This window comes from Canis lupus, chromosome 26 (assembly GCF_048164855.1).
Source record: "Canis lupus baileyi chromosome 26, mCanLup2.hap1, whole genome shotgun sequence".
NCBI classification, from domain to species: domain Eukaryota; kingdom Metazoa; phylum Chordata; class Mammalia; order Carnivora; family Canidae; genus Canis; species Canis lupus.
Window position 1 is genome coordinate 20,962,289 of NC_132863.1, and position 72,089 is coordinate 21,034,377.

The following is a 72,089-nucleotide window of genomic DNA, read 5'->3' on the forward strand; positions in this document are numbered from 1 at the left end:
GTAAGGAAATATTTTTCCGTGTTATCAATAGCAGCAAATTTTATTAATGTTGCTAAACACTTGTACAACGGTCACAAAATTGGCTCTTATATTCGCGCTCTCACCTAATTCTTACCCAGCTCCTAAGAAGCAGATTTTATCAGCACCACTGCTGTATTCTAGGGGAGCAAGTGAATGCTTGGGTGGACCACAGCATCTTAGGAGAAGCCAGACTCAAATGGGAGACTTTGGGTCCTAAATTCAGTGCCCCCTCCCCACTTCATGTTAGGGCTAATAACAAATAGGTTTCAGAAAAAAGTCTGTTTGGATCACACCGGTGCTGCCTGCTTTATAGTAACTTTTACGTACAGTGCTTTGCCATATTTTTTTGCCATACAACAGAGCATAAGCTGCTTGAGTATAAGTGTGATTTATGAAGAAACCTGAAAGCTTGTGAAGAGGTGCAGAGCTGCCTGGGGGAGTGGTTGGGCTGGGCTGGGAGTCTGCTCTCGCAGGGAGCTCAGTCTGGCTTCGGCCCCAAGGCTCCCTACAGGCAGACTCAGAACCAGGCACTCCCTCTCAGGGCCCATCTCTTTAGGTGATAAGAGAATGCTGGCAGCTCGTTTTTTTCCCACTCCCTGCTCTGATCTGGGTCCTTCCCCAGGGGGCCTGAAGAATCAGTAGATCTTCCTCTGAGGTCTCCAAAGAAAAAAGATCTGTGGAAGGGCAGACAATTGCTTCTGAATTCTATTCATTCAACCACCCAACATTTGTTATGTCCATTGTGCCCAGGGCTCTGTTTTGACATTTTTGGGAAATTAAAAATGAATACATTTTATGGAGGGCAATGCCTGCCCAAACCTGGACAAGTGTACATACACAGATACATACAAAACAGTAGTTGATAACATTTTTTTAATAAAAGGAAACATTTTGGGGGGATCCCTAGGTGGCTCAGCGGTTTAGTGCCTGCCTTTGGCCTAGGGTGTGATCCTGGAGACCTGGGATCGAGTCCCACGTCAGGCTCCCTGCATGGAGCCTGCTTCTCCCTCTGCCTGTGTCTCTGCCTCTCTCTCTCTCTCTCTGTATGTCTATAATGAATAAATAAAATTTTTTAAAAAAGGAAACATTTTGGAAAAAATGTGTTCGGTAAAAGGAAGCTTATTAAATCTTGGCAGATCCACATATTCAGATATTAGAAAGGATAATGTAGATATTTATGTATTTGACATTGAAGGATATCCATGATATGTTCGGTAAAAAACAAAATTGTGTGTATGAATGAACATACTTAAATAAATGTATATGAATGTGATACACATATACATACTTGATCTCACAAAAAAAATCTAGTCTGTCTGGTATACAGAAGACTATGTACTAAGACATAAACAGTAGTCTCTAAGGTGTGATTGAAAGATAATCTCGAGGGTACCTGTGTGGCTCAGCAGTTGAGCATCTGGCTTTGGCTCAGGTTGTGATCCCTGGGTTCCTGGGATCGAGTCCCACATCGTGTGGGACTCCCTGCTCAGCAGGGAGTCTGCTTCTCCCTGTCCCCACACCCCCTCAAATAACTAAATAAAACTTTTTAAAAAAATGACGAGATAATCACAGATGTTAATGATTTATGGAAATATAAAAGTAGATTCAAAAACTAGGTATAGGATGATCCAATTTTGATGCATCTTTATAATGAATATAGGAATTTTTTTTATTGTTAATTATTTTTATTTATTTATTTTTTTTTATTTTTTATTTATTTATTTATTTTTTTTTATTGGTGTTCAATTTACTAACATACAGAATAACCCCCAAAGCCTAGGATGTCATTAAACAAAAGGGAAATGGTTTGTTTCTTGATTTTGCTTTGCTGTATTATCTGGTCTCTATAACGAATATGTATAAACTGGGAAACAAGAAAGAAAAAGGAGTTTTCATTTTCCTATGAAAGCATTAATAAAATAGAGTCCCTGCCTTTAAGATTTGATGATTTAACAGAGGAGGTGAGAGCAGTACACCTAGGGAAGTATATACCAGGCCTTGTAGGTTCACTTTCTGTAAGAGGTGAATAACTAAAGTTGGGCAAGGGCTCAAGAGAAGATTTATGGAAGAGAGGACATTTGGGCCCTAGCTTCAGAAGTAAATTTGAACAAACTAAAATAGGAAGAAAAGCATTCTCAGCCGAGAAAAGGCTGGGGAGCTGCACACTGGATCAACTCTTCCTTATGAGCCACCTGCCAGGCCCACCTGAGCATCATGCTTCATCATGGAGCTAGCTCATACCTTTTCAAACGAGGCAACTAGGAATGGGTGCCAATCGTCCACTTTCCATTCTGATTTGATCTTGCTACATATCAAATAGCTAAGTAAAAATGGGTTCAGCACCAACCAGGTAACTTCTTAATGAATTATTTCACAATTTGATAAATCATCAAATTTATCCGACACTCAAATTTCTTTAAGTCTCAGGGACAAGTAGGAATATCCTGTGCAGTAGATTAAGATCCTGGTTACATGCACCTATTAAAAAAAAAAGAAAAGTTATAAGCTTGTCCTGGCACAACACAGGCCTTCTTAGCAAGGATGTTAGTAACTTTGCACCGGCAGAGTAACTTGCAAATGATTCTAGAATGCTCTGTCCCAGAAGAGAGTTGAGATAACTGGAAGGGTGGGGGATAAGTTCTGAGAATGGATTTGTTCACCTCTTTGGAATGTGAAGGTCCAGAAAGTCCTAATACGTCTGCTCTTAGAGATGTAGGAATATCTGCCTAAATCTCAGTAGAAACAGTACAGTCTGTGATGTTTGAGTCACGACCCTCTCCCCTCTGGCTCCGTGTGATGAGAGCTCTGCTCCAGGTAGGTGACTGATTCTTCCCCCAGTGCCCATTCATCTGTGTCATGGAACATCTGGGACCTTGACCTTCGAGAGTCTGGACTTTAGAGGTATTCAACACATAGCATTTGCTTTTGTTTTGTCTTTAATAGCAGAGCCCATTTTTAAAGGCAAACTTTGGTTCTTCCAGGACTGTAAAGCCCAGATTCCCCAGTATGGCAGAAAGCCAGGAAACAGGACTAAGAACCAAGATATTTAGTGTTAGATGCTTACTGTTTTCTTGGGCAAGTCACTTTCCCTTTCTGGACTTCCACTCCTGATAGAGAGAGAGAGAGAGAGAGAGGGAGAAAGCCTATTTAGGAAGACAACATTATACTATTCCAAAGACGCAAAAGTCATGATCAGACTCTACTGTCCCCACAACCCTCCCCTCCTAAGCTGTTCCTCTCTCCTCCATTTCTGTCTCTCTGTCTCTGTTTCTTTGTCTCTGTCTCTCTATCTCTGTTTCTCTGTCTCTGTCTCTCTATATCGGTTTCTCTCATGTCTATTACAATGTTTATCTCCCAAAAAGCTCTCTGGGAGATGTTTTGGAGTGTGTTAGAGATGAGGATTGCCTATAGGTAGTTAGAGCCTTTGACACCTGAGGGCATCCGAAGTCTTAAGGCAAAAAGAATGTCCTGATGGGAGAGATGAGAATGGGGTAAGGGAAGCAATTTGTACATAAAAGGAAACTTGGAACAAGAAGAGTAGGCTGAAGTAGACTTAAAAGTTAAGTAGGTAGGTAAGTAAGTAGGTAAGTAGGTTTGCTTCCCCTCTCATTCCTCCCTCCCTTTCCTCGTCTCCTTCCCTTCCAGTCCCAAAAAAGAAAGGAGGAAATGACCCTCGGTGCTTGCCATGTGGCAGCTGCCATTTTTGGTCCTGTATCAACTCAGAGTTCCCATACTTCAGCCATTTATGTAGCACGTTCATGGGTTTTGCTATGTCTATACTCCAGCTATACCATTGTCTACTTAAAGTTTTTCTTTAAATCAACTGTCTTTTCTTTTCTTTCTTTGACTTACATACCTACTCTAGCTTTGCATCTATTGACAATATCTCTAAAAGGGTTGGGTATGTTAGCTATTTTTCTAAGGTATATTTAGATTGATATACAACTATTAGAATTTAAAGATGTTTGTCCCCATGTTACAGCCACACGTGCCACACTTTAAGATCTATCTAGATTAGCTCATTTGGTCTTCCCAGCTGCCCTAGGAAGTAGAGATGATTGCTTATCCTACACATGAGGAAACTCATCCCAGAAGAGTCAAATAACACACCCAATATCATGAAACTAGCAAAGACAAAGTAACACTTGAAACTACTTATGTCTCTAAGGCCCATGGTTCTTCTCTGAACACTGCCCAACGGTGAGAAGGGAGGAAGAAAAGAGCTATACAAAAACAAGATCAGTCCAAAGACATCCCAATGCATTTGATACAACCAGCTTGTTCAGTTTCTATAAACCAAGCCCCATCACCCGTTCTTGCCTCCCTGGCAGACTCCTGGTTTCCTCCTCCACAAGCAAGCCCCGTGTCTGGCACAAACCTGGTGCTTGCTTTATGTTTGTCAGGTGGTGGCTTTGGTCCAAGGGCAGATCCTGCAATGGCTGTCCTGGTGCCAAGGCTACTAGAGGCCACCCCGAACCCTGCCCTTTTTGCTTGCCAACACTCAGATCACTACTTTTGTTTCAGTTTCTTGCCCAGGCAAACAAGCCAAGGCTCTGCCCTCAAGTTGAGGCTTGAGAAGAGTTTGCTATTTTAGGTAGCACGTTTATGACAGTGGGTGTTCATTCTGGAACAGCGTGAAAGGATTCTTTCATCTTCTCTCTTAACCAACAGCATCTAGCTGCTTAGCACAGATACCTTGTTTGGCAAAGAAGGGCAAGATTTGCTGCCACTTCCCCCTTGGCCTCTTCACCTTAGTCCTTTCGGGGGTGCAGTCCTTCTGTGAACCTGAAAGAACGTGGCCAAGCTCATGTGAGGAAGACCTGGACTTGACATACCCCTCTGTTACATTCTCTGCCCTGCCAGTCGCTGGCTCTGGGGTTGGGGGCGTTGGGGGAAGAGATGGAAGAAGAGTGTCAGGAGTAATGGAGCAAAGGAACTGATATTTCTTATAAGCCTATTGTGTATCAAACACTATACTAGATACTTGATATCTGTTATCTCATTTGATACTTTTAATAGCCTACAAGCTTAACTAATAGGGTTAGCATGCTCATTTTGCAGATGAAGAAATCCAAGCCGGGAAGATTAAGTAACTTGCTTGTAGGCCACACAGCTATTAAAAAGCAGAGCCAGGGGGCACCTGGGTGGGTCAGTGGTTGAGCATCTGCCTTTGGCTCAGGTTGTGATCCCAGGGTTCTGGGATCGAGTCCTGCCTCAGGCTCCTCAGGGGGAGCCTGCTTCTCCTTCTGCCTGTGTCTCTGCCTCTTTCTGTGCCTGTCATGAATAAATAAATAACATCTTTAAAAAATAATAAAAAATAAAAAGCAGAGCCAAGATTGGAGCCCAGGTCTATCTGCCTCCAAAACCTCAGTCTTTTCACTATACCAGGCTACCTTGTCTCTAGATGAGCTATAGTTTACAGGGGACTAGGAAATCATTTAGTGCAGGATTTCTCAGGCTATGTGCGTCATAACACCAGTTCCTTAGATAGGAGGAGACCAGAGCATTTTGGAGAAAGTTGGTTTAAATAAAATTAAGTAAGTGTCTTTACTGTAGGACTTTTGGAGTTTTCAATATTCTGTGTACATAAATCTCCAAGAGGGAGCGGTAATGTGCAACAAAGTACCTAAGGAGACTGTTTATTTTCACACCAACTACCCAAGAAACCAGTATTTTACAGAACAGTTTGGAAAGTATTCATCAAATCAGACTCCCTTATTTGAGTATAAAAAAAGGAGGCAGGAGACTTGCCCAAGAAATATGACAAGCAGAAGCAGAGTAATTCCAAACACCCTGCAATCTCACTCTTGTCTTGCCTTCCCGTCTCAGTAGAGAGGCTCTCCCCATTTCCTCAGTCATTAGGAATGGAGTAAATACCCACCCCGTGCCAGGCACTGGGGTAAACAAGACACAGGGGAAAGGCAGCCACACAGCAGTGCAGAAATGATGTAGTGAATGGCACTGCCCTTAAGCCAGGCTTGGGGGGCGGGGGTGGCAGAGGAGAGCTTCTTGGGAGACTGAGCAGGTCCAAGAACTCTGTTCCTGCTGGGTGCCAGCATACCTCACAAGAACCTGGAGCATATGCCTCCAACCCCTGACATACATTATGGATAGCAGGGCCATTTTAAGACTTCACCTCCTGTCACTTCCTCAAAATACTTCCTTCCCCTAGGGTGCTTGACCACAGAACAATCATAGAAAATCAGAGCTAGAAGAGATCTTGGTGTCTAGTTAATCCCCACCATACTACAAACAGGGGAAGTGAAGCTTGGAAGCCAACCAAGGTCTCGCAGTCATTGAGATCCAACATGGTGCTCCTACTCTCTTTGTTAGCCCATGGTTTCCTTGCAGTGTGATACTTAAGCTATTTAAGGTGAGACATCAAAACATAGTGTTTGTGAGCCTGCATTCCATCTGTGCAACAATGGGTGAAGGAAGGGAAGCACTTACATCCAGTGCCCACCTGCAAGGGAGCCTTCATGGTAGATCCTAGAAAAAACAAGACTGGCTGCTCCAGGTTCTAGGAGGTGGGTTTGGGGCCAACCTCTGCCTCTATATCACTATGTGCCTTTGGGTCAGTGTCACTTCCCAACTCTGGACCCGTTTCCTCATCTATGAGAAGAAGGAAGTTGGGTTTGTGATGTTTCTTTTAGCTAGTTCTGTGAATGTTTCATGGGAGGTAGCTTCATGTCAAAGGCCAAAGCCTGGGTGACATCTGACCTGTTCTATGGTCTCATCTTTTCAATCTCTGGCATTTACTGGGCACATTTTCTCTCTTGAGGTTATAGAACCTGTGTTTGAGAGACTCAAGGCCTGAGGTAGGAAGGCTGTGCTGCTGGCAGAGTATAAATGACAAGTAACTTGCTGTGGCAAGAGTAGTCTGGTAAGGTGGCTGCTTAGGCTGCAGGGAGGGAGGGTCCGCCTGTCCCTGAGGGATATTCTGGAGAATGCGGTCCCACCCCTCTGCTGGGCCCACATCCACAGGCTTGAGCCAAGGCCAAGCCCTGATACAGTGCTGAGCTATTGACATGGTGCTGCCGATTGCCTTGGCAACCCAAAACAGTCCCAGGAGATGGACGCCACTAGTTCTAAACCTTCCAGTTCTGAGATCAGAGACCATCCTTCCATCTACACTGTTCCCCTGCTTAGTATGCATTTTTCTGAGCTCAGAGGTAGATGTCAAGTAATTATTCTAGAGGAAATGTCCTCTGTAGTTCAGGTTAACTCTGGTATTCAGCGATTAATGCTCAATTTGGCCAGGATGATGGCCAAGATGATAATGGGTCTAGAAACCCAATTCTTATTGGAATGTTTTAAGGAATTACCTTCTAACTGGAGATATTTAGCTTAGAGACATTTAGCTTCACGAGACAGAAGCATCATGATTATGGTCTTCAGAACAGATGGGCTGTCACATTAAAGAGGGATTGGCTTTGTTTGGAATGGGCTCCAACATAGAAGTACCTGGTTGGCAGGTTGAGGCTCGACATACGGACAACACTATCCAGAACTCAGGTAAAGAGAAATAGTATGTCAAGGGATGCCGGATTTGTCCATCACTGAAGGACAAATGGAGTCTTGATGATCGTGAAAGAAATGTTTTTGAGACAATTGACAGATCAGCCAGGGTCAAGGGTATTTTATTAGGTGGTCAACTTAGGTCCTTTTCAATTTGAAGGTGTGATTTCTGGGAAAATCCTCATAAGAAGATGGTTGCCCAGTAGTGCCTGAATCCTTCCTGAAAGAAAACAATTTGTACATTTCTCCAAATATCTCTGGATTTGTAGAAACCTCATCCTTTCCCTTACCAATAACTGTCATTCCTCTTTTGGACTTAGTAACAAATGCCTAGAGTTCTAAACTTCTAAGATTTCTCTCTTCTATCTTGAAGTTCTTGGAGAATAAATAAGCATTCTCTTCTCTGTTGAGACATCTATCCCATAAACTGGGATTTCAGTACCCCGTACTGCCTGAGTGTGTGTGTGTGTGTGTGTGTGTGTGTGTGTGTGTGTATTTTTCCATTTTCTTTGCTAAGCTGGCATTATTTTACACTTGTGATTGTTGGATTGTAAATCAACATTTCTGCTTTGGTTTCTTGATGAGATGATTAGAAATTTGGCTATAGCTCACTGTTATCTTCACTCTGCCTTGGGCTGTTGGGAGGTGGAACGTCAATCTGATCTTTTTATTGCTGTTCCAGAGAGAGTGAATAGTGATTTAATTTATATAAATATAAGTGATTAAGAATGATTGAAGAAGCCTGAGATACTCCCAAATCCTTATTTCATGAAAGGTATGACTATTTCCTCTAGTGATATTCCATCATACATGTTTGGAAACCAGATCTCAAGGGAGAACCCATATAAGAACATGATCAGACTCGAACTCAGAAGATGCGAGTTTTAGTCATGGTTCCTTCACTGGGACAAACCACCCAGTGTCTTTGGATCTCAGTTTTCTCACCTGTAAAACAGAAATCCATCTATTCATTCACTCAACAAAGCACTGCATGCAAGAGGTAATAACTGCTCTCTACCTGTGGAACTGCTACACATATGAATTGATGGAGATCTGTCTAGAGAAATTTCATAAATTAAAAAGTGCACTGAGAAGAGAAGGGGTTGTATTTTATATATAAGATGTAATCTAGAATATATTTTCCTTCCCAATAAAGCCTGTTTTGCTTGTTCTAGGAAAGTGTTTCTTAACAGTTTTCCTATTTCTTTTTGGCTGATACCACTGGAAATATAGTAGATGAGAAGATTATTTTCCTCTCTTACCATCCTGTCCAAAGTGAAAGGTCTATGCATTTATGAAAGAATGGAGGTCATCCTCCTTCTAGGCTTGAGTTCTCTCTAGTTAGCTGGAAGTCTGCTCAACTGCTAGATCTCTCTGGACATGTACTTCTATGAAGCTCTGCACATGCCCTAAGTTGCATAAGGCAGCAGGGCCACTTTTCAGTTCTGGGGAAGCTTAGGAAGGCAGCAAGACACAGCGATGAAAAACAGAAACAAAGCAAATAACACCCTACTCTTACAGACATCTTTGACATTCGTTAAATGCCTCTGTCTCCTTATCTGTACAATAAGGATTATAACACAGCATACCTAGCAGGCAGAGCTGTTGTGATTCTCCAGTGGTGCAGTTCTATGAAAGCACTTTGCTTTCACTTTAAAGGCCATGTACCAATATCAGGGATGACTTTTCGGTGCTTACCATCTGAATGTGCCTTAACTATGCCGGCTCAGGCTGCAACCACAAGTGATGGTATCTGATTTTATGATCATTATCTATTTAATGAGTTTCCAACACTTGTATTTTCTAAGAGTCATTCTCTGTCTTTCTAAAAACCTATGTAGAATCATTCTCCCAACACAAAAGTTGAAAACTGACTTTACCTGAGAGTCCAGCTGTATGGCTAATGCCAACCTGTTTCAGGAAGTAGAACTCCACTTCCTTTCCCTATTTAAGCTGCAGTCTCTCTGAAGTCATGGCCACCTATGAGTTAATGAAGGTGACTTTTTATTTCCAAGCCTTCAAGTCAATTCCAACATACTCCTTGCAACACCTCCTATCTTCCCACAGATAAACCTGTTGATAGACCGGAATGATTACTTAGCATTTATAAAGCACTTGGTGTCACAGAGGAATTTATGACTTGTCTTATTAGTTCTTCCTTAGAAACTCCCCAAAAGGATGGTTAACAAATGGTGAACAAATTGAGATCAGCATGTCAAACTGTTACCATAGATAAGACTTGTGTGGTTAATTCTTCCAGTAAGATCGTACAGGGTTGATCAACTTTTGATATTAATAATAAAGGGATTGTGAGAGCTCCAGCAACACTGTCAAGGAAAGTGGTTGGTTCTGATGGCCTTTCAGAACTCCAACCATTAAGCTAATGATTTCCAGATGCATATTCCCCCCAGCTGGCACAAACATTTCTCCGTCTCCTATATGGGTATCTTAATCTTCTCAGAAGTAGGACAGGGAGTCTGAGGCCCTGAGAAGTGACTGAGTGAGTTGGCTGCAGAGCCAAGACCACAGCACTTAGCACAAAGTAGCTGTGCAATAAACACTTGATGAATGAGTGACTGAAGGAACCCAAATGTAGTAATTGTTTTTCTCCCTCCACTATGCTCTACAAGGAACTAATTAGAGTCTTGTCATATTTTCTACTTTTCAGAAGTGAAGTTAGTTTCCTCAAGTCTACTTAAGTTCTTGTTCAGCACTGTCCAATGCCACAGTCACAGGCCACATGTGCCTATGGAGCACTTAAAGTGTGGTGGGTCTACACTGGCATGGGCTATAAATAAGTCTCAAATTCTAAAGGATTCATGTGAAAAAAATATTGTAAAAATCTCTCACTAGTAATTTTTCATATTGATTACATGTTGAAATGATAATAGTTGGGATATGCTGGGTTAAATAAAATATGAAAATTACACTTTAAAAAACTAAAATGACACTTTAAAATTTTTTTAGTGTGGCTACTAAAACTTTTAAAATTCTACTCATGGCTTGCATTTGTGGCTTGCATTATAGTTCTATTGGACAACACTGTAGTCTAGAGAAGTTTTTAGAAAAGTAATTATATGTAAATTTTTAATCTTTCGATAAAAGTGATTTCTTCAGACTAGCCAAGAACTTAGGAAACAAATAGAAGGCTAATTAACTTTCTTTAACAACAAAAAGAAGACACTCCTCCTGCTTTTTCTTTTTTCTACCTAAGTCCTTTCCCTGAAGTTTCCATTGCATTCTACTTAACTACACGCCTGAAAACCTGGGAGTGCCATGAAAGCCCGGAGCTGGCTGGGTAGCTGGCCAGCCAGCCCAGGAAGCCAGGCACTAATCGAAAGAGCAGCTACCCCCATCCCAACTGCCAGAGGCACAGAAAGTCATCCAGAAGACGAGGGACACGTTTTTGGAGTAAACGCTTGGTAAACAAGTTTTGATCAAAACGATTACCATAATGATTGACATTTCTACAGCCCTTTGCCATTTATAAAGTACTTACACAAATACCATCCCATTTGATTCTCCTAACAGATCCTTAACATGGACATAATCAAGATCTCATTTAACAGATAAAAGTGCAAACCTCGAAGAGGTTAAGAGGCTGGTTCACAGTCACACCGCTAGAAAGTGGTAGATGTGGTTTTAAACCCTAGTCTCCTAATATAGGGGTTAGATCTTATCTGAGGGCACTCCTGAATCCAGCGTGTAAGCTCGGGCAGCCAGACCCAGGGCTCAGTGGCCCCAAGGTCTCCTGCAGCGCCTCTCTAGCACAGACCAATAGTGCAAAAGGAAAGGAAGATGTGAGAAGCAGTAGAGAAGAAAGAAATCCTGTTAAGGAGATTACAGGTATAATATACTGAAGAGAAACTGCCCTAGTGACACATCATAATCCCCACTGTAATTAACTTTTATGCCAGTACATAGAAGGAGTGTCATGGCCAAATCCTTATTGGCAGAATTCCTACTTACTGTTGGGCAAAAGTAAGCATTATTACTTCCATTGGAGAGATGAGGAAACTGAGGCTCAAAGCCCCAGTGTCCATTCCACTGTCCTAAGTTGGTTTGTGCATAAATATATAAATCACATGGGAGAGCCTGGCTGGGTTAGTCAGTAGAGTGTGAGACTCTCGAGCTCAGGATCACAAGTGGAAGCCCCATGTTGGGTGTAGAAGCTACTTTAAAAAATAAAAAAAAAATTAAGAAATATATAAATCATATGTATTTTTATTCTTGCCCCTTATTTTTTGTTTTTATTCATTAACTATTCAATAATTATCTTGATTTATATCCTAGTTTCTTTGGGTTTACTTTGTTTTCTTTTCCTGGCTTTTAAAAACACTTTAGGTTCTTAAAAATAAAATCTTTGTTTTCTAGTAAATACACTTAAGATTATGAATGTTCCCTCAAGTACCTCTCTCACTGCATCCCTGGGTTTTGCTTACTTCCATTATGTATGATAGTATCAAAACCCATTTCATTAATAATTTCATTACTATTCAGATCTAAATATTTTATAATTTTCCTTGGGTTTCCTCTTTAACCCATGGATTATTGGAAGTGTCTATCTTTTTATAGCTCTTTGGAATAGATATAAAGATTACATTTATTTTTTGAATAGATAATATATGCAGATGGCACAAAATTTAGGGGATACAAGAAGTGTACAGTGAAAAGTCTTCAAAAGCTACAACTGAAAAAAAAAAATAAAGAAAAAAAGGGATCCCCGGGTGGCTCAGTGGTTGAGCGCCTGCCTTCGGCCCAGGGCGTGATCCTGGAATCCCGGAATCGAGTTCCACATCGGGCTCCCTGCATGGAGCCTGCTTCTCTCTCTGTGTGTGTCTCTGCCTCTCTCTCTCTGTCTCTCATGAATAAATAAAAAAAACTACATCTGAATGATTCCATTATGAGACATAACAGAAAAAGCAACTATAGGGACAGACAACAGATCAGGAGTTGTTAGGGGCTGAGCTGTCCTGGGACAGGAGAAAATCTGGAGGGTGACAGGGCTGTGTTATAACCACATTGTGGTGGCAGTTACATGGCTGTATGCATTTGTCCAAATTCGAAGAAATGTCTCCTGCCAAGAGTAAATTCACTGGATGTAAATTATACTTTACATTTTTTTAAAAAAGTAAACACTCTCTCCAGAACTTAATGGTAGTTTTCATCTAAAATTTGCAGCCATGGTTTTTCTCTTCCATACCATAGCAACCTCTATTTTAGTTACAAAGAAACTTCTAAAACTATCTAATTTTTCTAAAAGCTGCCTCACAGAATGATATTCTGAACTAGGACATATCCTTCATGGATCTTCCTTTATGGATCTCTGTATTCTACTGGGATTCACTGGGAGTAAGTCATCTTGAACACACATACCCATATACCTGGGAGCTACCACAGCTGTTAGAAACTACTAGCACTGCCCAAAAAGCATAGGGATGCTGGCAAAATTCAGTATCCACCTGTTTGGGTCACTGCTTGAGACCCAGCTGAAAAGTCAAGTTGACATTGTACTTAATGCCTTGATGTCACTGGCTCGGCTATAATAGGTGAGTTAGCATTAGGGGGCCATAGGAGAAGCTTGCTAAGATGGCATGTTATAATTATCCATAGTCAAAGTAAAACAATCTAGTTGTCATTAATATTGCTAACTTTGTGATAGCCAGACATCTAGGATTAAGCAGGGAGTAGGTAAGGTATATCACCAGGAATAATAATCATCATCCCTCCCTGAAGTCTGTATGTAGCAGCAGGCAGATGGGGTAAAAGAAAGCCTACTTTCAAAGGACTATTTATTAATGTATTCTTTACCTGAAGCCACAAAGTATTTAAAGATGCTGAGTCCTTGCTTTGCCATTAAGTGCAAGAGTGTCAACAGAGAAGTCAACCTTTCTAAGCCTCAGCTTCCTCCTCTATAAAATAGAGAACATTCCATCCATTTCACCAGTTACTGGAGAGAATGAGGGCGATAGTGGGCAGAAAGGCCAGCTATAGAGATGGCTTCAGTAACCACTGCATTTGTCAAATGAGGGCCTTCAATCCAACTTCTGTGATGACGAGGTTAGCCTTCCATCCTCATCCCAAGGAATGGGGAATGCCCAAGAGAAAGTATCAGTCTGTGAACTTCCAAACCAGAGTCATATCTACACCAAATGAAATAATAAATGAGTAAGGGCTCTAGATTCTATAAAACACTGTAAATGGTATCACTATCTCCCTTAGGCATCCACACATCCCTTCCTATCTGGATAACTCAACCCGTCCTTCCAAACTCAGCTCAAGGGCCACCTCCTCCAGGAAGTTTTCCCAGCCACTCATCGTGAGCATTAATGGTCCTCCTCTGGGCTCCCGGAGTCTTTTGCACTGCAGCAGGATTGCGTCCATGTTTGTTTGTCTGTCACCTCCTCTGATCTGGAGGCTAGAGATCAAAGTGTACCTTCTTCTCGTTTGCATCTCGTGGGAAGCGTGGAGTCTGGCACGGGGTGGGCGTGCATAGGTGTTTGTCAGCATATTCTCACTGATGAAATGTAAGGCATTATTATGGCTTATCTCACAAAGTTCTGCTTTCACAAAGTCTCCCCCATGGCTTGATGAGGCACAACCTCGCTTTATTCAGAACAACCTAGAGTGTTTTGTGTCTACTTCCTCATGGGACTTGCAGTGAGTCACCTCACTCTCTGGGCCAGACAAAAGCCACAGCACCCACAGTGATGCTCTGAAGGAGCTGAGGGAGATGAGCTACCTGGCCAAAGGCACAAACTCCCGCTTCATTTTCCCCTCCCTATCCTTTTCGGGGGGCATCAGGGACACATTTCTGAGCTTGAGTCAGGAGGAACTCTCAGCCATGCATTTACTTCCCTCCCTGCTCTGGAATGCCTGACCCCTCTGATTGCTCTGCTGTGGAGCCCATCGCTCATTCCCACTGGCTTGCTGTGGGTGACACATACCTTGGTGACTTCCCAGAATCCTTGAGACAGTGGTTCCCAGTCTTTGCTACCCATGGGGATCACTAGAGAGCATTCGGAGGTTCTTCACTGCAGCCCCACGTTATAGAGTCTGATGGGATCCATGTGTCATAGCTGGGATCCCTCAGAGAATAACGTATCATGTAGAAACTCAGTGGTCTTCCGAATGCCACTAGCTTATGACCCTACATGTTTCTCACATTCCCTGTACCCCAGAGATGCAGAACCTCCAAAGTCGATGGGCCCAGCCCCTCAATCTCAGATCTGGAAGCTGAGGCCCAGAGAAGGTATGTGAGATGGCCGGGCCAGGACCTGAAACCACCTCTCCTAACCCAGGCTGGTGATTCTTCCGGGCCGCCTTCTGGGAGTGTCTAGCTCTCTGCACCAAGGGATTGGCGGGGAGGTCCTTAACACTTCTTTCAAATGAACTGCTAAGGCTCATAATAAATCTACACTAACCCCAGAAGAAGCCTACTTCATTTGTATACTTTGGCCAAAGCTGTTCGTGGCTGTTGTCCAGACAATAATGAACAGGAAAAATTTGAAGTCAAGGGAGTCAGGAAGGTATCAAATGGGGATGGGTTGGGCCCAGCCTACCATGTAGGAGCGGAGTGACCTTGGTCAAGTTACTTCTGTGAGCCTCGGTTCCCTTACGTGGGCAGCTGGCCAGACAGTGTTGGCAGTGATGCCTCAGACAAAACCTGAGTGTCACGCTAGATTCCTCCAGTTCCCCACCCCACACACCCATCAGGCATCAAGTCCTGACCATCCCTAAAATGATTCCTTTAATTCATGCATTTTTCTTGATCCTCCGACACTAGCCAGTTCAGGCTACTGTTCTCGCTGCTGTGCATCTCGCCATGGCCCCTAGCTGACCTCCCTGCATCTCGTCACATCACTTCCAGTCTGCCCTCCATGCCAAAGTCAAAGCCTTCTCTTGAGGACAGGTACATCCGATGCTGGCATCCCATCCCCTGAAACCTTTCCTCCCATCTCAGGATGAATCTGAACTTCTTACCAGGCCTTCCAGGCTCTGGAGTCTGCCTACTCCAATGGCCTGGTTTCTCATCTTCCTGCCCTACCCATCTCCATTCTCATACCCTTGCCCTGGTCACCTGGGCCCTTTCGGTTCCTCCAGAAAGCACTCCCTGACTTCCCCAAGTCTGATTAGGCACCGTCTCTGCACTCCTACTCACTCTGAACTTCTTCCGTCATAGCCACAGACTCAGTTGCTACTGCCCCCTTACCTGTCCCTCCTCCACACCAGATGCGGGGCCCACCCCCACCTGGTCTTCATTGTATGCCCAGTGTCAAGGACTGTGCTGGGCACTCTGGGAGAGTCTTCAGTTTCTATTTTTGGAGGCATGAATAGGTGTGTAAAATTATGTGACATCGATTTAACAGGATTGTCACACAGAGTGAACAAGGTAACACAGGCAGGAAACCTGCACAGTGTCTGATGTCACACAGTGTCACTGCACCACAGAGCAGTGATCGATAATCAGTTTTCCCCATCCCTGAAACCCTTCCAGTTTTTTATATCTCAGGTTCTGGGCTCTCATTTAAGTTTGCCTCTAACCAGTTACTTGGCTCTTCTGGTTCTTTGTTTTCTTTCCATTAATATGACAGTATCACTCTAATGAGCTGAAAGAAAGAAAGAAAGAAAGAAAGAAAGAAAGAAAGGAAAGAAAGAAAGAAAGAAAGAAAGAAAGAAAGAAAGAAAGAAAGAAAGAAAAGGAAAGAAAAGAAAAGAAAAGAAAGAAAAAAAAAGAAAGAGAAAGAAAATTCTAGAAGACTGTGAGTCCTCTTTCCTTCTGCCTTCTGGCTCACCCTCTCTCCCGGAATCAGAAGTGGGGAAGGACATAGTCCATGCTCCTCCTCAGCCCTTCTATGTCTACTGCAGGGACCATTTATCAGGCTGTTAGAAAAGATTATATTCTCTCAAGTTCAAAGAAATTCCTTCTGAGGCCAGGCCTGCTCCCTTAATGGGCATACAAGAAACACCTCCTGGCTCTTGACACTTGGCAGCCCTGGGGACTCAAAGTACCTTTTTGTTCCAAGGCTGAACCCTGTCTAAGCAATGACAGGTGAAGTTTCCCCCACACCCTGTGCCACTATGTGGTCATTCTGAGTGTTAGGGTGGGGAGTAGAGAGTGGGCAGGGCAGGCTAGACTGCAAGGGAACCTGAAGAAAGATGCCTGCACACACCCTTGCATCTACTGTCTCGCTTCTGTGGCTGCCAACAAAGGACCTGGAGCCCTCCGGCAAGAAGCCGGAAGGAAGGAGGCAGGAGAAGAGCCTCCCCTCCCCACAGTGTACTTACTCTCCTGGTCAACCTTTGCTTATCTGCCCTCGAGTAACCTAAGAGTTCCCAGGGTTTCTTCTACACTCCTGCTCTCACAGCAACTCTTGAGTCTATGCTAGACTGACAAGCTGGAGCAGGAGTAGGAGCAGGAGAGGAGTCGACCACCAGCTCTGGCCATGATTGGGACATGCAGTGCAGCTCTCACACCCCTGGGCACCCTACTAAAGAAAGTCCATTCTGTGGTCTCCTCCTTTGTCTATTACAACTCGGGGGCCCATGATCCCACTCTCAAAAGTGCAGGAGCCACTACTCCAAAATAGAGACATTTATCAATTCCCTGTGAATACGCTTGCCAACCGGTTTATGGAACACACAGTCCCTGGAGTGCTTTCTCCTTAAAAGCAATGCAATTTCATTCAGACTTTGACTGAGCAACTGATTTATGCAAGTCCACCATCCCCAGTAGAAAGAGACAAGTGAAGCCAGCCTTCTTAGAACCCTGCCACCCAGCATAGGAAACAAGAGAGATATACAAACAGCTCAAGAGAGAACTGGGTAAATATGACAACCCAGCCAATGGACCAAAAGATTGACTCTGACTGGAAAGATCAGAGATTTTCCACAAAAGAAACCACATTTGAGCTAGACCCTGAAGGAAGAGTTGAATTCTCATGACCGGGGCTTTCTCATTGGCTCTCTTGAGTAAGGCTCGGTTAGTTTGACTTGGAAAAAAAAAATCTCTGGGTTTTAGTAATGTGTGTTCTTAGTCTCTACTGCCATGTCAGATACTTTAGTAAAGGGACTGCTGTGCTGTGTGTCCTGAGACAGTCACCTTATCTCCATGGGCCTCAGGTTGGTCCTCTTGGTTTGTAAGATAGGATTCAGTTGTGTGCCCTGCTCCTGTTTCCATCCTTTTTGACCTCTTTAGATGCAGAGACCCACCCCAAAGCTAGAGACACAGCCTGTGCCCCACAAAAGTATTCCAAAGAGAATTATAATTGGCATGTAGGGTTCTTTCTAGGATTAACATTGTGCCATCTCCTAAGACTCCTTAAAAATATTAAAATTAAAACTAAAGAAAATAATAAAGAAGCTGTGGATTTATACCTGGAAAAAACATTTGTTACAAAAATGGCGATTGCATTACCATGTTGAAGGAAATTACTATTTTCTTAAAGGTGGGGGGCAAGGGGGAGGAGGGGCAGAGGGAGGGGAGAGAGAGAATCTTAAGCAAGCTCCAACCCCAGCATAGAGACTGACTCAGGGCTCAATCTCACAACCTTGAGATCACAACCTGAGCCGAAATTAAGAGTCAGATGCTTAACCGACTAAGCCTCCCAGGCACCCCAGAAAATTACCATTTTAAAAGCAGATCAAAGAGGTAGACAACCCAACAGAGAAATGGGGGAAAGACTTGAACAAACCTTTCATAAAAGAGGATATCCAAATGGCAAATAACATTTAACAAGATGTTCTATTTCATTGGTCATCAGGAAATGCAAATTAAAGCCACAATGTAATCCCACTCCCACCATCCAGAGCAGCTACAATGAAAAGGATTATAGCAGATGTTAACAAGGATGTGTGGCTACTAAAACTCTCACATGTTGCTTGTGGGTGTGTAAAACAGAGCAACTACTTTGGAATAATGTTTGGCAGCCTCTAGTAAAATGAACATATGCATACCCAAAGACTTAGCAATTCCACTCCTAATTGTGTACCCAGCAGAATTACATACCTATATTCAGCAGAAGATGTATGAGAATGTTCATAGCTAAGAGTGAGAACAACCCAGATTTCCACCAACATCAGAATGGGTAAATAAGTTATTCTTTATCTACACAATAGAATTCTACATAGCAAACTATGCACAAATCATGGATGAATTTCACATGCATCATGATGAGTGAAAGATGCCAGACACAAGAGAGAACGTACAACATAATTCCATTTATGTGAAGTTGAAGGACAAAACAGATTATGGTGCTAGAACTCACAAGAGGGGCCCCTGGGTGACTCAACTGGTTAAGCAACCAACTCTTGATGTCAGCTCAGGCTGTGATCTCAAGGTCATAAGATTGAACCCCAAGCCAGGCTCCACACTCAGTGGGGAGTCCACTTGAGATTCTCTCCCTCCTCTCTGCTCCACCCCTTGCTTATGCTCTCTCTCTTTCTAAAATAAATAAATGAATAAATAACTAAATCTTTAAAAATTAAATTAAAAAAAGAGGTTACAAAAATGATTGCCCTTGGGGAAATGGATTGATGACTAGAAGGGGGTACAAGTGGGGCTTTGGAATCCTGAAAAATTTTATTTTATTTTATTTTTTAATTGAAAATAGTTAACATACAATGTTACATGAGTTTCGGGCATACAACATAGTGATTTGACAAGTCTTTATGTCATCCTATGCTCACTGCAAGTGTAGCTACCACTGGTCACCACACAAGGCTACTACTATAGTACCATTGACTATACTCCATATGCTATAGCTTTTATCCCCATGATTTATCATTTCCTAACAGGAATCCTGTATCTCCCACTCCCTTTCACTCATTTTGCCCATCCCTCCACACCCCTCATCTGGCAATTTTTTTTTCTTCATCTAGATGGTGGTTATGGAGATGTATTCACTTTGTGAAAATTTATTGAACTATACACTAATGGTTATGCACTTTTCTGGATGTATGTTAAACCTCAATAAAATTTATATTTAAAAGAAAGCAGGTCAGAACCTGCTTTGGTTCCACATCTACATTTCAGACAACAGAAAATAATTTATGATAGGATAGAGAAGGCGATCTTCTCTCTCCATAAGTCATATTATTTATTGAGCTATAATTCATAATGCAATACAATTCACCAAATCTGTGTACAATTTGATGAATTTTGAAAAATGTACAGTAGTGTACCCACCATCACAATGGCGATCTAGAAGATTTCCATTTCCCCAAAGGGTTCCCTTGTTTTCTACAGCTGATCCTTTCTCCTTACCCCTGGCTACCACTGAGTGGCCTTTTTAAAAAAGAAATTATTAATTTATTTAAGTAATTTCCACAACCAAGGTGGGGTTCAAACTCACGACCCTGAGGTCAGGAGTCACATGCTCCGCTAACTGAGCCTGCCAGGCACCCCGTGCTTTTGAAACTTCACTGTAATTGTCCCTATTCTAGAATTTCATATTAATGGCATGTGAGGATATTCTCTTGAAAACAATTTCCTTTAAACATACAACGTACAGTAGGTTACATTTACTGAACTGAAAGTGTCACACTGCACTTGTCCCTTAATACAATTCTATCCACCCTGACAAAATGCACAATGTCCTTCATGAATGTTCTATGTGCAAATGAAATTAACTGGCTGAAGGCTGCACACTCTAAACTCAAAGAAGGATTATGTGAGAGGTGAGGAATACCCTATGGAGCCCCAGAGGTCAAAGCCAAGACCCAGGGGCCAGGGGCATGGGAAGCTGTAGTAGGCAGCTTAACAAAAGGAAGATTTCTCTGGAAGCCAAAGTGTATCAAACCCTGGAATGTGCTGAACCCAAGGCAAGTCAGCTCCCTGTCCAGAATGGACAGAGAGCAAGGTGGTTAACCATCAAGGTGTCAGAGAGGGGATTCAGGCAGGCAATTGGACTCAGTGGCTTCTAATGCCTATTGCAAATCTTATAATCTCATTACAGCTAATTGGGCTCTAGAGAAAATCACAAATATTTTTGACATCAAGTAGGATAAAGCAAAAAACTACATTTGTCAAGCACACATTTTAGAGCAAGATGGGAATTTCCAGCTACAGTGAGGGGACATAACTCAAGGCTAAAGAAGCTTATTAGGAGGAACAAAAACATAAGAAATACTTATAATTAGAAGATAACAAGCCTGCATTTTTTTCTTCATCAATTTTATGAACAGCTTCCAGGCTGTGAAGTTAAGGAGGAAGTGAAAGAGATCTTTTTCAAGGCAATGCCTTGGTGCTTGCTAAGACTCTAACCTTCTCTGCAATTAACACACTTGGTGAGCCCCATGCAGTTCAATATAATCCAGTGAACATTAGCTGGGCCTCTGAAGCACTCAGCTGAGCACTGCACAGGACAGGACATGACTGAGTTACTGTCCTTGCCTTCAAAGTAAAATAAGCCTCTGCACAACGCCAGTCCGGGCCAGCCCAGGATGCTAATGGAGGAAAGAGCGCAAACTCCCACGAGAGCAGAAGACAAGTTAGGGCTTGAAGGGGAATGGGTTGCTTACCCTGGACCCGAAGAACAAGTTGATGGTCCACGATGAGAATCAACATTGCGGCATGCTTGGGAGAATTTCCCAAAAGCCAGGCCATTTGCTTATTTATTTTCTGTCTTGAGAATGAGTCTTGAGAATTTGGAGGTATTACTGGGAAACGTTGGCTTTAATCCATTTTGTTCAAGAGGCACTTAGTAGAATTTACTAACAACAATATTAGTAACAAAATGAGCTGGGTCTCCAAATAAATGGGTTCTGTATCTAAGATCGCTGAACCTTAGCCGAGCCTTTGCTTTCTCCAACTGGAAGAAAAATGAGATGGTCCCAAATCGATGGTTTCCACCAGCGCTCTGTGGAATGGCACGAGTAAGAGGGAGCGGGGTGGTGACCCCCAACTCACTCTGCCCATACTGCCTCTACTTTTGTGCTTTAGTTGGGCTTCCTTTGAATAAAGAGCTATGCTACTTTAAAAGGTTAAAATATAGGGCTCACTACATAAACTGATGGGACCGTCCTGCAGCGGAAGGTTGGGCTTTGAGTGAATGATCTCCAAGTACAAGTTCAGGGCATTCTGTGATTTCTTTCTTTCTATTCATTATGATATTATTATAAGGGGCTCACTGTGCTAAACCATATAAATCACGTGGTTAAAGCTTTCCTTCTGGGAGTCTTAGTTTCGGCCCATGCTGGGGAAGGGGAGTGCCCGTGTGACTGACCCCCAGTAAAAGCGTGGGGTCTTGGATGCAGGTAAGCTCCCCTCAAGACAACGTTTCAGAACTGCTGTCACAGCTCCTGGTTGGAGGAATTAAGGATGACCTGCCCGACTTCCCTGGGAGATTTGGAGGCTGGCACGCGTTTCCTCTGTGTTTTGGCCCCTGCGCCACTCTTCCTTCCCTTCACTGACTTTGCCTAAAAAGACCCTGGTTGAGGGTGGCTCAGTCGTTTATTGCCAGCCTTTGGCCCAGGGTGTGATCCCAGAGACCTGGGATCGAGTCCCACATGAGGCTCCCTGCATGGAGCCTGCTTCTTCCTCTGCCTGTGTCTCTGCCTCTCTCTCTCTCTGTCTCTCATGAATAGATAAATAAAATCTTAAAAAAAAAAAAAAAAAGACCCTGACTGAAATACCTTTTGAGAAAAGGTAGGACAAAGGGCAGGAGATGAGGACTATTTGGTGTCACGGTGGCTGTGGAGAGGCAGGTGGTATAGATGCAGAGGCTGAGCCACTGCTTGTCACAAAGAATCATCCAGCAATCTGAAAATGACAGCTCCCACTTTGTAAGAACTGACTTGCTGGCTCCTCTGGCTGCTTTTGGGAGTGCAGGCTAAAACGAGGGGCCAACAGCAGCCTGGGTGATGCCTTTGGTTTGGTTTTCTCCCCCAAGTGGGAGGAATAGAGGACTAGCTATTCTAAAAAGTGAGCTTGCCAAGGGAGGGGGGCAAAAAATTTGCCCTAGATGGTGGTTACAGAGATGTATTCATCTACTGCCTCTACTTTTGTGAAAATTTATTGAGCTGTACACTAATGGTTATGCACTTTTCTGGATGTGTATTAAATCTCAATAAAATTTATATTTAAAAGAAAGCAGGTCAGAACCTGCTTTGGTTCCACATCTACATTTCAGACAATAGAAAATAATTTATGATAAGATAGAGATGATCTTCTCTCTCCATAAGTCATATTATTTATTGAGCTATAATTCATAATGCAATACAATTCACCAAATCTGTGTACAATTTGATGAGTTTTGAAAAATGTACAGTAAAAAAAAAGAAAAGAAAAATGTACAGTAGTGTACCCACCACCACAATGGTAATCTAGAAGAAATGAGTTCCCAGGAACAAAACTTAAAATTGGAGGAAAAAAAGTGGGGAGGGTGGTCAACCATTTCTTCAGGCCCATACCCATCTCACATTCCAGCCAAGATCTCCCCACCAGCTGTAATGTTAACTCTGTAAATGCTGGATTCACTGCTTAGGATCAGAGTTTATTTGCAATGAGAAAAAAAACAGGGAGGGGAAGGTTTTAGAATGACTTTGGATGCTGCTGCTCTGGCCTCTGAGTGGGCAAAAGTGGGGAAGTGTTATAGGCTTGTAATTTCATCAATGTTAGAGAGATCATCCCAATCAAGGAAACTGGGGGGGGGGGGAGTGTTTAGTAAGGCCAAGTTCCTTGCTTTTTTGTCACTGATGAGCAAATTAGAATCTCAACTCTTTGGATATTAAAACAGAATACGTCTCCATACTGATAATTTTTACTATGATTTTCGCCTGCTGGAGCCTCTGAGGAGAAGCAACTGGTAGGAAGAGGCAGAGGCACTCACCAGCTGAACACACACTTGGAGTTTTAAAAAGCTGTTTTTAGTAACTGATGACCTCCTGTGAATCATATCCGATCTTGTAAACGCTGACCCTCACAGGCTAGTGACTTTCTTGCCAGCTGTGCATGCTTTTGAGTGGGTCAACTTGAACTCTACGCTGACAAGACAGAAAGCCCTGCTTGTCACCTGGGCTGGGAACCCAGGCCTCTGGCCCTCCAGCATTGGCCTTTTTTGCTTGCCAAAGAAATGCCTTAGACCTGCTAGTAGTCCTGAATTCACTGATCCTAATTGCCTGGACCAGACTGTGAGCTGAAACCTGATTCTGCTCTGAGCCATTTAAGCCTCAGCTGAGCTGAACTAAATTAAAGGCTGCCCACAGGCCCAAATAAAGCAAGATCTCTAGGCCGCTGGGTCTGGTGCAGGTCTGGGGCACTCCTTTGGGATCCTAAATTATGAGGACATCATGGATCTGGCTGGACTGTCAGCGTCCACAGAAATGTCCCCAGGAAAGACTTTAGGCTCTGATGGGACATCTGAAATCAGCTACTGAGAGGATCTGTTCGTCTGATGCAGAGACCAGCTGCATTCTAACATGAGATTATCGCAGGAAGCTACAAGTCTGGGGAAGGCACATCATAGGGCCTGTGACTCCTTTGCCCTCTTCTGACAGATGGGACTCTGGACCACCTCTGGGACATGCTCCCTGGTCAGGCTCAGTTTGCAACTGTGCACTTCCTGGCTCCTGGGGCATGTATCTTGTGAGGCATTTTTTATTATAAAATGCTGCTCCAGAAAAGGCTGCTCTCTGGATAGATTAGGATAAAAGGGATGGGATGTTATGTAAACCCATTTAGAACACTGTTGAAAATTCAGGATTTCAACCTGACCAGTTCCAGAAGGTTCTTTTTGGTTCAGTTGTATGGAAAACTTTTTCTATGAGAATGTTTGTGTTCCTCCTGCATGCAACCCTTCCAGGCGAACTTTTGGATGCTAGTTGGGGACGATTTTAAAATGTAAAGTTATGATTGCTAAATGGGACACAGTAAGTTTAAAAACGGCAGAAAAACAACAACAACAAAAGCGCCAGCATCCAGGGAGGTTCAGGGAGCATTAATGCTCTGTTTTTCAGAACTGTCTCTGAAAAGAAGCTTCCCCCTCTTTCTGAAGGAAAACACCCTGAGCTGCCTTTGCAAGCTGCCGGGAAGCTTTCAGCTCACACTTCCCGCTGAGCATCTGATCACAGCTGACAGCCTGACAGGGACAGCAGCAGGAGGCAGCCCCGTGCTTCCCAGCTAAACACAGAACCCTTCCAGATGCCTCTACACTTGAACTGGAGTCACAGACTACAAACCTTTGGTAACTGACAGCCTCCAGCAGGCCCTCAAAATCCAGGACTGAACTGAATTAATTGGATGGGGCTGGGAGCCTGTGGCCAGAATGCCCAGGAAAGGAGACCAACGCTGGGGTCCCTGGTAACCCAAGCTTCTTGACTCTGTCGTCTCTTTGTTTCCAGGAGGACAATGTGTACTCCTTGTATGCGTGCCTCCTGTCACCACCTCGGCCCCGGAAAACCTTCAGATGAGCTTCAGTGAACTGTCCAGGGCTGTGCCATACCTCGGGCCGGTCCAAAAGGGTCACACTAACGTAAGGAGAAGGCCACGTGGGTCTTAAAGATAGACCCTTTGATTATCAGGCTGTGTCTTAACTGGTAAAGTCTGGAACTCCAAACCCCAGAACCCCAAAGTCCAGAACCCATGAGTGCGTTCAGTACCACAGGGTGGTCTCTTCCTGCTGCATGGGTGACCATAATTTTGCTGTAAAGATGCCTTGGCTGAGGGCCATGCAGAACACGAAGTGAACAGAGCAGACCTGAGACTGCCATTTTCAGAAAGTCTTCACAAGTTTGGTCCTTGACTGGCGCTGGTATATGGATTTGGGGGAGGGTTCTTACTATTCCAGAAATGAGGAGTGGCTTCCCTGTGCTTGCTGTTTGTACAGTGTGGTTTACGCTGACCATCTCTCCTTCTGGGAGACTAGAGCTTTGGTACATGCCAGGCAGAGGTCCCTATGTGACTGACTCCAGATGAAAAATCTTGCACCCCTAGGGTCAGGTGAGCTTCCCCAGTAGACAGCGTTTCACACTTGCTGTGTTAGGGCAGCATTAAGTGCATCCCGTGTGACCACATCACACTTCTGAAGGCTCCTGTCGGCTCTTCTCCTGACTTTGCTCCCTGCACCTTTTCCCTGCGCTGGTCTGGTTCTGTGTCCTTTTGCTGTAGTAAGTCACAGCTGTGAGCACAGCTATATGTGAGTCCTTCTAACAAGCCATGGAACACAAGGTGGTCTTGCACACACCAACACTGTATGGAAAAAGAACAGGAAGTATGAAAGGGATTTACAGGAATTAAAAAGAGAGCATAGGACAGAAAGATGAGGAAAGTGAGGGAGAGAATCAATAAAGCAGTGAATAAATCAATAAAGCACCGAATTTAGTGGCTGCTGGGGCTGTCACACCCAACGTGAGTGTGAGGGCTCACAGAACTGTTCAGGAGGACAGTCCTCAGCTGACCCCCAGCCCAGGGGAATAGAATGACCAGCACTCTCAACTCTACCTGGGAAACATGGGTGGAAATGATCATTTTTTACCGGACATACAGGATCTGAGAGCTTCCGTGAAGTGTGCTGGACTTCCGTAACAACTCTGTGAGGCAGCCAGGATAAGGATTATTATTGCTCCTAACTCACAGAGTGTTTATTTTTTTTAAGATTTTATTTATTTATTCATGAGAGACACAGAGAGAGAGGCAGAGACACAGGCAGAGGGAGAAGCAGACTCCCCGCAGGGAGCCCAATGTGGGACTTGATTCTGGGACTCCGGGATCACGCCCTGAGCCAAAAGCAGACACTCAACCACTGAGCCACCCAGGTGTCTCTTACAGAGTGTTTAAAGGCTTCCTGCTCCTGGAATCAAACCTGTGCCATATGTTCATACTTCTTCGATAAAACTTCCCTGTAGTGTATGTTGGTATACTATGCACACTTGTCTTTGCTCCTGGACTTTGATGTACTTTAAAAGGGCATGGTCTGAATTTTTCACTTTCTTGTCATTTTTTGAGTGGGGGAAGGGATGATCTCATCTCAGGATAAATGTGTTGTGGGAAGATAATGAAAATAAAACATGATAAAAACCATGTGCAATCTCTATTTTAGTCACCTCTGTATGCCACCCAGATCCAAGAATACCTTGGCACAAAGAAGGGGTTCAATCAAGAAGTCATCGATCTATTCTTAGCTAAAAGTGCTAGCCTGACAACACCTGCCTCATGGGGCTGTCTGGAGGATTAAATGAGCTAATGGATGGAAGTGAACTTTATAAATGGCGAAGCACTTTGTAGATCTAAACTATTATTAGAGCTAATAATAATTATGCATCATCAGCTTTATATTCATTTTTACAAATCTTTGAGAAGATGACTGCATTTTCCAAGTAGGCAGATGATCTGCTTACAGGGAGCCTGATGCTTCCATTCACAGATAGGGACTTGCAGGGCAGAGGGCTCAAAAGACTTACACAAAGTCACGTGCTTGTACCTGTGTTGATCTGTGGTTTCTCCTCAGAAATGAGATTTGACTTTACAGTCTGTTCTCAATTTCCAAGTAACATCATAATAGCTTAAACATTATAAGCTTTTTCTCTGCTCATTCCCTTTATCCCTCTTGCTTATCAAAATTGTCACAAAGCTTTGATACCCAGAAATGGCATGCTGTCTCTTTATAAGGAGGTGGACAGAATGTGAGGATCGGAATAGATGGACTTGAGTTTGAATCTAGGCTCTGCTTCTTACTAGCCCGGAAACTTTGAACAAATGACTTAATTTCCACGAGATTTACTCACCTGCAAAGTGGGCCACTAATCACTACTTTCTAAAGATATGAGGACTAAAGATAAGGGATGTGGAGTCTCTAGCCCAGGCACCTAATAGACACTGCAAATAATAAGAGTTGAGTATCCATGTCATTGTCACTGTTATTATTAACAAGGTGAAATAGGAGAAAGAAGAATGACAAATTTCGGCTTGGAGAACCCTAGTGAAACTGGTCTGGGAGGTCCCTTATGAAACCAACCTCAAAAGGTCTTTCCCCTGAGAGACAACAAAAATAAGACTTTCGAGTCAGCAATTTCCAGCTCTGGGATGAGGCATCGACTAGAATCGACAGTCTCACCCAGGTGCAGGATTTCTTTCTAGCATCGGCTTTGCTGCCTCCCTGTGAGTCACCATACAGAGGAGACCAGGGTAGGAACAGCAGGATTTATCACTGCTTCTCATGAGTGAGTGTCTGTGGTAATGACAAAGGGATGATTGGGGTGGAGAAGGACAAATAAAAACTTTGATGAGGAGGACAAGGACTGGACAGGAACAAGCAAAGAGTAGAGGTGGAACCAGTCAGCCTGAAATCACGCATTATGATGATACCTTCTTAACTCAATTATCTCTTTGTAAAAATACCAATTGGGGGCCACCTAGGTGGCTCAATGGTTAAGCGTCTGTCTTTGGCTCAGGGCGTGATCCTGGGGTCTTGGGATCGAATCCTGCATCAGGCTTCCCACAAGGAGCTTGCCTTTCCCTCTGCCTATGTCTCTGTCTCTCTGTGTCTCTCATGAATAAATAGATAAAAGTCTTTTTAAAAAAATAAAATGAAATCTCCATTCTTTATAAAAAAAAATACCAGGTGGGGTCGAACTATAGTAGATGGAAAATGTGGGGGGAGGGGTTGGGGGAGATGTCACCATCATCAGAAAAAGACACATGGTCAGTGAGCTGGGAAGGAGCTCAAGGGTTACCTAGTCTCATGATTTTCCCTGCATCCACAGGAGTCTTCAGAGATGCTTCAAGGCCTCCACAAGTCATGAAGTGTTTCTTGCCAAGAGGATGGCTTGCTGCTTGAGAAACCTATTCGAGCTTTTAATCTGTTTTTGTTCTAGTCTTAACGATCTAAAAATTAGTGATGTATGCCAGTGCCTATCTAGCTTCCATAGATAGGCTCTAAAGCCCAGAGAGGACAATATACTTGTTCAGTGAAACACAAGGGTAGACCTGGGTCTCTAGCCTATAAGTCTTGCTTCCCCATCCCATGTGGGAATTGTAGACAGACACACTGGTGACCGACCCATCACCATTCCATGTGACAGAAGATGCCAGACATGAGACTCTCTACTTTCCCCAAACCCAAAGGAGGTCTTCATGAGAGTCCTCTTCTTGTCATCAGGACTTGAGATTTAGAGGGCTGCAAGATTTGGGGATTAGAATTTCCAGCTTCCTGAGACATGGTCTCCCCAGAAGCTCTTCCAGCTTCTTAACCCAGTCTTTTTTACATGTTGCCATTCACCATCTGGCCCCTTGGGCTTGGCCTGCACTCACACACTGTTCATCGAGTGAGAGGTGCTGGACTTCTGTTCCTGTTCTATTGGCTCTCACTGGGCCTGGATGGGCTCCTTGCAGTGCCCTCGGGCAGCTAATCAAGTCCATCCTTGAGTCCTCAAGTTCTTAAAGCTAGAAAAAACCTTTGAGACCATCTAAATTAATCCCTTAATCTTGCAGATGAGGAAACTAGGGTGAAGAAAGCCTTGCCACTCATACAAAATCACACAGTTAAAGCAAGATTCAAATTCAGGCCACCTAATCCAACACCCACATCCAACACCTTTCCAATAACCACACCACTATTCTCCCTTCTAACTCAACTCAGTTTATTTTTTTCAAGATTTTATCTATTTATTTATTTGAGAGAGAGAGCGTGAACATGAGCATGCACGAGTGGTGAGGAGGAGCAGAGGGGAAGGGAGAGAAAATCCCAAGAGGACTCCACGCTGAGCACAGAACCAAATGTGTGGCTTGATTCCATGACCCTGAGGTCATGACCTGAGCCCAAACCAGGAGTCAGACACCTAACCAAGTGAGCCACCCAGGCATCCCCAATTCAACTCAGTTTCTTTTTTTTTTTATTTTTTTTTTCTTATGATAGTCACACACAGAGAGAGAGAGAGAGGCAGAGACATAGGCAGAGGGAGAAGCAGGCTTCATGCACCGGGAGCCCGACATGGGACTCGATCCCAGGTCTCCAGGATCGCGCCCTGGGCCAAAGGCAGGCGCTAAACCGCTGCACCACCCAGGGATCCCCTCAACTCAGTTTCAATCAACACACGTTGGTGGACTATTTAATGTGCATTTCAGGAAAGGGGGAGAAGGAGGAAGGACACAAGAGAAAGAGGCAGAAATCATGAATCGACCCAAAAGCAGCTACAAGGGGGACCAGGATGTGAAGGGTGTGTTTGTCATCCTTAAGCTTATCATCCAGAAGAAAAGTTAAGCAAGTACCTAACACGAAGCAAAATATGAGGGCTCTAAAAAGGTTCACACCTGCTAGATAAAAGCACAGGAAGTTTAAGATGCTTGAAAAAGGCTTCAGGGAGGAGGTAATACTTAAAACAGGTTAAATCACTTGACAGCCCATTCAAACTTCCTTCTAGTTGGCCCTTGGAGGCTAGAGAGCTAAAGAGCTTCCCTGACTCCCTTGCAGTTGGGGGTGGCTAGGTGACTCCTTTCCAGTCAAGGAGACAGAAACATGTTCCTTTGAGGGCAGCTTCTACCTCTTCTTTCTTCCTGCCTAGAACTTAGGAAGTGCTCAGATTATAGCTGCTCTCATGACAGCAGGTGGAAAAGAGCTGACAGAGAGAGCTGGTTTCTGAAAGGAGCCCAGGATGGAGCATCCATACCAGCCATAAAGGGCCTGCTCCTGAACTGTTGCATGAGATGAATCCCATTTAATTCAGCCAGTGGAGCAGAACTTCTCCTAGATGGGAAGAGAGCAGTTGAACCCAAACCTTACAGGTTCACAGGCCTTGCAGAAGCCATCAGATTTTACCAAGCAGACACAGCGGGCAAGACCAGTGTAGGCTGACACTTCAGGATGGGGAAAGCATGGGGCATGTACTCAGCAGAGTGGGAGCAAGGACAGAGGGAAGTCAGAAGAGTGATAGAAAGGCAGCTTGGCCGGGGTGAGAGAACCCCTGTGGGGCTCCTAGTGTATGTGCAGACCTCATTCAGAAGGCCAAGAGGAGGTGTTGAGGGAAGGGAGATCTTGCAGAGTTGGTGTTAATTCTTGGCACTAAACACCAAGAGCCTCAGTGAGCGTGCCGTGAGCCCTGGTTGAGCAGGCTTGGTGGCTGGTAAGGAGCCCTGGGCAACAGTGGGTGGCCTATTCATTCTAATCAGCAGTGCGCGTATTACATTCCTGTTTGCTTAGTGTTTATGTGGAACATCAGGAACCACAGTACCGCAAACTCACTCCCATTCTGCTGGCACTACCCTTACTAGGCCACTTTCTTCCGCAGCCAGTTTTCAGGCTGGCAAACCGCAGCTAGGGCCCTCTGGCTGCTCCAAGCACCCTGCTTTGATGGCAGTACACGTCAGGCCACAAACATCTTCACTGAGAATGCCCGAAGATGAAAGCAATAAGAAGGTAAATATACAGTTGACCCTTGAATGATGCAGAGGGGAGGGGTGCTGCCCTGTGTGCAGTCAAAAATCTGCAATATAGAACTCTGGACTCCTCAAAAAATTTACTAAATAGCCTGCTGACGACTAGAAGCCTTACCGATAACATAAAAAGTTACTTGGTGCCTATGTTGTATGCTGTACGTATTATGTACTATATTCTCACGAAAAAGTAGGCTAGAGAAAATGCGATGTCCCTAAAATCATAAGGCAGAGAAAATACATTTTCAGTGCGGTACTATTTTACTGGGGGAAAAAATCCACATAGAAGCAGCCTCATGCATTTGAAGCCTGTGCTGTTTAAAAGTCAAACACCCATGGATAAATAAATACGATCTGGGATCATGTATAGGCAGATGGAAGTGGGAAAGATATCCAACCTGTGATGGCCCTCAACAAGTTTAAGAACCTCCGGGCAAACTACATGAAATAAATTCTTCCCAGGCCACTCTCATCCTTGTGCATGCTTCTCTGATTCAGGCATTTGAACTTCAGAGGCAGTGAGATGCAGTGGAAAAATACTGCTTCTAGGCTGTTTCCAACTAGCTGTTTGAACACAAAAGAATGTTTTCTATTACCTCCCCCTAGACTTCAATCTCCCCCTCTCTCGCCCTATACCTTGAGAGGTCTGGACCAGAGACACTCGTTTCCTCGTCTGAGCTCCCAGTGTGGCCAGTAGAGGGCCTCGCTCTGCCCCCATCTTCATACCAGGCCTCTGGGCTCAGCCCCGAGATGGTTCTCTGGAGGCAAGAGTCCTGTTTCCTTCAAAGTCAGGGCATGCAGCAGAAGCTCCGTAAATCTGTCCCGAATGGAGAAATGAGCTGCCACAGTTACTCTTTGCTAAACGTTCTAGGAGAAAGGTACAGATGCTCTACAGGCCTAGGGTCCACATATGGCAGTTAAATGGCCCCATAATCGCAGTCGCCAAGCCCCAGACTAGTCTGCATGCAGAGAGAATGGGTATAAGTTAGTACAGTTTTTCATCAACCACATTCCATAGAACTAGTCCCACTAGCTCTTGATAATATTCTGAGAAAAAGGCCTTCTAGTCAGAAAGAGTTAAGAAATTTGCTAATTTGGGGTGCCTGGGTGGCTAAGGTCATGATCCCGGGGTCCTGGGATCGAGTCCCGCATCAGGATCCCTGCAGGTAGCCTGCTTCTCCCTCTGCCTATGTCTCTGTCTCTCTCTCTGTGTCTCTCATGAATAAATAGATAAAATCTTTAGGGAAAGAAAAGAAATTTGCTAATTTTATTGCACATTCTCTCCCTCCACCCTTAAATTAGCCTAGTAAAAGATTTGAGAAGATGGTAATGGTATCTGGTCAATTTTGTGCAAGCGAGTGTTTCCCAAACATTTATTTCTGGAATTTGTTTTTTGGAGAATAACTATGAGCATAAACGTGGTTGGAGAAACACTGGTTTAATGTAAATGGTTTTTGCAGTGAAGTTTTCACTTATGAACCCTACTGAGGATGTGAAAAGCCCTCCTAGGACAAAAAAATCATCAGTTGCTGCATAAACAAATTTACAGGACAAGGAAATGAGAGCAGATGTAAGAATTCAGGCCATTACTGTTATAATTATGATCTCATTTAGTGAATATCTATACATCAACAAATTATCTACCATGTATCAAAGAGGGGTTGTCAAGATAAATAAGGCAGGGTCCCATCTCTCCATGAGAGCATTGCCTAAATGGAAGAGTAAGTAACTTGCAAATACCTTCAAAGAAGGAACCCAGAAGAATCATGGAAACTGGATCTTGAATAATAAAAATAACGATAACATGAATAGTAGTACCTTTATATAGTGTTTACTATGTACCAAGTGCTATTCTAAGTAAGCACTTTATGTATATGAAACCACTTAAACCTCACTACAATTTTACTGGGTACTTTGAGTACTTGCCTTTTACAAATCCATTCAGTGAAGCTCAGAGAGGTTAAGTAACTTGCCCAAGATCACACAACTAGAAAGGTGGCATAGGTGGGTGGCCTGGCTCTAGAGTACATGCTTTTCAGCACCAGGTTACACTGCTTCTCTAGGGAAGAGCAGTATACCAGATGGAAAAGGACAGAAACCTTCCCTGCAAAGGCAATAGGGAATGGTAAGTAGTTCTGTATGTACGAAACACAGAGCACAAGGGGAGAAATAGCAGGCACACCTGTGCCAAAAAGTTCTGACTGTATCCTGTGGACTTGGGTTCTAGACCATTCTGCTAATGACCTCTAAGGGAAGAAAGGAGAACATGTGCCATGGGGGCTCTGGGAGCATCACTTAAAGAAGCCTCCACCACCATCTGCAAAATTCATGAGGATTCCACATTTTACGCCATGATAGAATTGTTGTCTTAATATGAAATTTTTAAATAAAAAAATTGTAATCACTTACCAGTTCCATCATCACCGTTCTACTTGGAACCCCAAGCAGATCTATCTGCATCTCTGGGGCTCAGTTAGGGGTAAAGGTGTAAAAGGTGGAAGTTATGTGGGAGACCTGAGTCAGGGAAGGACAGAGATTAGATCTGTGTCTTCAAGGATAGCTCTTTAGAATAGCAAGAGCCTAGGGCACCTGGGTGGCTCAGTCAGTTAAGCATCTGCCTTTGGCTCAGGTCATGATCCCAGGGTCCTGGGATCGAGCCCCTCATTGGACTCCCTGCTCACTGGGGAGCCTGCTTCTGGGGCTCCCCCTGCTTGTGTGGTCGCGCGTGTTCTTTCTCTCAAATATAAAATCTTTTAAAAAATAGAATAACAAGAGCCTAGAAGTAACTGAAATATCCATCAAGAGAGAACAGTTTACATAAATCATACTCATACGCTAGAACCTAGAGAAAAATGCAAAAGATCACATAAGGAAAAGTTTCTAAGGTAACATATGAAGCAAAAAGAGCAAAGCATGGACCATGTGTACAGTGTACTTTCACTCATGTGGGAAGTGTACAAAGCCTGTGTGTTTTAAGGATGTCCACACATGCTTGTATAGGCAGGGAACATTCTGGAAGGATATGCAACAAACTGTCAGTCTCCAGGGAAGGACACTGGGAATGCCAAGTGAGAGAGCTTACTTTGCGAAAACTGCATACCCTTTCTAATTTGAATTTTTATCATGTGCCTGTATCACTTTTCCAAGTAAAAGAAACAGTTTAGAGAGTCAGACTGCTTCAAACAAAAAATGGGAAAAAAATGGTTTTTTTTTTTTTAATTTTTTTTTATTTATTTATGATAGTCACAGAGAGAGAGAGGCAGAGGCACAGGCAGAGGGAGAAGCAGGCTCCATGCACCGGGATCCCGATGTGGGATTCGATCCTGGGTCTCCAGGATCGCGCCCTGGGCCAAAGGCAGGCGCCAAACCGCTGCGCCACCCAGGGATCCCGAAAAAAATGGTTTTTAAGGAAAAGAAAAGCTGAGGAGAACCCTGGCAGCAGCACGTTATGGATAGCGGCTGGGACAAAGACAGAGAGAGCGAGTAATTGTAGGGAAAGACCTAGAAAAAGAAAGAAAGAAAGAAAGAGAAAGAAAGAAAGAAAGAAAGAAAGAAAGAAAGAAAGAAAGAAAGAAAGAAAGAAAGAAAGAAAGAAAAAGAAGAAGAAAGAAAGAAAGAAAGAAAGAAAGAAAGAAAGAGAAAAAGAAAGAAAGAAGAAAGAAAGTACTGCCCTAGAGTAAGTGGCAACAGGGATGAGGAGAAGTTGCTGGACGCATATGCAGTACAAACGGGAGGACGTGGCAACTAGTTAGTTGTGGAGGGTAGAAGAGAGGTGGAAGTTAAGGATAACTTTGGTGCAGGGAGGAGAGCAGGAGCTGTTCACTCATAGAATGTGGGGGATGAGAGCTTAGCCTGGGACACACGGGCTTTGAGGCATCCTAGGACACCTATTAGAAATGCGAGTCTGGCGCCTATGATGACAGTCGCCTTGCTGACAGCAGCACTGGGCTCTCACAGAATCGAGAATGAAACGTGATTTCCTTTCTGAGCAGAGAAGTGTTGACACAGCAGGTCCGAGATTGCTTATCCTCAGAAAGACCCGCTTTGCAAGGTTGGCCCTTGGCTGGTGTCTGTGAACTTGACTGGCAGCCAGTTCCCAGCACTGACAGGAAACTTCCTTGACATGACAAAGGGGGCTCACTGTGCCTGGACTCTGTGCCAACAGCATGGTCTGTGCTCAACACCTGGCTTCCTCCTACAAGCCTGGGATTTTGGTGTGTACTAGGTCCCTGACTGGCCTCCAGTACAAATCTTAGATGTGAAGTCTCCCGTGAGTTTCCCTTGCAGCCAGCGTTTGAGCTGTGTTGTCACAACTGGCTGCTGGAGGGATTAAGCAGGTCCTGCGTAAGGCTGGTGGGAGAGGACTCTTGGGAGCTGGCTTCTGGTCTCCTCTGGAACTTGCCCCGAGTACCTTTTCCTTCGTTAATTCTGCTTTGTATCCTTTCCCATGATTCATACAACTATAGGTTGAGGCCTGTGAGTGCTTCTGACAAATTAGCAAACCCGGGGGTGGTCGTGGGGACCCCTGGGCCACCTTCCCTCAGGAGGAGGTGGGGTGGGAGGTACGGTATAAATCTGCATGGCCTGTCTATCCTCCTCGCCAACCTCCAATCTCTGTCACAGTTCCAAATGAAGATGTAACATTGAATAAATGTTCAAAGAAATCCTGGAGCTTCTCAGAAAAAAAAAAAGAATGGTGTAGTGCAAGGAAGGTGTGCTCCTACAGCTACACTTGTCTTGTGACTTCGTCTTACCAGCTCTGTAGCGTGCTTAAAGCCAAGCTTCCCGTCTATGGGAGCTTTAACAACACGCTTGGTGATGACTGCATGATCTCTAAATGCCTATACTTTCTGACCACCTCTGACTCCGTGATTGCTCCATAGTGGATGGCTTGGGATTATCCTGAGACCAATCCCAACAGAAGAAACAAAGGCTGATGGTCAAAAAGCCTGTAAAAGAAACACAGGGCAAATCTTCCAACCCTGGCCAGAATCCAAAGCAACCCCAATTACCATGTGACAGGTGGAGTGATGCACTAGAGACTTTTGATCTTTATTATTCCCAAGCTGTGCAGTCTAGGAATCTGTTCTTTCTCCCAGCCAGTCCCTGGCTCCAGGGGGTCTCAGTCATAAAGACGTGGCTAAGGGAGGGGCTGTTAGGACAAGCAATGGTTCCTCCAATCGGCTCTACTCTGGAAACTCCCAAGGTCCCAAAGTGCTAAACCCTGTGTTCTCTGGGTGATGGGCGTGGGGGGTGGGGGATTTCATGGCCTTTTGGTGCTACAAGTCATAGTTTTGTCACCACCACACCTTACAGGATAATATCATGAGCTGGAGGTAAATCACGAGACCCGGCAACATCCGAGAGATTGACTTCCTTCCTAGAGCTTTAATGTTGACCAATTAAGACTTGTTTCTTTTTAGTCTTTCCAGAATCAGCCTCACTCCTCCCCGGAAAACAGAACATCACTAGTCTTTCATCATCTCTGCAGGTGGGAGAGTTGATCCGATTACAAAAGGAGAGGCAAGAGGGCTGCTCACGCACACTTTCATACCTGCATGCACAAGTAGGTAACTGAATTTCCTATATAATTATAAAGACATCCAACTCTTTGTAAGACTTACTTTGTTTATTTTTTGTTTTTTTAAAAGAGAATCCTCAGTTTTAATTCTTTGATATAGGTACCTGAGTCTAGCCTTGCCTAATGTGGATCTTTTTCTTGGCAGTTTACTAAAAAACTTCTATTTTCTTCTTAATTCCACCCAAATTCCATTTCTACCCAAACTTGAATAATCTGTCATTCAATACCTTGCAAAAACTCCCAGAGTCCTGAGTAGTTATGCTCCAGAAAGTCTTAGTTTCAAATGCCACGCCATGTATGGACTTTGGATAAGTTACATAATCTCTCTTGGCCTCATTTTCCTCACCTGTAAAATGGGGGCTGGGGGCCATGAGGAGTAAATGTAATCATCCGTGTGACACAGTTAGCCTTGCGCCTGTCACACAGCAAGCAAGGAATTACTCTGGTGAATGTATTCTCTGGTTCTCTTTCAACTCAGATCTTAGAGCATCCAACGCTGACAAAAGTACTAGCTTATCCTCTCATTTCTCTCTCTCCTATCAACTCATATTTGTTTTCTCTTTTCTTTTCCCCTTGTAGATTCTTCTTTTAGATCTGCGAGTCCTATAGGTCCTGTCCCGTGGGCTCAGCAACTGTTGATGATGCTTCCTCCTAAACATCCACTATGAACACTTCCATCTTGGCCAACAAGCATGTGAGGACTTTCCAGACCAAAGGCAGCATTTTCATGTCAGATAAGACATCAAATTTTCCTTCATAGGAGGGGCTTCTGAGGAGTTAAGGACTCATGGTTTCAGCCCAGGTCATGATCCCAGAGTCTCAAGATCGAGCCCCACTCAGCATGGAGTCTGCTTAAGACTCTTTCCCTCTCCCCCTGCTCTCTATCTCTAATAAAATAAAGAAAATCTTAATTTTTTTTTCTTCAGGTGCTTGAGTGGCTCAGTTGGTTAAGCATCTGCCTTCGCTCAGGTCATGATCCTAGGGTCCTGGGATCAAGCTCCACATCAGGATCCCTGTTCAGTGGGGAGTCTGCTTCTCTCTCTCCCTTAACCCCTTCCCCCTGCTTGTGCCCTCTCTCTCTCTCTCTCTCAAATAAATATATAAAAACTTAAAAAAATTGTTTTCTTCATATGTGGCACTAGAAATTAATCATTAATGAGGGCTTCTAGAAAAAAGTTCATCTCTTCATTTAGTTCTGAGTGTTATATGTAACAAGGATATATGGTTAATTGAGATATCTAAATAACCACTTTTCTGTTTTGATCATGAGCCACATGCATTCTAGATGCTTCTTTCCTGCTGAGGCTGTATTCAAGTCCAACTGTTCATGCCAGAATAACTGGTCACATGGCATGTTGTCTAGTTGTGCAGGTTTCTGGAATCTGCAGGGAAAAAATAAGCATGAAACCTCATCACAAATCTAGTCAGGGTAGCTCCAAGGGGGGAAAAAAAGATGACATTTAAATATCACATTCAGGTAGCAGTATAGTTTTAAATGTCAGGGAATTGCAAATCAAAACCACGATGAGATATGGCTTCCTACCCACCACAATAGGACGGCTATAACAAAAAAGACAATAATAAATAAAGATAATAACAAGTGTTGACAAGGAACCCTCACACAATGTTAGTGGGAATGAAAATGGTACAGTTACTTTTGAAAATAGTTTGGTAGTTCCTTAAAAGAATAAACAGTTATCATATATGTGATCCAGCAATTATACTCCTAGGTGTATACGCAAGAAAAATGAAAACATATATCCAGATAAAAACTTGTACATGAATATTCATAGTAGTGTTATTCATAAGCCAAAAAATAGAAATAAGCCAGATGTCCATGAACTCATGAATAGGTAAACAAAATGTGGTAAATCCACACAATGGGATATTATTTGGCAATAAAAAGAAATGAAGTAGTGATAGAGGATGAACCTTAAAAGCATCATGTGAAGTGAAAGAAGTTACTCACAAAAGACCACATAGTGTATGATTCCTTTTTTTTTTTTGTCTTGAGCCTTTTTTTTTAATTTATTTTTTATTGGTGTTCAATTTACTAACATACAGAATAACCCCCAGTGCCCGTCACCCATTCACTCCCACCCCCGCCCTCCTCCCCTTCTACCACCCCTAGTTCGTTTCCCAGAGTTAGCAGTCTTTACGTTCTGTCTCCCTTTCTGATATTTCCCACACATTTCATCTCCCTTCCCTTATATTCCCTTTCACTATTATTTATATTCCCCAAATGAATGAGAACATATAATGTTTGTCCTTCTCCGACTGACTTACTTCACTCAGCATAATACCCTCCAGTTCCATCCACGTTGAAGAAAATGTTGTGTATTTGTCATTTCTAATGGCTGAGTAATATTCCATTGTATACATAAACCACATCTTCTTTATCCATTCATCTTTCGTTGGACACCGAGGCTCCTTCCACAGTTTGGCTATCGTGGCCATTGCTGCTATAAACATCGGGGTGCAGGTGTCCCGGCGTTGCACTGCATCTGTATCTTTGGGGTAAATCCCCAACAGTGCAATTGCTGGGTCGTAGGGCAGATCTATTTTTAACTGTTTGAGGAACCTCCACACAGTTTTCCAGAGTGGCTGCACCAGTTCACATTCCCACCAACAGTGTAAGAGGGTTCCCTTTTCTCCACATCCTCTCCAACATTTGTGGTTTCCTGCCTTGTTAATTTGCCCCATTCTCACCGGTGTGAGGTGGTATCTCATTGTGGTTTTGATTTGTATTTCCCTGATGGCAAGTGATGCAGAGCATTTTCTCATCTGCATGTTGGCCATGTCTATGTCTTCCTCTGTGAGATTTCTCTTCATGTCTTTTGCCCATTTCATGATTGGATTGTTTGTTTCTTTGGTGTTGAGTTGAATAAGTTCTTTATAGATCTTGGAAACTAGCCCTTTATCTGATATGTCATTTGCAAATATCTTCTCCCATTCTGTAGGTTGTCTTTTAGTTTTGTTGACTGTATCCTTTGCTGTGCAACGTATGATTCCTTTTATACAAAATGTGCGCAATAGGAAAATGTAGAGACAAAGTAAATTTGTGGTTGCTGGGGCTGAGGAGGATTATAGAGAAATAGAAATGACTACTAATTATGTACAGAATTTTTTTTTAGTATGGTAAAAATGTTCTAAAAGTAATCACAGTGATGGTCACTCAACTGTGAATATACTAAAAAAAAACATTGAATCGCACACTTTAACTGGGTGGATTGTACAGTATGTCAATTACACCTCAATAAAAGTGTTGTATCAATAGGTAGAGAAGGAAGAAAGGAAGGAAAAGAAAGAAAGAAGAAGAAAGAAAGAAAGAAAGAAAGAAAGAAAGAAAGAAAGAAAGAAAGAAAAAGAAAAAAGGGAGGAGTGAAGATAGGAAGAAAGATAGAGAAAAGGAGGGAGGGAAAGAAGGAGGGAGGGAGGAAGGAAGAAAGGAAGGAAGAAAGAGAGAAAGGGAGGGAGGGAGGGAAAGAAGGAAGGAAGGAAAGAAGGAAGCAGTATAGGATCCTATCTTGACTTTAGAAACCGAACACTAAGGTCAAAAACTCCTTTGAGTAATTGCAAACCCCTGGGCAAACCTTATCACCAGTGCAAACCTGGTAAGACACGCAGTAAGGAAGACACTTCCGAGAAAACTAAAACTTCGGAAACAGATAAGAGTTGATCAGCTGAAAAGATACTTCAATATCACCTTCCTTTAGCCACTTTAAGTTATTCTGTAGGCCAATCTAGATGACTCAACAATACTATTTATGAGGTAAAAGAGGAACCCTTGAGTATTCAATGCTATACGGCAACCAAACCAAATAAAGACGGTATTGACCAACTGAGTACTCCACACCCTGTAAACAACTCCTGGCTTATTCTAATCCCTGCCTGGGAGCTGTTTACAGTGTCTGATTTAGCACTGTGTCTGTAACATGGCAACTGAAATCAGCTTAGCCATCTGTCTTAGAAGTTCTCAGTTCACCATTTACTGTGAGGAACCAACTGAAGAAATATAATAAATAAGGCCCTCTTGACAGTGGCAACAAAGGAATACAAAAGGTGTGAGACCCATACAGAGGAACTATAAAATGTTACTAAAGAACATAAGAAACTTGAATAAAAGGAACAATATCACATGTTCTAGGATGGGAAGACTCAGTATTCAAATGGAACCCCTCCAAGTTCTTCTGCAGGTTCAACATAATTCCAGTGAAATTTCCAATGGATGTACACGTGTGTGAGAGTGTATACATGAATATGCACTAGCAGATGTGTGTGCACATGTGTATAGACAAATGCTTTGCAAGGGTTGGGGCACAACTTAGACAACTTGATGCTCAAGTTTTCTTGGATGAGACTATATCCAAGGATTTTTTGAGAAACATGAACAATGGTGATAGAATGAAGGAACAGCTACAGAACTAGATGGAGAGTCTGGAAATAGACCCTTATATAAGAAATGGTGTGGGATAACTGGCTAGTGTGAGAAGCCATGGTGTGTCCTGCTGCTGGGGAGACACTGGGCTGGAAAGCCTCTCTACTGCAGGGAAAGCCCTTGTGTTATATTGAAAAGTCCTAGATCTACAACACAGCTGATCTGATGACAAAAACCCAGACACAAGACATCTAGACAACGAGTCTAGATTGGCAATTATAGACTGCTTAATTGTTGTGGGTGGGGGGCAGGGTTGAGAGCTGTTGTATTACTGGCATGACTTCCCACAGTACCAGGAATGAAAGCTCGAGCACACAATATATAGAAGATTCCCCTAGGAGATGCCTTTGGTTGAGAGTCTGCCTTTGGCTCAGGTCATGGTCCTCGGGTCCTGGGATCCAGTCCCACATCAGGCTCCTCACAGGGAACCTGCCTCTCCCTCTGCCTGTGTCCCTGCCTTGCTCTCGTGTATCTCATGAATAAATAAATAAATCTTTTTAAAAAACCAAAACCCAAAAGATTTCCCAATTCTAATCTCTGCAACCTGTAGTGAGCCTCAGAGGGATAAGGGAGACAACAGGGAGCAGTGAAAACTGTCCATCAAGATATCCTTTACCTGACTTAAGTTAATGCTGGTGGTCTCTGATCCCGTCTGAATGTCTGATTTCTGCTGACCCTGAAACATACAGGGCCTTTGGCCTCCCATGACTCTCCACTTGGAAAAGTGCAAAATTAGATCTGTCTCTTACTCTATACACAAAAATAAAAAGAAATCCACCTTCTAAATAAACAATTCAACTTCTAGGAATCTCATCTATTACAATCTTCATAAAAAGTGTATCAAGATGTATGTAAAAGAATATTCCTTATAGCAGTACTTCTATTGGCCAAAAGAGTAGGACAGTAGTCATGATAATAGCTAATGTGGAGGATTTGCTATGAGTGTGGCTTTGCTTGGAGCCTTTACAGAGTCCCTTATTTGAGCTTTACAACAACCCCACGAAACAGGTGGTATTATTAGTTCCATTTTACAGATAGGGAAATGGTGGCACAGAGAGGTTATGGCACTATCCAAGGCCACACAGCTGAGTTGGAGTCCAAATAATCTGTCTCCAATGCTTACCCTCTTACCTAGTACTCTTTACTGCCCAACCCAAACGTCCATCATTCATTCATTCATTCAAAAATGTTTACTGAATGCCATCATGTTCTAGGCACAGTGAACAAAAGTGGACATGGTCTCTACACTCACTGAGCTTACAGTCTTTGGTGGGGTGGGGGGGACAAGACATATAAAAACAATGTATAACTGCTAACTGTGATGAGTGCAAGAAAAGAAGGATATACAGTGCTTTGCTATGAGACCATGTCATAGATCACGTGATGGAACCCAGGGTGCAGGGAAGGCTTCCCAGAGGAAGTAACTTTGCAAGTGAGATCTGATGTGGGTGTAGGATAGGGGCAGGTAGGTGTCTGTGTGTGTAGAGCAACTTGCATAACAATTCTGTGGCCAGAGGGAGTGTGGTGATATCACTTGTCCCGGTAATTTAGAGGTCCTATTTTAGAGCCCTGGCCTCTGAGAAACCCACTCCTGTCACTCTGTAAACTCTCAACCAGAAGATCCTGGAGCTTGGTAGGGTGGAGGGTTATGGCAGTTTGGGCCATGTCTGGAGTGTATGCCTCCAGGGGTTGGGAGGGAAGGAGGTGCCCATACATTTTAGTTGTTGGGCTGGGACTCAGCATTCTTTGCATGCAAATAGCACTTTTGGTAATGCACATCTGTGGAATGGAATGGGTCTCATCAGGTCTAGAGGGACACCACTCCTTGTGACCAGGCCTTCAGACATGTTCCTCCCCAGAGAAGAGATGCAAATACAGACAGGCACAACAAATTGCCAGAGATAGAACTCAGTGTCAAAGGCACTATGCCATGGCACAACTGGAAGGTCCTGGCTGCTTCCTGGAGTTGGACACAATCCCGAATCTGCTCCCCACTGGAAAGCAGGCTGCCCTAGACACGCTCATTCACTCCACAAACAGTAGGATTAAGGCACAGCTTGCATGCTGCAGGCAATACTAGGAAATACTGTATTTATAGATCTCATAGGGCCTCAAATTCTTTTTGGAATAAGAAACAGTAAAAAATAAATATGACAAAACAGTTAGAAAAAGCAAGGCAAGCACACGTAAAAAGACCAAGTTTTGTAACAAAATATATTGTGAATATAACCATATAAAACAAACCAACCAAAATACCATAAATAGTAAACGGATTTGGAAGAAATATATACTTTTAAAAGAGTGTAAATGATGTTTTGCCTCTCAAATGTGGAATTATGTAAAGGTTTCCTACATTTTTATACTCCTCAAGGTTCTCAAATAAACACAGGCTACATTTTTGATGGCAAGATAGTAAACTTTATTTAAATCCACTCATTAATTAATTCAGTAGCTATTCATTGACTGCCTCTGGCACCAGGCATGGTTCTAGGCACGGTTCTAGGCACCGTGATTCTATTGAATCTAGGGGATTCAATAGAGTAAGTGTTTGACATTTCAAGGGTCAGGAAGGGCAGTGTGACCAAGGCAGAGAGTAGAGGCAGGAGTGAGGAGATTGCAGGGTAGCAGGATGATGGAGACCCTGGCAGAGCATGAAAAGACTTTGGATTTTACTCTAAATGGTATTAAATAAAACACTAAGCAAGAGTCAAATGCTCTGGCAGTAAAACATAATCGCGTGGTTCTGATAGTACAGTAAGTACTTCCGAGCAGAGTTAGAACTCTGGGTAGAGCTGTGAGGGAATGTTCCCCAGGACTTGGATGCAACCAGCCAGGCCTGAAGGAAGGTGGGATTCACACAGATGTAGAAAAGGCCACACTGGGCAGACAATACCTATTGTGGCACAGACCTCTCTTTAACAAAATCACAACTGAAGGCTTACCTTGACAAGGAAATATTTTAAAGGTAGGAAGCTCTGTGTTGATAATGAACAACTAGACTTTTTGGGATAAAAATATGCCCAAAATGATGGTAGGAAATTATCAAGATGTTATCTCATAGACCCCTATTTATTTCCATAAGACCTCCTGACTCTTATAAAATACTCACACTAGGGAGAAAAAGGAAATTCTAGAACTTTCGTGAAATTATGGAACAATGAGGATGAGCTTTCAGTTCCTTTTTTTCCTCCCTGTTTTCCTGGTACCTGCTAAGTGGACCTGCCTAGCCATCAAATACAGGCATTTGACTGAACATGACAACCATCAGCCATGTGTTCTGCAAAGATGAGTTGGACTTGGCTCCCCAAGTCATTACACAAGGGTATAATTTCAGAGTGCTTTGGAGACAGGTAGAGTGCCAGGCACAACATCAAGTCAACCATGAGGGTCACTCAACAAGCAATTATTGCACAAGGAGCAAGGGAAGAAGGGAAGGGGGAGGAGGCCAGGGCATTCTCACGAAAGTAACTGACGATCTTTTACATCCTCCCACCAAAAGGAAGGTGACTTAGGCCCAACTTTTCCTGGCAACAGAAGGCAGCCCAGGTTGGGCTCACTTTAAGTTCATTTCTCCCCCAGATCTAACAAGCGTCTCCCCTACAACAGCAGGTGAGCTGATAGTACTGGCAAGTGGGCTAGAATGGGAGACCCATTGGGGGGAAAATGGGCAGCCAGAGAAAGTGCTCTGCATCTCCATGGCACTCAAGACTTCCATCTCTACCAAGAGATGCTGGGGTGATGGGTTGGAGTGGCAGGAGTGACTGGACACCATAAGCAGCCTGGCCCAGGAAGCTTATTTGTCTCTATGGGCCTGAAACTCCATTCCCCCACCCAGAGATGGAGGTAGCCAAGTGACATCAACGAGAGGGGTTCGGCCACAGCAAGTGCCTAGCCAAAGAAACCTCTTGGTCCCCGTGGGCCTGAGACCCCCACCCACTTCCTGACTCTAAAAGACACCCATGCACCCCAGTCTGGGGAAACCCCTTTCCCCATAAGGAGCACGAACAGGGGCCTATGGGAGTCCCAGCAGGTGAACCAAACAGATCCGAATAACATTGCAAAGGCTCTGAAAATTATTTTTTTTTAAATCTTTTTTTTAAAGATCTTATTTATTTATTCATGAGAGGCACAGAGAATGAGGAAGAGAGGCAGAGACACAGGCAGAAGCAGGCTCCATACAAGGAGCCCGACATGGGACTCGATCCCAGGTCTCCAAGATCACGCCCGGGGCTGAAGCTGGCGCTAAACCGCTGAGCCACCCGGGCTGCCCATGAAAATTAAACTGTCATCAAAACCACAGCCCCCCAAAGTAGGCCAGGACTTGGATGCTAAACCTCAGCCCCCAGTGAATGCCTGCTAACCATCCTAACCTGAATACCCCACCATCCTAACGTAATAGACAAAATATCCAGGAAACAATGAAAAATAACCCAATGGGGCACCTAGGTGGCTTAGTCAGTTAAGTGTCGACTCTTGATATCAGCTCAGGCCATGATCTCAGAGTTGTCAGATTGAGCCCCACATCAGGCTCTGAGCTGGCCATGGAGCCTGCTTAAGATCCTCTCCTTCTCCCTCTGCAACACCCTCCTGAACTCCCCTGAACCACCCCCCACTCATGCATGCCTACATGTGTGCTCTTTCTCCCTCTCTCAATAAATAGATAAATTAAATTAAAAATTTAAAAAACTTCCCTTTATACTGAGGACCAAGAAAATCACAACTTGGATGAGAAAGGACAATCAACTGATGCCAAGATGTCAGAGTTATCAGACAAGGATTTTAAAGCAGTTATCACAAAAATGCTTCAACAATCAATTACAAATCCTCTTCAAACAAATGAAAAGATAGAGAATCTCAGCAAGAAATACAAACTCTAAAAAAGCATCAATGCAAATGGTAGAACTGAAAAATGTGATAATGAAAATCAAAATCTCACTGGATGGTTTCCATGTTAGAGAGGAGACGAAAGAATCTAATCATTGAACTCGAGGGCAGACCAATAGAATTTAACCAGTGTGATCAACAGAGAAAATAAACTGGAAAAGAAAAATGAACAGAGCTCAGGAATTGGTGGGACAATACCAAAAAAAGCCAACGTTCATCATTGGAGTCCCAGAAGTAGAGGTGCTAAAAGAGTCTTCAAAAGAATAATGGCTGAAAACTTTCCAAATTTCACAGACACAAACCTGCAGATTCAAGAAACTGAGCGAATCACAAATAGAGTGAATCTCAAGAAATCCACATTAAGATACATGATCATTAAACTTCTAAAAACTAAAGGCAAATACAACAATTCTGAAAGCAGTCAGGGAAGAATGATGCATAGCCCATGGGAGAACGTCAGTTTGAATGACAGATGCGCACCAAAGCCACGGAGGCCAGCCAGAAGGTGTACCACGTTTTTCAAGTGCTCACAGAAAAGCACAGAATTCTATGTCTAGGCAAATTATCCTTCATGAATAAAGGGGAAATAAAGCCACTCTTAGGCAAAGGAAAGCTAAAAGGCTTGGACGCCAGCAGATCTACCTTAGAAACTGGCTAAAGGAAGTTCTTGAAGTAGAAAGGAAACAATAAAAGAAAGTGTCCTGGAGCATCAGGAAGGAAGAAGGAATAGTGGAAAAAAACAGAAATATGGGCACACACAATAGACTCATCTCCTCATGAATTTTACAAAGCACATTTGATGACTGAAACAAAAATAAAACACCATTCGATACTCATGTAAAATATATTTAGAAGTAGGGAAGGTAAAGGGACTTAAATGAAAATAAGGTTTCCACACTTTATTCGAAGTGGTGAAGTCACATGTGTATAATGTAATGCTGACAGCAACCACTAAGAAAACCATACAAAGAGATATACTCAAACATTATAAATAGGGTGCGTGGGTGGCTCAGTCGGTAAAGGGTCTGCCTTCAGCTCAGGTCATGTCCCAAGGTCCTGGGGTGAGCCCGGCATCAGGGTCCCTGCTCAGCAGGGGGCCTGCTTCTCCCTCTGCCCCTCCCTCTGTCACGCTCTCTCCCTCTGTCAAATAAATAAATAAAATCTAAAAAAAAAACAAACCCCAAAAAACAAAAAGAAAATACTAGTAGGAAAAAGATAGTTATGGCAAAGATGTTGCTGGACTGCCCCCTCAGCATGCTGCCTGTGTAGCCACCAGGCACATGTGGCTACTGAGCACTGGAATAGTGGCTGGCCCGAACTGGGATGCACTGCTATGTGTCAAATACACATCAGGTTTCAAAGACTTCACACACATAAACCAAAACACTCCCCCCAAAAATCTCATTAGCTAATTTTTATATTAATTACATGCTGACATGACATGGAGGCTTACTGCATTAAGTGCAACACATTTTGGACATTGATTTCAGCCGAGGTTTTTTTGTTACCACCTGGTTTTAAATGTGGCTACTAGAACATTTTCAATTCCATACATGGCTCCTGTGATAGTTCCGTTAGACAATGCAGCCCGACCCGTTGCTCTCTTGTCTGCCTTTACAAGAAAGGTTGCAAAACTGCACACGCACAGTCCAGCCATTCTTTGAGGCACGGGGCAGCTACGTGACAAGGTCTGGCCCTGGGGAAGCCTGCTGCAGTGGGACGTGAGGATGGGGATCTGAGAATGCTCTTCCTTTCCTGAGAAAAAGAACCCAAGCCAGCTGCCACTGCCCCTTCTCCATTTCTTCCTGCCTTGAGAGAAGATTAATGCCAGGAGCTAGGGCAGATGATCTGTGGCCATGACAACAAAAGCCAACCTGCCAAGGAGGAGGGGAGAGAAAGGATATACAAGCCTGAGTTTCTTTTCTTTTTCTTTTTTTTTTTTTTTTTAAGATTTTATTTATTTATTCATGGGAGACACACACAGAGAGAGGCAGAGACACAGGCAGCAGGAGAAGCAGGCTCCATGCAGGGAGCCTGATGTGGAACACCATCCTAGGACCTCGGGATCACCACCTGAGTGGAAGGCAGATGCTCAACCACTGAGCCACTCAGGTGTCCCTAAGCCTGAGTCTCTGAGAGTAACACTTAGCAGCAGAGCCAAGGCCAGCAACTACCCAATTCGTATCCCTTGTAACAACAACAACAACAAATCCTTTTTCTCCTAAGGCACTTTAGGGGGTATGCTGTTACTTGTACAGGTTCCTAACTGATGGAACAATTAACTTTGCAGAGGGCAGATCTCTGGGCCTCAGCCCACAGCATGTGGCCTCCAGGGCTGGTATAACCTTTCTGGGCTATATCCGGGCTCTCTTCTCCTTGGTTCCTCTCCAGCTCATGAGCACTGCCCACCCACCCCTGCCCACCACCACCTTACTTCATGCCCATTACAAAACGATTGCCTCTCCCTGTAGGTCAAAACCCAAAAGATCTGGTTTAAAACTTCAGACCCCCACCCCCAGGCTAAATCAATCACAACAATTAAAATCCTTTAAAAAAAAATCCTATTTTAAGAGAATATTTAATGGCACAGTAAAAGGTTCATAATATATTTTAAAGTGAAAAATACAGGTTAAAAGATGTTACACAAATCTTTATTCCAACTTGCTTCAAAATTTTCAGTCTGGGAAACACACAACAGTTACAGGTTGGCAAAACCATGGTGACAAGGAATGCTGGCCTCATCTTCAGGTCATCACATGTTTTCCTCTCCAAGGGGAAGTAGTCAAACCCATCAAAAGCCTAAGGATAAAACTTTCATTATATGAAAACCACAATGATATCTAATCTGAACCAGCAAACACATGGTGGTGGGAAGCAGGCCCTAGCACACAGGTCCTGGTAGCCAGAGAAAATGCTCCAAACCCACGGAATCTCCTCCAGACAAAATCCCCAGCTCCACTGGCTGTCCCCTCTTCAGCATCCATGTTCATCCTGGCCAGTCTGAACATGCTCTTCCCGATGGGTTCCGGTGGCTCTCATTCTCCATCAGTGTGCTCCTGGGGGAAGAGAAGAGGCTGGCCCTCTTGTCAGTGCGCCTGACAGAGGCCCTTCTCACCGCACTGGACCACCTGGGCATCAAAGCCCACTTCATGCCTCCGGTCTTAGCTGCCTGAACCCGAAGTGGAGCCAGCAGAAATGAAATTTTGTTGATACTTCTAGGCACCAGGTGGCCTTAAGGCTTGGGATCTATTGATCTAGCCTCTAGATCCAGTTTGTGCAACCTTGGGCCAATCACTGTTACGGGAAAACTTCAGCTCAAACACTCGGTCTCAGAGCTTCCAGCATCTCCATCGGGCCATTCCATGTCCATCATGAAGGGCAGCTGAACTGGCAAACTGTGGCGCATGTCTTGTTGCCCCTCACCCCCCTTCACTCACAGGAGATGGCATCTTTCACCCAGGGGCCCAGGCCCGAACCAGTCTGGACGCCGCTCTCACACCCAACATGGAACTCAGTGGCAGAACTTTTAGCCTCTGCCTTCAAAATGTATCCCAAATCCAAGTGCCTCTCACCTTTTTATACTCTACTGCCCCAGTTAACACTATTGTCACCTCAACCTGGACGCCTTTGAGAGCCTCCTTACTGGCCTCTGCTCCTGGCTGCTACCCTTGCTCCCTAGAATCTGCTCGCCAACTTGTAGCCAGAACAGCCCCATCCATGAGGCCATGTCGCTCCTCTGCTCTCACTGCCTGGATGTCTTTCCATCTCCCTCAGAAGCAAATCTGAGGCCCTTTCCAAGGTTCCCAAGCCCCGAGTCTAGACCCCACCTCTTGTGTCCCCCCACCAGTTCCATCACTCCTTCTCTCCGGCTCAGAGACCGCACGGCCATCCATCCCCTCTGCCTGGACCTTTATCCATCTGCACTTCCTTCATGTCTGCTCCCATGTCACCTCCTTGGACGGGTACTACATGACATAAATGGCCTGTCTCCTCCCACCAAAATATAAGCTACTTGATGGCAGGAGCTTCCTTTGTCCATTGCTGTGTCCCCAGCACCACATAGAGTGTCCGGGAGTGTGCTGAATGACCAAATCAGTGCATAAATACCTCGCTCGAAGCCTATCTGATGATTGTGCTGATTTGCTGTCAACGTTTCTATTGAAGAATGAAAAAGAACTTGTTCCTCAAAAGAGAAACATCCAAAGATGTCACAAAGCTGACTCTGATTCAACCAGAAAGGATGCCCAAAGCTCAGCCTGCTCAGAGAGTTCTCCCCAAAAAGCAATTCCTGGTTTTGGTCAGGAAGGGGGGTCTTTTCAACCCTAAATCCTCCACAGAAGAGTATCAAAAGCCCTGGTGTAGACGATTCCTAAAGGCTTCTCTAACCCAAAAGTCAAATACAGGGAGGGGATCAGAGGAAGCAAAGATACCTTCCCTGGTTTGTGCTTCCCTTGGAGTCGCTACTGCTCTGAAAGTGGCCAGAGAGGCACAAGGAAAAACCTGATGCCGTGTGACATTATTGCCCTGATAATGAAGGCCCTTGCAAGCGTTAGGGCTGCAGTGATAAATTCTCACTGAGCCCTGCTGTCTCAGGAGTGTAATGTCAAACAATCTGCTAACAGATGAGGAAATTGCATCAAGGAAGCCAGCTCATCCTTGGGGAAATGAGAACACAGGCTCTGACGTCAGCGCGACACCAGCATCTTATATTAGCAGAGGCTACGTTGTTTCAGAAATGCTGCTGCTGTCTGCCTCATTATGAAAATGATACAGAAATCTACAGCAGATGTCACTGCCAGCTTCTAGACTGTGAATCAATGACACCAATGCTTCAGGAGTCAAATTAGAAGGCTAGACAAGGTCATTGAACTTGAGTATTAAACAAGGTAATGGGCTGTAATACAGTTTCTGGAACAAGTGTTCAATAAATGCTAGCTGCTGGTAGTCAGGGCAATGTGAAATTGACTGTTACTAGTTTCCTGGGTGGATTCACTCATTCATTCAGCACGCATCTTCAGGGCCCCTACTATGTGCTAGGCAAACAAGAGAGGGAAAAGGTTATGAACAATGACCCTGCCTTTTGTAAGTTAACAATAGAAATCACAGTGCTTACGGTAACAAAGAGCCACTAACATTTTCTGAGCACTTGCTCTGCACTGGGGACTGCTGGATCCTTTTCTAAAATTATTATTATTATTATTATTATTATTAAGATTTATTTATTTATTTATTCATGAGAGACAGAGAAAGGCAGAGACACAGGCAGAGGGAGAAGCAGGCTCCATGCAGGGACCCCGATGCGGAACTCGATCCTGGGACTCCAGGATCATGCCCTGGGCCAAAGGCAGGCACTAAACCGCTGAGCCACCCAGGGATCCCCAAATTATTATTATTTTTAAAAAGACTTTTCTAATTTATTTTGTGAGAGAGAGGGAGGGAGAGGACAGAGGGAGAGAGAGGGACAGAGGGAGAGAGAGACCCTCAAGCCGACTCCCAGTTAAGGTCAGAGCCTGATTCTCAAGGAGGATAATTAGAGGCCTCACCTTCTGGTGAGTAAAAGGAAGATTTCTATAAACAAAACAAGAAAACTGCTAATACGAGATGCTACTGCTTCAGCTGGTGGAGGAGGTTAGCCCGGAGCTCCAAATCCCAGAATCTGTAGCAGCAGCCTAATCAGACTGGCGGGCGGGCAGGAGTGCATTAAGCTGCATGGCTAATGCGGAGGGGAGGGTTCTTCCCAGATCTTTTGCCAGAGGAATGGAACCATCCTCATTTGACTTCCAAACTTCCTGGCATTGGTACCTATGAGAAATACAAAGTATAAACGGAGACATTTACTGCCCCTAAGAATCCCCACAGCGTCTCATCTATAACCCCTCAGGGCACATGCCACTTTCTGCCCTACTATTGTAGAGACTCCCTGATACAGAAGGGGCTAATTTTTACTGAATGTATTACCAGGAAAGGCTAAACTTGTAAATAAATAATACCAGGCACCCTTTGTGGAAAGAGCCCTCAAGGCGCTTGAGGGAACTCTACGTGATCTGCCCGAGGTCATGCAAAGAACCAGTAGCATACCAAACACCAAAATCCAGCTGAATCACCACCCAATGGTCTTTTCAGGACACCATATTGCCCCTTCCAACCATGTCAAAGGCTGAAAAACTTTGAGAGGAAAAAGGAGAAACGCAAGTAAGACTGTCTAGAATGTAGCCAGAGGCTAAAGAACTTGGTGGCAGTAGGACAAAATCCGCTCCTCTTCAACCGGGCAAACGTGCTAACAGTGATAACAAATACAATCATGGTAATCATGGAGAGCATTTATATGGCGTTTACCATGGGCCTGGTACCATTCTAGGGGCTTTACAAATATTAACCCTTAAAATCCTTACAGTTGCGTCAGATGGGTTCCATTACTATCTCCATTTTCAGCGAGGTTAAGTGCAAAAGGTTAAATCACTTGCCAAGTTAACAAGCATTTATTTCTAATAGAAATGAACATTTATCGCACACTTGCCATGCGCCAGAACCTGAGTCCAGCAACCGAACAAGCCCCATTATTTCGTTGAACACTCAAAGCAACCCTGAGATAAATACTATCACGGTCGGCCCTGGCCGATGAAACTAGGGGGCTCGGGAGGGTGACTTCTGTCCGGCTGAGCTCAGGGCCCGTGCTCTTAGCCCCTAGCTCCGAGGCCGCGCGCGGCGAGCTGCTACGGCCCGGCGGCGAGGGGACGGGGGTCCCGCGCACTCCCCATCCGCGCGGCGCCCAGCCCCCAGCCCCCAGCCCCCAGCCCCAGCCCCGAGACGCAGGCGCCCGATCCTCGGCGCGCGGCGAGCCGCTGCTGCCCCCTGCTGCCCGGGACCCCGCCCGCCTCGGCCCTCCCGGGAGAACCCAAGGCCGCGGCCCTGCGCTCCCGGCGCTGCCCCTGCGCGCCCCCTTCACTCCCGCAGCCAACCGCTCCGCTCCGTCCCTTCCCCGCGCCCCAACCCGGGGTTGCCATGGTGATGCGCGACCCGGGAGACGCGCCGGGAGGGGCGGGGTCGCGAGCGCGCGCCCGGGGCCGACAGCGGCGGCAGCCCCCCCCCCCGCCCCCGGTTACCATGGTGATGCGGGGCCCGGAGACGCGCGGGGCGGGGCGGGGCGGGGCGGGGCGGGGCGGGGCGGGGCGGGGCGGGGCGGGGCGGGGTCGGCGGGCTAGGGGCGCGCTCCCCCGCTCCAGGCAGCTCGCGGGAAGGGCGTCGGGGCGCGTTCTTCCTCGACCGCAGCCAAAGCGCTTCGGGGTCAGGGGAGTCGGGAGAGTTCTCTGCAGCCCTCGCCACCGGGTCGCAGAGACTAGGCGGGCTCCCTGAATTCCAGGGGCGATGGGGCCTCGGTTATCAGTTGCCATGGTGATGCGGGAGGTGGTGGGTGACGAGTGGCAGGCGGCTGGCCTCCAGCTTCCCCCCCTCACCTCTGGCTGTGGGTGACGGAGAGCGGCGCCTGGGTGGCTCAGTGGTTGAGCGCCTGCCTTTGGCCCAGGGCGGGATCCTGGGTCCTGGGATCGAGTCCCGCATCAGGCTCCTCGCCTGGAGCCTGCTTCTCCCTCTGCCTCTCTCTCTCTCTCTCTCTCTCTCTGTGTCTCTTGGGAATAAATAAATGCAATTTTTAAAAAAAGAAAAGAAAGAGTCACACCAAGGCCCTACCTAGACCCTTAGGATGGTTGGGGCCAGGGTCACTGGGGCCTGGGACTTGCTTCCTGAGGCCCCTGGTGATTCCACCCTGTTGGCTGCCTAGAGTACACGAGGGTAGGCAGGTCCCTGTCTTGCGAGACCCCTTGACCTTTTCAAAGACGCCTAATTTTAACCATTCTCCTACTCCTACTAACTTTTTATCCAATCTCTCGTTACCATAAACAATTCTATAGTAACATCCTTGTGTATACCTCTGTGTGCATGTGCGGTTTTCCCTGTAGAAGTTACAAAAGTCAAATTGCTGTCAAAAGACAAATGCAATTTTGATTTTCATGGATAGGGCCACACTGCTCTCCAAAGACACTAGCAAATTTACAACCCTACCGAAACTGGAATCCAATAATTTTAATTAGAATTATATCAACTGTGATGAACTGTTGTGAATGAATTTTTCCAGAGCCAATGCCATTAAGCCAATTTAATTCTTTTTTAAGTTGTTGTTGTTGTTGTTTTAAGTAATCTCTACCCAACCTGCTACAGAAACTGGTGACTCTGAGATCCCCAAAGTCAAGAGTTGCTTGCTCTACCTGCCAAGCCAGTCAGGTGCCCCACCAATTTAATTATTTGATCAGTGTTTTTTTTTTGTTTTAGATCCAATATAATCAAACAGTATCCATCCCATTTTTACTTCATAGAATGACTTTTACATGTAAACTTCTTAATAAATATTCTACTTATTTAATAATATATATACAAGTTTTACTTTCATTTATACTATTGTGCAGTATCTTATGTCAACATCATTTTACTGAAGAAGAAAAAAAAGATAACTCTTGACATTCTGAAGCTGGCCTGACACTCGGGCTTGGCCATATTACTCTCCTATTGGACATAAACAAATCACAGAATATTGACCTCAAACAAGGTTACTCTGAGGGCATGATAAAATGAGCAAGGCTACTTGATAACTTTGTCTAAGCACAGACAAAAACATGGTCACTATCACACTTAGAAAATACGGAACATTCTCTCTTGACTAGAATGAGTGAGTGCTACTTCTTTACCTATTAGTTTTACCCTGTTATAGTTTGCCTTCCTTAGAGGTTAGATTTGTTGAGATACCCAATCATAGAATTTCCCTTACTTTCTGAAAGCATCCAATCTAGAGCAAACCCTGCTTTCATAGACATTCCCCGAATCCCCCAACCAAAGCTCAAACCATGTAAGGTTCTTTCTAACCCTTTTTCGTGAGATGGCACATAGTTCCCCCAGGGCGTGTGTTCTCCCTCCTGCAATTTGTTCAAAGACAGGTGTGTTCCTGGTATCTTTGGCTAGAGGGCATTGCCGCTAGCAAGTTCAAATATTCTTCAGTAAAATTTTGCAAGCTTAAAATTTCTCAGTGGCAGTTCTTCATCAGTGTTTAATAAAGAACAAATTTTACCTGGGCAGTCTATTTCAGTTTGATTATTTCAACCTGCTAAAAAACAAAACTCAACCTAGTGAACTTTAAGATCTAACTGGCTTTATTAAGCAATTTAAGAATCCCGAAGCATCCTAACAAGTAGAGGGGAGCCCTGAGGAGTTGTACAAAATGGAAGGCTTTTATAAGGAAGGAGGGTGGGACAAAAAGATATTAGCAAAATAAAAGAAAGGATTGTTTCAGGCAAGGTTACAGGCCCTTAGGGGGACAGGTAGGGGGGCTTATTAGGTGGATTACTTCATTCTCCTTTGGGGGTTGAAGAGCCCAAATGACAAATTACCTCATTGTTGTTAACCAGAAACTTCCAGATTGATTGGTTTAAAATTCCACTCCTGGAGAGATCGAAAGTTCAATTAAATCTTGGTTTGGTTTGAGGGCCTGGGGGCAAGGGACTCCTCCTTGGGACTAGTGGCTTTTTTTTTTTTTTTTAAACAAACCAGATCTGAGTTTTTCATTTTTCCAATTTTCAGTGTTCCCTCAAAGGTATGAGTCTTCTGAGTCTGTTTGTTTTTAATAACATCTTTAGCAGGTGCATCTTAACCCAGTTTATTTTGTCAGTTTTATTTTGTGTTATTTATTTTTACCACTGATAGTCATTATGAATTGGACAGAGGTGGCTAATTTTTGTCTATTTCTTGAGTCAAGAACCATCAGTAATGCAATGATGTAGGACCTGGCTACAAAGCAAAGATGTTGTGCAACTGGCAGGCTTGCTATGTGCCACATATCCTTATTAGGCACAGGAAACACAGACCTTGCTTGAAGGAATTCACAGTCTAATCAGAAAGATGTAGGAACTGCCTGGCCTCAGTTTGCTATTGGGTGAGTATGAAACAGGCCTTCCAGATGGAGGGGACAGCCAAATACAAGGCTTTTATTCATTCAGTATATATTCACTGAGTGGGACTCTCTGCCAGGAATTGGGCTTGGCATTGGGATGCAGGGATGAGCAAGTTCCATGAGGCCCCTGTCCTCACAGAACTCTCAGTCCAGTGTGGAAGATGCACGTTAGATAATCTCACCAATGATCACTATGTGTGATAACCATTGCAAAAAGAACCCCAGGATTCTGTGGGAGCTGGGATAATGGCCACCTTATCATTCAGGTCAAGGAAGTAAGGGTTCAAGGCAGGCTTCTTTGAGATAGTGACTTTTAATGTGAGATGTGAAGGATGATTTGGAAGAGCATTCCTGACAGCGGGAACAATCCATGGCCATAAATGAGAGCCACTAGGCTCTTTTGAAAGCATGAAAAGAGCAAATGTGGCTGGAATAAAGTGGGCCTGGGTAGGATGCTGGGGGAGGAAGTTGGTAGCCAGGTGTCTGTCCTGCTGATGAGAGAGAGCTTGGTTCTTGTCTCACAGAGTCGAAGTATGAATCTCAAGGACCAAGGAGAGTGAGGACAGCAATAAGTTTATTAAGCAAAGATACAGAGAAAACTCTCAGAAGTGAGAGGGGTCCTGACAGGGTTGCCACCGAAGGTTTTTTGTCTGGCCTTTTATGCAAAACCTGACTAGGGAGTGGATGGCCTTGAGATTGCTTGAGTGAATGACATATGACTGTTTTGAGTTTGGTGATTTCTTGATAGCCATCAAAGGAAGATACTCCCTAGTATTTTGGAACCAGGGGGCCAGATTTACTGCCTTATCTCTGTTTTTGTTGCCTTATCTCTGTTGCATCTCAGTGTCCTTGGGATTTATGGGAGCCTGAGTCTGGGGCCTCCCCCTTATCTTTCCCTGCCTAGCCCTATCTGTCTCAAATTCACTGCAAGTTTTCATCCAGCATGTTAAGGAGTTTGCATTTTAACTGCAAAGTAATAGCCAAGGAAGAGTATCAAGAAGAGTGGTGTGATTAGATCAGAAATACATTTTTACAGTGTCGATGTGGAGAGTGGTTGATGGTTGGTGGGAAGGTAATAAATGCACGAAATCAATTAGAAGGAGATTACTCCACTTGTTCAAGGGAGCAATGATCATAATTGGACCAGGCATTGCTCAGAGGGGGGAAGTCTTCAGTGGGATGTTGAGGATGGCATGAGATTGGTATGGGTTGAGGACTGTGTGAGGTAAGGACATGTCTAGTGAAAAATATGGAAACAACCCTGTTTGTGAACCGAATTGTGTTCCCCTCAAATTCGTGTGTTGAAGTCCTAATTCCCAGTCCCTTAGAACACAACTGGAGGGGCGCCTGGGTGGCTCAGTCAGCTAAGCATCTACCTCTGGCTCAGGTCATGATCAGGGTCCTGGGATTGAGCCCTACACCCGGGCTCCCTGCTCAGTGGGGAGCCTGCTTCTCCCTCTCCTGCTCATGTTCTCTCTCTCTGTCTGTCAAAAAAATAAATAAAATCTTAAAAAAAAAAAAAAAGAATGCAAATGGATTTGGAGACAGGTAATTAAGGTTAAATAAAGTGGGTCCTCTGGGTAGGTCCTAATCCAATATGACTGGTGTCCTCATGAAAAGAGGAGGAGATACCGGGGATCAGAGGAAAGGCTGTGTGAGGGCATCACAAGAAGGCAGCCATCTGCAAGCCCAAAGAGATAGGCTTAGGGAGAAACCAGACCTGTCCATATCCCTATCTCCGACCTCCCCTGCTGTGAGAATATGTTTCTGTTGTTTAAGTCACTCAGTTAAAGGTGTTTTGTTATGGAGGCCTCAGCCGTCTGATATAAACCCAAATGTCAAAAAAATAGGGCAGTTGGGAAATAAATTATGCTGTATCCGTGCTATGGAAAAGAGTCTCAAAAAAAAAAAAAAAAAAAGAGTCTCAGCCTGAGATTGGCCCGTGGAAGTTCAAGATTGTGACTTCACGAGTTTCACTTAATATCCTCTCTTCAGCTGGAGGAATTTCGTTGCATTTACAAGGACCAATATTGAACTTTAGGAGCAGACATGGGCTGTCATGGTCACAGTGGCCTCTTTAGTGCAGGCTGTAGTTAAATTCACTACTTTGGGCAGGGTTGCCTTGGGCCTCCCGCAGGAGAAAGAGCTAAAAGCTGGTGCCTTACCTCCAGGCAACAGCAGCTGGCCCAGGGCTGTGAGGAGTGGGGGATGTGGCTCCTGGATAGCAGAAGGTTCAGCCTCAGCAGAAAATTGCGCAAAAAGCAAGCTGGACAAAAGAAGGAAGAAAGACATGACCAAAAGGCTGCTGCCAAAGCCACCTTCATATATGCTTGCACTATTTGTAGGACACGAATGCCAGACGCTAAGACCTTCCAGCAGCACTTTGAATGCAAACATCCTAAGACTCCACTTGGAGTGGACTCTATTGACTGATGTTTCAGACATAGTGTTGTTTATAGGTGAATCTGTGACATCTCTGACTCTTGTACTGTCTCAGAACTTAGGCAACAAACATGCAGCTGCTTGCTTGCTTTCTTCTTTCTTTCATTCTTTTTTTCTTTTAAGATTTTATTTATTTATTCATGAGAGACACACAGAGAGAGGCAGAGACATAGGCAGAGGGAGAAGCAGGCTCCCTGTGGAGAACCCCATGTGGGACTTGATCCCAGGACACCAGGATCACACCTGAGCCAAAGGCAGATGTTCAATCACTGAGCCACTCAGGCATCCCCTGGGCAGCTGCTTTTCTAACAAACCGTTCATCAGCAAAAATAAAGGGGTTACAGAAACACTCATTTTTATGCTGTCCCCTTCTGGGCTTCATGCAAAGACAATGCTGTGTAAATGCACAGTTGACTCTGATGTGGAAATCTGAAAATCAATCCATCCTTGTTTTAAATTCTTTTTTTACAGCTGTGATTATACCGATGTTTCAGACCGTGTAAAATAACTCATTTCATGAAGTAGTACTTTGATTTTACAACAACAATAAACAAATGTATAAATAAATTTGCTATGTTATAGCAGCAACGATCCCAAGCATCACTTGCATTGTTTCTTTTGCTTTCCTTTGTCTCTATTATTCTTTCTTTCTTTTTTTTTCCAATTTATAACCTCTTGCAGTAATTGCGTGCCATCGGCTTATGTAGTAATTTTCTTTTCCATTTATGAAAATTCACCCTATGAATTTTTTAAGGAATGAAGTAACCTTGTAATGGCGGTGGCGGGTGGGGGAGGGGGGAGGAACTATTCTATGCAAATATTTAAAAGAATAAGGCAAGTGGGGAAAATAAGGTAGAACTCTATATACTGATATGAAAAGATGCAAACCATATGGCTAGGTGGGGAAAAAAGCACGTTGATTATGAACCTATTTTTGTTTTTTAATCAAACCACTTAATAAAAGAGGTTTAGGAAAAAATTTGGAAGCCTATGCAGCCAACTTTTAAAATACCTGAAAAATTCTACCATTTAAGTATCTAAGTTCTGTCACATGGATAATTTCCTGCAGCAGGGAAACTGTAATACATGATAATATGCTGGAGGCTAAGAAAGGACTTACTGTCCATGACACATGAGTGAGTGTGGCCTTTGGGGTCAAACCACATATAAATACTAGTAAATCTTAATGTCTGTCTTAGTGTGTGTGTGTGCATCTTATTTTTAAAATAAGCATAGTCATAAATACAAGTCCTAATATTTTCTTCTCCCACCCCAATGGATTATCTTGTATACCCCCTGTATCCTACTTGAGAGAATACCAGTAACTCTACAGATAGAACATTCTGCAGCAAGTGGTAGTTTGTTAGAACAGTGCGTTTATGCAATTAGAAGACAATTTTGTGTATAAAACACGCACTGTGTATGATTGAGAGCACACAACTGTTCGGAGAAAGGAGGTAACAACACTCCCAGGTATTTGTTTTCTAATTCAAGAAAGGGGGATAATGGACTTTGACAATCTCTAAAAAGTTTTCCCACTGGTTTTCTGAAAGTCCCGGACCTCTCAAGTCATTGATTAAAGCATTTGAAGTGGCTGTACTGGATTGAAGTGGTGTCTTTTTTTTTTTTTTTTTTTTTTAAGTGGTGTCCTTAAAGGAAATTGTGTCCAGAATGGCGGTTCAATAGTGTGCTATGTGGCAATCTTTGAAATAAAGTCATTTAAAGTCATTTAGTGTGATTTGGTGTGGTTTTTCAACATTGAAGAGGGTTTGTTTTCTGAAACTTGAATTTAATAAAGGAATTTAATAGCCATCTGCTCATAATACATCAAAATATCGTTTTTTCAGACTTTTAACTACTGCTGGAGGTGGAGGTTTCGGAAAGAAGCATAAGCATAAGCATAAGCTAAATGCTAATCACTGTTACTTAGTGGATAAATGAAGATTGCACATTGCCAAAATGATTGGGTACATTTTCGAGAAATTATTTTGTTCATCAAAATGAAATTCAGAGAACTTTTTTTTTTTTCAGAGAACTTTTAAGCAAGAAGTACGCAGACAGTCAAAATGGCATTGAGTTAGAAAAAGTTAATGAATCAGTACTTCAATCTTGACTGAAACTCTCTGTGCTAGAGTTAGTGAAGGACGCACAATACTACTGGCTGACATTTACCATGACATTTATTGTGCTATGTGACAGGCTGAGCCAAATCAAAGGCTTGGGTTATCTGCACAGCTGCCCACAACACTAATCTGTGAGTAGCACTAAAATGTCAACGGGACAAATGGGAAATAGAGGCCAGTTCCTTGAGAACTTCACACAGGATCCTTCCAGAGCTGGCAAACTGTTAAGTGGTCTTGCTCCCACTAATGAAGGTAAAGGGACGCAGATCAAACTGAGAAGGGGACTTTCAAGATAGGCTGACCTGAAGGTGAAGAAGGAGCCTGCAATGTGGGGAACCAAGAGAAGGATGTTCCAGGCAGCGGGTTGGTGATTGCAAATGCCCTGGTCCCGAGTGTTAAGGAAAGAGAAGGGAAGAAACTGTGGCTGGAGCACAGAGCCCGGGAGGGAGATGGTTGGCTGCAGGGGATGAAAAGAAATGGATGGACCTGGAATGATACTTCTAGTTAGAACTGACAGGGTTTACTAGACAATGGACAGGAGGGAACTATGACTCCTAGGATTGCAGTTCCTGCGTATGGGTGGATGGTGGACAGGTGGCTGTTTACTGATAGGTAGTAGACGTGGGAAGACAAGTTGTAAGTAGAGGGTCAAAGGCTCTGTATGGAACATAAATGTAAGACATTAGACATCCAGGTGACAATGTCAAACAAGCAGCCTAGTATCCACATTCCTAGTGGAGACCTCTGAGAAGAGGCTGGAGCTGAAGACAGGAATCTGTGGCTCAGTGTACAGGTGCATTAAAAGCCACAGGGCAGAATGAGATCCTGCAGAAAGAGGATGGACTACTCAGGCAGGGAGGAAGAGGGGCTCAGGGCTGATCCCTAGGGAAGGCCAGTGTTCAGACATCAGGTAGAAGTCCTATGAAACTGAGGAAGAGCTGCTGGCAGGCGAGATGAGGGGAGATGGGATCTATTCCATTCAGACCTGGAGAGCAGAAAATCCAAATAAGAGTCATGGTACATTTAGTGCCCACAATGCATTTCTTGTTTTTTGGTTACCACATGGGGATGAGTCCCATGCAGAGGATCCATCTCTGACTGCTAGTTCTCCTGCCTTTACCACCTGCCCACAGAAGTCAAGCATGACATACTGTTCAGAGAAGAAGGGAGTCTCACCATCACCCCCCCCTCCAGTTGCTAAAGCTCAAAAGTCATCCCAGATTCCATTTGATTCATCCCCCAACATTTGAGCCATCAACTAATACTGTTGGCTCCTGTCTTGTAAGCATCCCACACCCACCCATTGCTCATTCTCTGTCCTCATTGCCACCACCCTGTGCCAAACCATCATCTTTTCCTTCCTGGATAACCACAGCCCTTCCTAACTCAGCAAGACTGCCATGCTGCTTGCATGGCATCTCTGATGGGCCATCCTCCATGCAGTAGCCAGAGGGCTCTTCCTAAAATATAAATCGGTATGGCACTTCCCCTCAAAACCCTCAGGTGAGATAAGCTAAATGACTATCAGTAGGGAACTGCTTGAATAAATAATCCCTTTTAATTAATTGATTAATAATTAACACTTACTTATTATTAATTCCACCCACATAATGGAAGACTGTGCAAACATACCCAAAAAAATGGTCATGAGAAGGTTCTGCCGGAACTGATACAAATGAGCTCTAGGACAGGAAGTAAAAAAGCCAGGTGTGGCTATTATGGCACCGTTTGTAAAAGCAAAAGGGGACAGGGAGAGTGTGTGAGCATCCAATTGTGCTCGTGTGTGATGTCTCTATAAAGAAGCACAAGACACTTGCACCTAAATGGCTTCCAGAAAGAGGAGTAGGCAGGTTGGGGATGCTGAGGAGAGAGATAGTTTACCTTTGGTACTTCTGAATTTTAAATCACTTGACCATGTTGCCTGTTCAACAATAAATCAATTAAATTAAAATGTTTATATGAATTAAGTAATGGAATCTCTGATCTCACTTCCCATCTCACTTTACAGAAAATCTAGTCTCCTCATCCTTCTGCACATAGTCTCCCAGCGGGACCCTGCCCCATCTCTGTCTTAGCCTTCCAGTACTTTCTCACCAAGGTCCAGCCACCCTGACCTCCTCTTGAACCTCAACAGACTAAGCAGAGTCCCTTCTTGGGGTCTTTGCTCTGGTTGATTCCTGTATCTCAACCTCCTTGACGGTTCTCCATGGCTCACTCCTCAAAGTCTCTGTTCCGAAGTCACCTTCTCAGAAATATCTTCCATAACCTCAACTAAATGTCCTTCTCTTCATCTCCCACATTCTGCTAGAAAAATCCACACTCTACTTTCCTCATAACAATTACTGTGATCTCACATTATTTTATTCACTTGTTCACTGCGTGTCTCTCCTGCCATGCTCATCTGCCACCATAATCTCCATGCCTAGAACAGAGCCTGGCTCATACTCTACAATAAATATTTGTTAATGAATGAATATCATTCTGTTTTTGCTGCAGCCTCATGGTGGCCCTGGCAGCCATGATATATATTGTAGCTCTTATTTCTTTCTAGTTTCTGGTGACAGCATGCAGACTAGAGTTCCAATGCTGGTTTCTCTTTTTCTTAGCTCTATGACCTTGGGCAAGTCACAAATGTCACCAGACTTTGTGAAGATCAAACGAAATCCCAGGTATAAAGTGCATCTCTGGCAGGGCTCACCCAGTGGGAGCTCACTGCAACCCAGGGGGCTGGCTAAATAGGAACAGCTGTTGTCCATTTGAGGATGAGGAGATGCACCCAGTCAGGGGCAGCGACCTACTCAAGGTCATGTAACGTGGGTGGCAGAGGCAGGTCTTCACTTACAGGGCTTCTGACTCTCTGCTAAGCACCTGAAGCCAAAAGGATTTTTCTCCTTACTGCGTTTGAATCCTGCAAAAGCTTCTGCTCTCCTCCTCTGGGAATGGAGTCTACACTTCTAAAATCAACCACCACAATAATTTCCCTCTTTAGTGGGAATTGGTCATTTGTCTTTTGCTTTTCTACTCATAAACACTTGATATGTTTTGGCCTGGAAAACAGTACATAGGGTTTCTAAACAACACCATCAAATTAAATGCAGTGGCGCATTGACTTAGGGAAGCCGTTCATCTCATCATTTCTTAAAAGCAATGAAATGGTTGATCAGTTTTGCCTGTGCATGTTTATTTGTTATAACTGATAGAAACACCACCATTGAAAGCTGGAGAACTGAACCTGCCTTAGAATCGAAGTGCCGAAATATAAAGTAATTTTCCAGGCATTATGTTCACATTTTATTTTCTCAATTCAGACCTCAGACTGCAGGAACAAGAGCTGGCTTTGTAATCACCTGGAGGAAGCAGTGAATCTCTGAAATTTGACAACAGATGTCACCAGCACTGTGTTGCTCACAGAACCGCCCGTGCTACCTTGCATTTTGGCACTCATACATTTTCTGGGATTTACTAACGTTATTTGGGAGAGTGTGAAGGCTTATTGTCAAAAATGCCCGCCTCCCTGTGCCACCATATCTGACCTTGTTTATCCCTGCAATGACTTTGGGAGGTCATGAACATTCTCTCCATTTTGTAGGCAGGGAAACCAAGGCTCGGTGTGGCCCAGTCATGCTCCCAGTCATACCTGTCTGTCTCCAAAACTGTGGTCTTTCCGTGCCGTCCTTGGACAAAGTCCAGTGTCACGATAACAGTCCCCTGTGTGTGCCACCCCTGGAGAGTATCTACCTTGTAGCTGTGCTTCTGAGTCAATTAGAGCTGCTCAGATTAAGGATGTCACACTGGAGCAGATCAATAGAGGCAGAGTGGGCTGAAATGCAGAATCTAAACGAGTGAAATAAAGGCACGGAAGCTCCTAGAAGCAGAATCCCAAAAGGCCCCCTGGCTTGCAGCTCCCTGATGCCAAGTCACTGACATTTGAAAAGCTTTAACAAAATGTGTGTCCTATTTTCCTTTTCTGCCTTTTCTCTGTGAAGTAGCAATCAGCTTTGTCATTCATTCTTCAGACAACCAGTAGGGATGTGCCAGGGAGACTGCAACTGAAAACTTCAGATGTCTCTTTCTCGCAAAATCTAGGAAACAAAGAAGCTGTTTTGTGCTCTTTAATTCACATCAGTGTTCAATAGAGTGTCGAGATGTGCCCTCATGCCACCAAAGCCTGCAGGCGGTTGGGGAGGGCAGGGATGAAAGAGTGTGAGGCACGGAGGCCACCTCCAGGCTTTTGGGGGAGGGGACGTGTAGGACAAAGGACAGCAGCCTGGTGAGTAGGACCTCTGGCTGTGGGGCCCAGCCACCTGTGTTTCTACACGTGCAACAGGTAAGGCTGGTGCTGGCTCCAGCATGACAGCCACAGGGCTAGACCATCTCAAGGGCTGGGAGGAGGTGAGGGCCCCGCAGCCCCCACTTTAAGCTCCCCCTGCTCCCCTGACCTCAAGGTTTCTGGGCTTTTTCTTAGTCTCCAAGCTGACTTGTCTAGTTCCTTTGTTCTGCATACAGAATCACCAGGTTGGCCAAGGGGAGTGGGGGAGAAGGGAAGCTCAAGTCAACAGGTGCTTCAGTTGTGAAAACAATGATTTTGGGGCCAGAAGCAGTTCTACAGAGACACCTCCTAAGTAAGTGTGGCAGCATGGGCCTGCTCCACCCATCTGGTGGTGTTGATGAGTGAACACGAGTGGCCTCTTAAGCCCATTCATTTCCCACCCCACGAGGGCAGGTTTCTGGCAGGATCTATACCTGGTTGAGTGCAGCTATGAAGGTGTGCACCTGTCCAATGGCTTGGTCTCAGGGGGTGGAATGTAACCCCATTCCATGTATCTTGTTTTAGTTTCCTTCCACCTGACATTATCCCACATATTTATCTGTTTATTATATACCACCTTTCTCCACTAGAACGGGAGTTCTGCGAAAGCAAAGACGTCTTTGTCCACCACTAAAACCCCAGCTGCTTGAACAATACCAAGCCCATGGTAGGGACTGGGTCTTTATTGAATGAATGAATGAATGAATGAATGAATAAATGAATGAGGTCCTCATGATACCCTTGGCTGAAGTAAACAGCTGCATTGGCCAGGTATAGACACAACCTTTATTTTCTCATGAGTAAGTGTAGTACTTACCTCCTGGGGGTGATTGTAAGGGTTAATTAGCTCATTCACATAAAGGGTTTAGAGCAGTGTCTATCACCCAGTATGCATTCAATAATGTTAGCTATTATTATTGTCAAATTTAGCATGGACTGGTATTGTTATTCCCAAGGAACAGAGGGTAAAACTATAGTACCGAGAAACTAAGCCACATGTCCAAGGTTGTTAGGCAAATTGACAGACAGCAATTCAAACCCTGTCTAATCTCTACATTATGAGACATGTCTGCCACCAAAATAAATAGGGTGGCTGAGTGGGTCAGTTCTCAGAGCAAAATTCCAAATTATATTCTATAGCAGATCTGGAAAGTTTGTGGGGATAGGCATGAAGGGTCCTAAAGTAATGAAGCCACCTTGTTAATAGCCATTCATTCATTGCTAATTTTCCATATACATACTAAGCGCCAGCCCCAGTGCTGCAAAGGAGGAATATTGAAATATTCAAAGCATAGGTCCTGTAGTCAGGACATGCCAGTTCGCACAGGCAACAGAAAAGACTTTTGAGAGATCTCAGCTGAATGAGATGTGCTGGCTGCACTCTCTATGCCAATATCAAATAAAGGCTTGTACTACAAAAGAAAAATATGAATTTCATTAAACAAGATATCACAGTCTAGTGAAAAATAACAGTAAACAGAAAAAAGTAACACAAAAGCATTATGGGTGTTGCGATCAGTTGCCTTTTATGGGATGTTGCCTGCCTAGATGAGGAAAATTCTGCTAACCTCTGTTCAGACTTCTGTAAGTTTAGGACTAATCTGGATGTTATTGGCTGTAAGGAACAGAAACATGCAAGCAAGAAATCAAAGAAGTTTTTATAGACCTCAAACAAGGAATCAAAGAAGTTAGTAGAAAGGGAATCTTCAGGGTTGGCTAAAGCAAAGATCCAAGTTGTATCTTTGAAACAACTTCCAGAATGGTGGCATGAGGAGCTCTGTAGACCATCTCCCCAGTGAAACAGCCATAACTGGCAAAAGTATTTTTTAAAAAGACACTTTAAATTCTCTACAAAAATTGTCTTGCTGACATAAAGAAAATGAAGAAACACTTCATGGTAAGTAAGAACAGCAAAAGTCTATGCCATTTGAGCCATGGCTTGTTCCCTCTTCTCTCTCCCAGCTCAGTACAGTGAATGAAGCTCTGCCCCCCAATGAATGCAGATAAGAACACAGGACTCCTTCTTTCCCTAGATCCCTCCTGATGGCTAGAATATTGCAGGCCACCTAGAATTCTCATCTCACCTAGCTCCATGTGACAGAGGCTAATTCCAGGTAAGAATGGCTAAGGCATCTGGGATTACTTTCCTCTACTCAGCCCCCACTCAGAAGATAGAAGCTCTACCCCAGGAATGGCACATTGAGTATACAGGCACTCTGACTGCCCTTTCTCCACCTCGATCATAGGGCAGAAGTTCCATACCAGGAGAGGCAAGTCAAGAGGACAAGAGGCTATGACCCCACCCAGCACCCCACTTGCCCAGCAGGGATATTATTGCAAGGGAAGTAGGCTGCTAGAGGAGTGGTATGGAGGTTTATTTCAGGGGAAGACGGGAGGCCTAAGAACAGAAAACTCTGACGCTCTCCTCAAAAGAGCTGATGTTATTGGAACAGAATGAAGCAAAGTTCAGACCTAAGGGGGCCCTCAAAAACACTGAAGACTTTGGTATAAGTACTTACCAGAAGATTGGTACATCCTTGAAAGCAACAAGCTAAGCCCTAGACCATCTAATAGGATAATAGAGAGAGTCATGCAAAGAAACAGCTAGACTAGCCCTTCCGGGATCAGAATAAGCCTTAAAGACTATCCCTGCAAAGAAGTCTAGATGTCACTGGAGCAAACTGTGTAGCAATTTATGCCCCCAGGGCATTGTCAAAAACAATAGAACAATCAGTCAGCAATTAATGGAGGCTAACAGCTGGGTATGATACTGAGAGAGGCAGACAGTCACACAGAGATAAGAAAAAAGGTAGTCTAAGAGTCCTGATAAATACGTTGGCATGGAAGGGTGACTGTGCTCATGCCCAAGGCTATACTTTCTAAGAAGCAACACCAGAGGCTGGACCCTGTAGGGGAACTAGATTCTACCAAAATATTGCAGCAAAGTCACTAGCCAAATAAATAAGCAAACAAGTCTAGGGGAGGTTGGGAATTCTATCTAGAGTTGTGACAGTATATTATCTAAAACGTCCAGTTTTCCAAAAACATCATGATACACACAAAGAAATCAAAAGTATGGCCAATCAGGAACAGAAGCAGGCAACAGAAAAACCTCCTTTCAGAAGGCCCAGATGCCAGACTGAAGACATCGATGCAGCTGTCATGAATATATTTCAAGAACTAAAGGAAGCCATCCTAAAGAAGGAAAGGAATAGAGCTAAGGCAATTGGTAGAAGTGAGAAGTGAAAGCTGAGAGTCTAAAGAAAAAAAATTCTTAAAATGAGACCCAAGAGCATGAAGAGGTTGGGCTTCTGAGAATAGGCCAACAGCCTTCAATGCTACTTACCTTCTCCATTTTAATAGAGCACATTTCAACAGTTCTCATTTTCTAAAAAAAAAAAAAAAAAAGTCTAAATGCTCAGTGTTGTCTCATAAGAGAGGAAAACATGTTCTGGATGGATTTTCATCAGTGATGAGTAAGCCTTAGCTATCTGGAAATTTCACACCAGCAACAGAAATGACTTCTGAGAGATCTCAGCTGAATGAGGTGCGCTGGCTGCGCTCTCTATGCCAATATCAAATAAAGGCTTGTACTACAAAAGGAAAATGTGAATTTCATTAAACAAATGCCTATTCTCATTAATCTTACTATTTAGTATTGGATGCAATCATCATTAAAAATACATCAATGAATCCATCAAGAGCATTCTGCTGCTTCCAGCTAAATGTTTGTTCCCATATCTTGAAATGTGGGAAGTATCTCATGTGGCTAAATATTTTGATGATCAAGCTTCCTGGGAGTTTCTTCATTTGGCTGTTGGATTGTAAGCAAAGGCATCCAAGAAAAACAAGTCCTGTTCAAAAACAAGACAACTTTCTTTCTGTTGCTCACTTTCTTTTGTGCAACAAACACTTGCAAGAGCAGGTCTTCTTATAATCAGTGAAACAAAGTCAGTAACATTTGTCACATTAGAAATAAAAAATTAAAAACTTGGTCTTTTTGAAAGGGTAATTTAATAATAGTTCTAGGTAAATATGTTTGGTTTCATTAAAAAATAAGTTAATGAAGGTAAAATGACAATGTTTCATCCAATGGAGCATACCAGTAGAGAGATGGAAATTATAAAAAAGAATCAAATGGAAATTCTGTAGTTGAAACGACTGAAATGAAAAAAGTCACTAGCAGTATTTAATTGTAGATTTGCGATGGCACAAAAAAGAATTCACGAATTTGAAAATAGATTAATAGAGATTATGCAATGAAGAACAAACAAAAAAGAAGAAAGAAAAATGAATAGATCCTCAGAGACCAATCCTATCAATGTACACATAATGGAAGACTAAAAACGAAAGGAACAAAAAAGAATACTTGAAGAAAATTTGTTGGAAACTATGAGTCTAAACATACCAGAAGCTCAGTGAATTCCTAGTAAATTTAGAAAGATCTACACTATACACATCATAACATTGCTGAAGGATGAAGACAGAGATAGTCTTAAAAGCAGCAATGGAGAAGCAATCATATAGATGGATTCCTTAATCATATCAACAGCTGATTTCTCATCAGAAACTAAGGGCAGTGGTATGACATACTCAAATGCTTTTAAAAACTCTACATCAAGTAAAACTATGCTTCTGTGAAGAAGCTAAGACATTCCCACATAAACAAAAACTGAAAGAATTGTTGCTAGCAGAATTTTCTTTCTTCTTTTTTTTTAAGATTATATTTATTTATTCATGAGAGACAGAGAGAGAGGCAGAGACACAGGCAGAGGGAGAAGCAGGCTCCCTGCAGAGACCCCGATGTGGGACTTGATCCCAGGACCCCAGGATCATGCCCTGAGCTAAAGGCAGATGCTTAACTGCTGAACCACCCAGGTGCCCCAAGATTTCTTTTTTTTGATGATTGAGTAGTATTCCATTGTGTGTGTGTGTATGTGTGTGTGTGCGTGTGTGTATATATATATATTTATATATGGAGAAATAAGTGTGAGATATATATATATATATAAACTCTGTTGATGGACATCTGGGCTCTCTCCATAGCTTGGCTCTTGTGGACATTGCTGCTATAAACATTGGAGTGCAGGTGCCCCGTCAGATCACTACATTTGTATCTTTGGGGTAAACACATAGCAGTGCAATTGCTGGGTCATAGGGTAGCTCTATTTTCAATTTTTTGAGGAACCTCCATACTGTTTTCCAGAGTGGCTGCATGAGCTTGCATTCCCACCAACAGTGTACGAGAGTTCCTCTTTCTCCGCATCCTAAGAGACGCACTTTGGATTCAAAGACACAAACAGTTTAAAGTAGAAGGATGGGGCAACCCCGGTGGCCCAGCAGTTTAGATCCGCCTTCAGCCCTGTGTGTGATCCTGGAGATCCGGAATCGAGTCCCACGTCAGGCTCCCTGCACGGAGCCTGCTTCTCCCTCTGCCTATCTCTCTCTCTCTCTCTCTCTCTCTGTCATGAATAAATAAAAAAAAAATAATAAAGTAGAAGGATGGGGGACACTTGGGTGGCTCAGTGGTTGAGGATCTGCCTTTGACTCAGGGCATGGTCCTGGGGTTCCAGGATCAAGTCCCACATCGAGCTCCCTGCATGGAGCCTGCTTCTCCCTCTGCCTATGTCTCTGCCTCTGTCTTTCTGTGTCTCTTATGAATAAATAAATAAAATCTTTTAAAAAATAGAATAAAATAAAGTAGAAGGATGGGACAATATCTACCATGTAAACAGCAACCAAAAGAGAATTGGAGTGGTTGTAAAAACAAGGGACAAATAGACTATAGATAAAAATTGTTATTAGGGAAAAGGATATTTAGATGACAAAATGGTCATTCTATGATGCACATATAACAATTATAAACATATATGCAGCTAATAAAATTACCACAAAATACACAAAGTGGAAACTGAGAGAATTGAAGGGAGAAATAGACAATTCAACAATAACAGTTGTATATTTCAATAGCTTATTATTAATAATGGATAGAACAACTAGATAGAAGAGCAACAAGGAATCTGAAGACATGACCAACTATACCCAACAGACATCTATAGAGCTCTACACCCAACCAGAACAGAATGTACCTTTTTTTCTCAGGTGCCCATGGAACATTCTATAGGACACACTCATACATCAGGCCTTTGGAGAAACCTTAATAAATTTAAAAGGGCTGAAATCATATAGTGTATATTGTCTGAAAACAACAGACTGAATTTAGAAGTCAATAACAAAAGGAGTTACATGAATATGTGAAAATGAAACAACAAGGGAATCATAGGGAAAATTGAAAATACTTTGAATAAAAACAAAAACACAACCAACCACACCAAAGCTTATGGGATGCAGCTAAGGCAAAGCTCAGAGCGGTAAATATGTAGATTCAAAACAAAGCAAGATCTCAAGTTAGTAACCTCATATTTCACTTTAGCTTTCTTTAAACAAGAAAAAGAAGAACAAACTAAACCAGGAGAAAGCAAAAAGAAAGAAATGGTAAATCTCAAAGTGGAAATGAATTAAACAGAGAACAGAAAAACAAGAGGAAAAAAATCAACAAAACCAAAATTAGTGCTTTGAAAGATCAACAAAATTGAAAAACCATTAGTTAGACTGACGAAGAAAAATGAGAAAAGACTCAAATTACTAAAATCAAGAATGAAAGAGGGACACTATCATGAATCTTATGAGATTAAAATGTATTACAAGGGAATACGATTAACAATTGTAGTGGATAAACAATATGAAATGAACAGACTCCTAGAAAGACAAAAACAACCAAAACTGTCTCAAGGAAACATGGAAAATCTGAATAGATGTATCATAGAGATATGAAATTGGTAATCAACCTTCTCACAAAGAAAAGCCTGGCCCACATGACTTCTTGTGACTTCTACCAAATGTTTAAAGAAGAATTAATATCAATCCCTTACAGGGACACCTTGAGTGGCTCAGCGGTTGAGTGTCTGCCTTTGGCCCGAGGCATGATCCCAGGGTCTGGGATTGAGTCCCATGTTGGGGTCTTTGCAGGGATCGAGTCCCACATCGGGTTCCTTGCGGGGAACCTGCTTCTCCCTCGGCCTGTGTCTGTGCCTCTCTCTCTGTGTCTCTCATGAATAAACAAATAAATAAAATCTTTAAAAAAAGTCAATCCCTTACAAACTCTTCCAGAAAGTAGAAGAAAACATTTTCTAACTAATTCTATGAGGCCAATATTACCCTGATATGAAAACCAGGAAAAATATTGCAAGATTCCTCATAGATATAGATGCAATAATCCTCAACAAAATTTTGTTTTATTGTGGTTCTAAGTCTTTCCTTTCTTTTTTTTTTTTTAAGATTTATTTATTTATTCATGATAGATAGATAGATAGAGAGAGAGAGAGAGAGAGAGAGAGAGGGAAGGAGAGAGAGG

General features: G+C 43.6%; 1 long non-coding RNA gene across 1 annotated transcript; it reads left to right on the forward strand.

The window, feature by feature from the left end:
* Positions 1 to 2,687: 2,687 nt before the first annotated feature.
* LOC140617861 (uncharacterized) lies at positions 2,688 to 37,569 on the forward strand. Its single transcript, XR_012018014.1, has 3 exons — positions 2,688 to 2,835; positions 36,328 to 36,470; positions 37,065 to 37,569. It is a non-coding gene; the product is annotated as an uncharacterized lncRNA (long non-coding RNA).
* Positions 37,570 to 72,089: the final 34,520 nt, after the last annotated feature.